The sequence below is a fragment of the Malus sylvestris genome, chromosome 3 (assembly GCF_916048215.2).
Source record: "Malus sylvestris chromosome 3, drMalSylv7.2, whole genome shotgun sequence".
NCBI lineage: Eukaryota > Viridiplantae > Streptophyta > Magnoliopsida > Rosales > Rosaceae > Malus > Malus sylvestris.
In genome coordinates, this window is record NC_062262.1 from 12,816,815 (window position 1) to 12,888,903 (window position 72,089).

The window sequence follows — 72,089 nt, forward strand, 5'->3', positions numbered from 1 at the left end:
GAGCGATAGTCGGATTCAAACTAGAGTCACTAGTTGGTGCATTTTCCTCTTCCGGGGTTGTGAATCCTTTGAACCAAAGGGTCTGCCACGCTTCAGGGTCGGAGCAGATGATTGGCTAGCCGTCAATGTACCTTGCCGTGTAGAAGGTGCGGCCTCCCCTCATTTGGGGATGGTCCAACCTTCCCAGGCGGGTTGTTGACATACATGGGGTACATCTATCCTTGCATGTGTGTTTGCAGCGGATATATGTGATCTTGTCACCTTTGCTAGATCATTAAAAGCATCCGGCATGCTTTGAGCAATGCTCTGTAGATCTATAATTCGACGCAACTCAGTTTCAGACTGGGCAGTGTGGGGATCTAAATGAGACATAGTGGGAGCATACCACCACAATTCGCGGCGTTTTACTGGAACGTTAGCATGCTTATCTCCCCCTAACGACGGGAAGACTGTCTCATCAAAGTGACAATCCGTAAAACGTGTGGTAAAGAGATCTCCTGTCAAGGGTTATAAGTATCGAACAATTGATGGCGAATCATAACCGACATAGATTCCCATTTTTCTCTGAGGACCCATTTTGGTACGTAGTGGCGGTGTTATTGGCACATAAATGACGCACCCAAACACTAGTAAATGTGAGACGTCAGACTCGTATCCAATGACCAACTATAACGGTGAATGTGGTTGGGTAGCGGTGTGCCTCAGGTGGACCAACATAGCTGCGTACAATATTGCATAGCACCAGGCAGATACCGGCAGTTTGGTTCGCATAACCAAAGTCCGAGTTATCAATTGAAGGCGCTTTATGACAGCTTATGCCAGGCCGTTTTGGGTGTGAACATGGGGTATAAGATGTTCCACATTTATCCCTACTGACATGCAATAATCGTCAAAAGTCTGTGACGTAAACTCTCCAAGGTTATCCAGTCGAATCAACTTGATCGGATAATCAGGATGGTGAGCCCTTAGCTTAATGATTTGAGCTAGGAGTTTAGCATATGCGGCGTTGCGTGTGGACAACAAGCAAACATGTGACCATCTTGTCGATGCATCAACCAACACCATAAAGTATCTAAATGGTTCGCAGGTTGGCTGGATAGGTTCACAAATGTCCCATTGAATCCTTTGAAGAAATTTAGGGGGGTCGTGAATAATCTTTGTATATGAGGGTTGAGTTTTCAACTTCCCTAAAGAGCACGCTTTGCATGGTGGGAGTCCAACATAGGGATGTAACTTATGCTCGTGTGAAGATTTGAGGATACGATGCATCATGTCCCGTCCAGGATGTCCCAAACGATCATGCCAAAGCAACAAAGTGTCCGAGAACTTAGGCATAGGGCCGACCACACTATGGGCTTCTATGCCGTGAATGGTTGTGATGTACAACCCACTCGGCAAGCGTTCTAACTTTTTATGAATATGCTTCTGGCCATATTCATACAAAGTGATACAAAGAAATTCAGAACCATGATCTTCAGTGGTTTCAAGATGATATTGATTATCTCGAATATCTCTAAAACTCAGCAACGTTCTTCCGGAACATAGAGAATAGAGTGCCTCCTTAAGTGTGAAAATTGTACCATTAGACAACATGATATGTACCTTTCCGTATTCTTCAATCAGATTGGATGAGCCTGAGAGAGTCATCAAATGAGCTTTCTTGGGTATGAAGTTAGTAAAATAATGGCGTTCACGCAAGATGGTGTGCGTGGTTGCACTATCTGCTAGACAACTAACTTCCCTACTAGACATACCTAGAAATGAATTGATTGAATTGGTCACATGTATAAATATAAGTCCATTCATTCAATTAAGCAATTCGAGAAAATATCCATTCAAATAACAATCCATAATTCAAAACAAACCAAAACCAAACAAATTATTCTAAATACTTAGAAAAATTGTTCAAAATTAAACCATAAACCTAGCAAAATAGTGGGCTAGGGCGGGCCACTCCTAGTGGGTTCGGCCACTAGGGGTAAACACCCTAAATACATGTCTGATTTATTCATCCATAGGCGATGACGCCTCCTGGAAATCTGATATCTCCAATGATGTAGTTGCATCTTTCGGATGATCCACATGTGCAAAGTTAGACTTACAATGGGAATGATACTTGGCAATAGCCTCAGGGGAAGCTCGGCATACGCATGACCAATGATCTTTTGATGCACAACGATAGCACATGTCCAGTTCAGTATAAGCAGCCTGAATGGGAGCTTTGCCCTTGTTCTTGAAGTTTGGGACCTTAGGGGCGAGTGGTGGACGCTGCTGGGTCGCAATTCTTCCCTTAGGTGCGGTACTCTGTTGACCTTGGGCCGTGGTTGGGCTTGCCACCCATTGCCACTGCCACGACGGTTCTTTCGTCGTTTATGGCTGCTAGAATAGGTCGCATGCGCTTCAGGCGCGGCGTTCCAGCCAGTGGGTCGAGCTTGATGATTCTTTATCAAAAGCTGGTTCTGCTTTTCAGCGAGAAGTAAAATAGAGATTAAATTCGAAAACTTGGTGAATTTCTGTGCCTTATATTGTTGATGCAGGACAATATTGGTGGCATGGAAGGTCGAATAGGTATTCTCCAGGAGATCTGATTCGGTTTGTAGAATTTCAACAGAGAACAGATTCTACAAACTTCAGAGTTGTATTCATTCACAGACTTAAAGTCCTGGAAGCGAAGATGTTGCAGTCGTGTCTTGCTTCAGGTAAGTATATGTCTTTCTGGTGATCGAAACGGTCAGCCAGAGCAAGCCAGAGGGTGCGTGGGTCCTCCTCAGTGAGATACTCAGTCTGCAGTGCATCATGAATGTGTCTTCGGATGAAGATCATTGCAGTAGCCTTCTGAGCTTCGTCAACAGGTTTGTCGGCGATAGGTGTCTCGATGGTGGCTCTAATACCCTTTGCAGTGAGATGAAGCTTCATGTCTTGAACCCACTTCAGATAGTTTCTTCAGAGACTTCTAGAGCAGAGAAATCAAGCTTGTTCAAGTTCGACATGTCCCTAAAACGGAGGGAGAAAATGTGATTAGTCATATGGTAAGCCATAGACATATATCGTAGAACATACAGGTTCTACAGACATGTAGTGGTTTAATTTATGCATGAAAACTACGGGTTTCATGTGGTATGTTTTGAATGAAAACTTCGGGTTTCAAAGGCACTAAATTTGAAACTACAGGTTCAATTTAGTTTTATGAACAATTAGTTCATAATGAGAGGTTCCTACAAGAAACACAGAATGCAATATACTAACTAAGTGTAGTGGATTTGAGTTGTCTTCGGGAACTCAAGTGTGAGAGCTTCGTTACTACGAAAGTATGTGATGGTTCAAAGTATAAAAAATAAATTATTGAATCATTAATGTCCAAAAGTGATATTCAGGTCAATAATTTTGGATTCATTATCAGATTAATGGACTGCAGGTCACTTTTAATTAATTCAATAAATCGGGCCATACGGGGTCGATTGTAGAAGCAAAATAATATTAACATAGGGGTTAAATTATTTTAGAATGCTAAAATAATAGCATTTGGTCGAAAAATATGCCCCAAAAAATAATTTGGGCATGGGTGGGTGTCTTAAGCATAAGACACAGACCAAAAAAAACCTTGGGTGGTGGCTGCAGGCCACGGGGTGCAAGAAATCCCTCAGCCGCAGCTGGGTTGTCGTTTGGGCCGAATGAGGGTGCTCGGGACAAGGCCCAGCAGTAGCTGGCCTTGTGGGTGATGCACGGGATAACAAAACAAACCCAGCTTGTGGGCTGGCATGTGCGTGCAGGACAAGAACCCAGCAAGCAAAGCTTGCTGTGGATTTGGTCTGGGTCCAGGAAAGCTGCAGGCTTTCCACAGAGAAATAACTAGGGTTGCAAGCCTATTCTAATCAACAGGCCGAAGGCTTGGGGGTCCAAGTAGGTGCAGCAAAGCCCAAGGCTGCCCAGTTTGTGTCACAAGGATGGTGTCCAACTTTTCCAAAATGTTCAAAATTGTTAGGGTTTTACAAACCCTAATATGCTTCTAATTTAATTTTATGCTTTGACTCACAAATTCCACATAACAATTTAATTGTGCGATGCACGAAACAAATATATGAACATATACAATATATATATCGAAAGGAAAATATAAACATAGAGGGGTTCATGCATCATGGGGAATGTTTTCATGCTTCGTGGACGTTTCAAATATCTTCTTTTATTTTAAGCATACCTGATTAGCAGAAAACGAATAAGCCTTTGAATTTGGTGGATGATAGCCTCCTCCAACAATGTGTCAATTCCTTAGCTTTTGGCAAGAGCGTGCTGATAACGTGTTGTAGGCCTATTTGATTGAGCGATCTAGGGTTAGAGAGATAGAGGGGTGCGGCAAGCTTTAGGGAGAAGAGAGATTGATTTAATTGTGAGGTGTGTTTGATTCACCCAATTGTGCCTTTATTTATAGTAGTAGGAAGGGTAAAACCTTTCCCTTTAGGATTACAACATTTAATAGGTAATCTAGTCCTAATAGGAATATAAGACACATTCCCAGATTCCCTAGGATTTACACAATCACATTCCTATTCTAAATATGACTGCAACAGTTTCACATTTGTGTAAAATTGAGCATTTTTTTGGCTCCTTTCCAAATGATGCTAACATGTAAATTAGTATATCTTACAAATATAAAATTGTTAGCTTGGTGCGTACGATTCTCAATAAGGATTTTTGTAGCTTTAGGTGAGGAGGGTTTTATTCAAAATTGTCAATATTTTAAATATATATATAATAACAATATGAGTTCGCATTTTTTGGTTCATTTCAAATGATGCTAACATGTAAATTAGTATATTCTACAAATATAAAAATGTTAGCTTTGTGCTTACGATTCTTTTATTTAACAAAGATTTTCTTAGCTTCAGGTGAGGAGGGTTTTATTCAAAATTACCAATATTTAACATATAAATAGGTAAATTATTTTGCACATATATATAATAATAATATAAGTTCCTAATAAATTATGTAATAAATCATCCAAAATAATACCTAAAAAATAAATAAATATTATTTGATTTAATATTATAATAACATAAGTTCCTAATAAATTATGTAATAAATCATCCAAAATAATACCTAATAAATAAATAAATATTATTTGTTTTAATATTATAATAATATAAGTTCCTAATAAATTCTGTAATAAAACATGCAAAATAATACCTACAAAATAAGTATATTATTTGATTTAAAACTAATTAATATACTTGTATTTTGAAAAGAAAAAAAAATATATATATAGGTAAATTATTTGCTCAATATATATATAATAATATCAAAATGTGCCTACCATAGGTAATAATACATGCAAAATAATTTACCAAAATAAAGGAATGTTGATTGATTGCACACATCATATAATAATAACAAAATGTGCCTAGTATATGTAATAACATATGCAAAATAATTGACCTACAAAATAAAGTAATGCTTTAAACCAAGTGTTGCATTGGGTTATATCAAAGGAACTGTATTTTATTTTTGGAAATGTTTGGATTGAAACGACATTTTCAAGGTGGAATACTTTCTTTTAATTGACAAAGTACATGATATTTATAAAGATACTTGTAGGATGAGCTATTAACTCATCTAAAGCAACAACTTAATATCAAACTAACTATAAATGTATGTATATCATAATCGCATTCGTGTGAGTCGAACATGAAAACTTTTCCAATAAAGACTGAGTTCGTTATCAATTCTTTTGTGCTTTTATGAAGTCGATAGATAAGAGAGTGGATAATATCTAACTTTTTTAATATTAAGTTCCCTTACCATTAAACAATTGTCCCCCACCACTAAAGTCAATAGTCAATGCAATGCAAAAGTCTCCGGTTGATTATTGTACATTTATATATATTATATATTTGTGCATATGTATTATACATGCATGGCTGTACTTAGTACCAGATTCCAAAATACACAACTGAAACCCTAAAATTATTCTCTTCTACAACCTTGCCATGAACCCATTTATATCTTTACTTCTATTCCTTCTACCAATCATCTCTCTATTTATCACAACCTCAGTTTCTGGTTCACCCTTGAAAATCCCAAGGCTGAGTCCTACTGGAGGAACATTTGTACATGGAAATTATTTTGCAAATGACCAACCAAAAGCTTTGTCTGCACTTGATCAAAATGATTTTGAAACATTTTACTACACCCAAACACTTGACCATTTCAACTTCAGGCGCGATAGCTTCACTACTTTTCAACAAAGATATTTGATCAACTCCAAGTACTGGGGTGGCTCCAATGTTAGTGCACCAATATTGGCTTACTTGGGCGCAGAAGAATCAATTGACACCGATCTTGCTATTATCGGCTTTCTCAGTGAAAACGCCAATCAGTTCCAAGCTCTCCAGATATTCATTGAGGTATGTACAAAAGAATTTCCGGGCGCAACATAGAACTAAGAAGTAGTTTTCTTGCCGGACATTAATTTACACTTTATAAGATTATTATTAATTTGGACTGTTGATCAAGTGAGTTCTATTGCATTACTTAGTCTGAGACTTTTATTTTTCTCATCAGCACCGGTACTATGGGAAATCAATCCCGTTCGGATCAAGGGAAGAAGCATTTAAAAATGCAAGCACTATTGGGTACTTCAATTCAGCCCAGGCAATAGCAGATTATGCAGAGATCCTCATACATGTAAAGAAGCAACTTCACGCTGAAGATTCTCCGGTGATTGTTATCGGTGGATCATACGGTGGAAGTGAGTGACTGCAGATTCACCTTCACGAATATTGTTTTAGTAATTAAGACTAGCATATGGGCACACACAAAGTGTGTGAGAAAATTTTTTATTTTTGTTTTTGAAATAGAAGGAGAGACGAAGAGAGTGATAAAGAATGTGGGAGTGAGAAGTTTTTTATTTTTTTAATTAGAGATATGTTAGGATTACATGTAGGTGAGACTTCGAAAGAAAAAAACAGCAAAATTTGGTTGTGTGAAATTACATTTTGGTTGACAATGAGTGTTTTATTAATTAGTAGAGATAAGTAACTTTTTGGCCATGTTTTTTATTCTTCCTTTTGATTTTCCATTTTTGATACAGTGCTTGCTTCATGGTTTCGGCTCAAATATCCCCATGTTGCAGTGGGAGCTCTAGCCTCGTCGGCTCCAATTCTTTACTTTGATAACATTATCCCACCAGAAAAGGGATATTATTTCATTGTGACCAAGGATTTTCAAGTAAAGCCTTTTTCTTTGATGACGTTTTAACATCAATGTATGTCATCAATTGGAGTTATATAACTTTTTGGAATGCATGTGCAGGAAGCGAGTGAGACTTGCTACCAAACAATAAACAAATCATGGTCTGAAATTGATGAAATTGCCTCTAAGGATGGAGGCCTCTCAATTCTTAGCAAGAAGTTCCACACTTGCAGGTTAGTGTAGGAAACCTTGACATTGTATGTTGGGATTTACATAATTTCTAGACTAGTTAGCTAGCTTGATATTTCTTTGTATCAATAAGAATTATTTGCACTTTTTTTCATTTACATAAGTCTGAGGAAATTTTATTGTTATTGAGAAATTGGCTGAAACAATATAAATACAAATCTCAGTTGCCGATTGGTTACTTTTTGAGATTTGTTGATATGTCATTATTTAATGATCATTTCAACATTTGAGATTTATAAACGGAATTTTTACCGTCACTCTAAAATTCTTATTTTACACTCTAAACTTATTATATTTAGAAAGAAAAATACATTTGTAAGAATTAAAAAATGAGATTTTTAGAGTGTACAATAGCAGTTTCGTTTATAAAAAGCCTTATGTATAGTCAATTTCCCGAGATTAATGATCTCTTATTAATTCATTGTTTTATTGTTTTTTAGTTTGTTGAACAATTCTTCTGAGCTGAAGGACTACTTGAAATCAGTGTATGCTGGGGCAGCTCAGTACGATAGTCCACCAAGATATCCAGTTACCGTTGTCTGTGGAGGAATTGATGGAGCTTCTTCTGGAAATGACACTCTCAGCAAAATATTTTCAGGCCTTGTTGCATACAGAGGAAACAGGTCGTGCTATGTTAATCAACCCGGAAACCTATCTGAAACAGATATAGGGTGGGGATGGCAGGTAATTAGTTACATTAATTTAGTTATCTTGTCACCATCTCATAATTGATTAATTATGACAAACTTAATAAGTAATACCAATGCTTGCATGCATTACAAGACCAATTTTATAGCTTCAATTTTTTGTTCGATTTTGCATTTATTTTACAATTTACTATTATTAGGGGGAGGGGGAGAGTTAGGCCATCTCCAACCGAGGGTTGGCCAGATGACTCGTTTTAGCCCTCAGGTCCTCAAAGATATTAATATTTTAATGAACAGTATATGGCCATATTTGCCCCAGTCTCCAACCTAGGGCCAAAGGGCCATATGACTTGTTTTAGCCATGTCACAAAAAACCGTCTCCAACCAAGGGCCAAATGACCAAACATAATTTATTATTTAAATAAAAACTACAACAACTTAAATTCAAATCCAACAACAACTTAAATTTAAAAACGACTAATTAAATTTAAAAACTACAAATAAAATTTGAAAACAACATTAACTTGAATTTAAAAACTACAACAACTTAAATTTAATATCCATAATCAACATTATCTTCATCATCCACCATTGTAGAAGTATAGTTAGAGGTAAACAACTGCCGCCGGGTCATAATTTCTTTTTTTTTTTCCCTATCAAAATAGGCCTTACTCATTGGAGTGTAATTCGAAGTGTTCCTTTCCATATTCTTATCATCCATCTCTTTTTGTATTTGTTTGGCCCGTTCTTCATGCCTACTTTTCCTTTCTTCCGCCTCAAGGGCATTTTGCTCCGCCATTAATTGCAATGAGGCCGCCACTTCATGTTGAGCGGCGTAATTATCATTTGCCTTGCCCTTTTCCTTCAACCTTTGCGCCTTGTTTTGTCCTATAGCCCTAGGTATGGAACCTTCACTCGAAGACAGATTTTCTACCCTTGTTTGTTGAATGGTTGGAGATCCATCTTCATCCATATCTGCAGCTGAGGATGCAGTTCCGAACATCGGTGTATGAGCTCTATGTGGTGGATCTTCAACTAACACCCACCCTTTACAAATTTCCCAACAATTGTGGAACTGAAAGGGTTTCGAGCTGCTCTCTATATACAATTCTTCCGCTTGGCGTACCTAGAAAAAAAATTAAAGGAAATTAATTTATGAAATTAAATGTAATATAATTAAATATTTAAAATAAATTGTGAAAATACTTACTCCGTCATAGTAATCAGCGCCTCTTTCATGTCTACTTGCGGCTGCTAACAATGCTTGATGCCATTTGTTCAAACTTGGCTGAAGATGTTTCTTCCATCTTGAAGAACAACTCTCGTGGTTTCGAATATTCACTGGAGTGGTGCCTTCATAGAACTCTAAGTATTTTTTGGACACACGAGTCCAAACACCATCATTTGTTTGACAATTCCCCCTCACACTATCTTCCAACACCCATCTATAAACCTTGCAAAGAACTTCATCTTCTTTTCGAGTCCAAGCCCTACCTTTCATTGTAGACGAGGCCATTTGAAAATTATTGAAAAAATTGAAGGATAGATTTTTGAAAGAGGAAAGAAAATATGAGAATTGAAATGGTGTATGAATGGTGAAAATTTTGTAAGGAATGGTGAATGAATGGTTTAGGTATTTATAGGAAAAAAATTAGAATTTTTGAGAATTTGAAAAAAAAAAAAAAATTTGAATCCAACGGTAATTGGCACCAGCTAGCCGTTGGATTCAAATTTCTTTTTAAGCATTCCTATTGGTTATAACTGACAGGATTAATGTTTTTTTTTGGCTAGCCCTCCAGCCCTTTGGCCCTTTCAGATTCCGTGGGGCCCTCTCATATTCCACGAGCCCTCTGGCCTAGCCTTCGGTTGAAGATGGTTTTCGAGCTATTTTCGACCCTTTGGACCATTCGGTTGGAGATGGCCTAATATTTTAATGAATAGTACATGGTCATATTTGCCTCCATCTCCAACCGAGGGCCAATGGGCCATATGGCTCGTTTTAACCCTGTCACAAAAAACTATCTCCAACTGAGGGCCAAAGGGTCAAACGTAATTTATTATTTAAATTTAAAAACTACAACAACTTAAATTTAAAAACTGCAACTTATATTTAAAAACTACAACTTAAATTTTAAAACTACATATTAAATTTAAAACTACAAATTAAATTTTGTGAGGAATGGTGAATGAATGGCTTAGGTATTTATAGGAAAAAAAAAATTAGAATATTTAAGAATTAAAAAAAAAAATGGCCCAAAAAACCAAAAAAAAAAAAAAATTGAATCCAACGGTAATTGTTGTCAGCTAGCCGTTGGATTCAACTTTTTGTTTAAGCATTCCTGTCAGATATAACCGACAAGAATAAATTTATATTAAATATATTCATGTCGGTTATATCTGACATGATTGCTGGAATTTCTGGCCAGCCCTTTGGCCCTTTCAAATTTCGTGGGGCCCACGAGCCCTTTGGCCTAGCCCTCGATTGGAGACGGTTTTTAGACTATTTTCGGCCCTCTGGCCCTATGGACCCTTCGGTTGGAGATGACCTTAGAGACTACTACAATAATTTATGGGATGGAAGAGTTTCGAACCTGATATGCATAGGTAGAAACCCAACAACCCATCTACTAGGTTATTAGTATTAAGGATAAACATTTAACCATCAACTAGATTTTCTTTAATTAAGGTGGAGAGCATTTGAATCTAAAACCTCTTGGAAGGATCTTTTTAGCATTGCGAAGTCTAATACCACTACAGTACTATGTTTCAAAAATAGTTTCGTATATTGACCTTTGACTTAATTAAGTTTATGGTTCTTTTTAAAATTAAAAAAATGTCTCAAGTTCGAATATTCAAATTTAATTTAGGCGTAGACTTTGAATCCTTCATCCTCTCGTCGCACATACCCCTACTCCGCGCATGCGCAACTCTGTGCAAAGCCCACCTAAACACATGTACATGTTTTTGGAGGATAATATATACATAATATATATATTCTCCATACTGATTTGTTCCAAAGAATAGTTAAATATTTTACGCTGATTTGTTCAAAAGAGTAGTCCACCACCACTTGGACAAAAATCAGATGGCTTTCATGTGGTCACATGCATTGACATGCGTGCATGCTAGCTAGGTTGCTTACCAAATAATTTGCCAAGGTTGAGTAATCATCATTCAAAGAGTCGACTTGAAGAAACACAAATTCATGTGGATCATACTGCCTTTTCTTTTGTGTGTTGCATTTGCATATTACATAATTCCAATTTTCATAAAGTCACATTTATTTTTCATTAAGTCACATTTATGTTGACACCATGTATAACTAATCTATTGCACTTCGAGTTTGTTTGTGATTGCATCTGTAAGAACGTGTAGATATTTATATTAGAAATTCATGTGCGTTTTGGAAAACACTTGAAAGTGCTTCTTGAAAAAACAAACACTTAATAAGTGCTTTAAGAAAATATGAACTTGGAAGTGTTTCCCGAAAAAGAACTACAAAGTGTTTCTTTACCTATGATATAATCCAATATAAAGAACTTGATAATTTTACAATAAGTAGAAATTCAATAAATCATGGAAGAAATTATGTGCCGTACTATATTATGTATAGGAAAGATCGGAGATGTCCAGTTTCCTTCTAAAATTATTCAAGAAAACTTGATTTAATGGTTGAATACAAATAACTTAATTGTTATACTAATATTGTCTTACATATGCTATACACTGACTGTGTTTTTCTTGTTTAGTGTTTACTTAGTACTTGAGCCAAATATTTATATAATTGAAAGTTGTTAACAACCCAATGCAGAGAAAGAAAGAGAAATTGACTGCAAATTAAGTCTGATTTTATTCTCGCTAGTGACGGAAAAGAAATAAGACGGCCGCATATATTAAAAAAAAAAAATTGCATAAATGAATATGGATTCTCAAGGGGCAAAGCTAATGTTAATAACGATCTTAATATTCCTGAGAACTTAGATTCGAATTAGATAAATGATGTGTCAATATCAAGTTACTAGGTGAGCTCATTGTGTAGCTTTTGACCCAAATTCTCTACAATTATAGTGTAAATACGTTGTTGTATTAAAAAAAAAAAAAAACCATCATAATACAAACATCAATGTCAAAACTAATATCAATACCAATGTCAATGTCAATGCCAATATCAACAATGATAAATATATCTTTTAGTGGGAAAGTTTACTCCCTCGCACACAGACAGATGGGTTTATGGGGCTACAAAAATTGGACAATAAAATGGGGCCTTCTAGCTTTAAGGTTCTATATGTGACTCATGACTTTCTGCATTGTACTTAGACGTGTAGTGACATGGTGATACCCATAAGCATCAGCAACGGCACCATGTTTCAACCTGAGCTGTTCGATCTGGAAGCCTACATCAAATCCTGCAAGGCAAAGTATGGAGTCCCTCCTCGACCACGTTGGGTCACTACGTACTTCGGAGGCCATGTAAGTGTCCTCTTTATAATTATATTCAACATTTTAACATCAGTATTTTTCTTCATATATTTTAATTCACTTTAATATGTTGCTGCTGATGCTAACAAAAATTATACCAAACACAGGATATAAAACTAGCTCTCCACAGGTTTGCTAGTAACATCATTTTCTCCAATGGGCTAAGAGACCCATACAGTAGTGGCGGGTAAGCATGAAAATTACTATATAAACACAAATAAATTAAAGGAACATTGCTTTGACAAACCAACTCATGCATGATGTACTTGACAAAGTTAACCGTTGTTTTTAACTCTCATTACACAGGGTGTTGGAGGACATATCACGCACTGTTGTTGCCGTCCATGCAAAGAATGGTATATGTCAAATTCAATATTTTCAGAAGGGTCAAACCAAAAACCAAAAACCAAAAACAAAATGTTATATTTTGGGGTCTTTTGAAAACTTGTTCGGTAACTAATTTCAGTTTTTAACTTTCAGGAAAATAAAAAGTAATTTCAAATTCAATCCATTTTTTTTTGTGTATTAAAAAAAAAAACTACAAGATTGGTTTCCAGTTTTCATCTTGTTTCTAAAAACTAAAATCTGAAAAATGTTTTTGTCAGTTTTCATGGACGTCAAATAAAACTTAAAAACTGAAATAATTATCAAACAAACTGTTCAAATATATTACATTTGAAAAAAAAAATTTGATAGGGCAATAATCCCACCTAAATATAATTCATTCAGCTTAAAATATTACAAGAAACGGATATACCAAAAGGATAGACACATACGGAAATTATTTAAATTAATGTACAAAATTAAAATTTATTTTACAGGATCTCATTGCTTGGATATACTTCGTGCAAACCACACTACTGATCCAGGCTGGTTGGTGGAGCAGCGAAAAACTGAAGTGCATATCATCAAAGGATGGTTGGCCAAGTACTATGTCGACCTTCTGGCATTCAAATAATGAAAATCACCCCTTCAAACAATAAGACCACGGAAAACAAATTGATTAGGACAAATCCCAGCTACAACTTTCTGTGTGTCCTGCAGGGAAAAATCCATTAATTGCCAAAGACAAAGGCCACCCATTGATTATTAGTTGCATGTAATATTAGAACATGTGTTTTCTTCTCCTTTGGATGTATCCCATATTCGTTAGAATTTGAAAAGGGCAACCATAGGGGTATTTACAAACTTTATAGCTACTATCAAACGTAATCCCTAATTTTTTGTTATTGTTTACACCATTAAAATATTGGACTTGCATCAGGCATCCCCACTAGAACTTCAATGGCACATATTACCTTGTCACGGTAGCATCCCACGTCAATAATACAAGAATATGTGTTATTTCTTGTTCACGTGTTTTTGTATTATTAACATGAAACGCTACTGTTATAGTGTACTCGTGCTATATAAGTTGTCCCCCACTCCATATTCCTTTGTATTAGAGTTCTTGCCATTGCAGCTGAATTGGCTTGGATTAGGCAGCTCTTTTGATCTCCATGTGCCTTTATATATAAATTACTTCAATTAATGCTTTATTGTGATAATATTTATGCCATTGCATTTTCTTGTAATTCAGTATTCCATTGAAGAGTGAAACATGTTAACCAATATCAATGGAAGATCTGTGATCTACGAAGAACAATTTTAGAGAGAGAGAGAGAGAAAGAGAGAGAAGAAAGAAATTGTATATGATTTACTTAATCAGCAAGTAATGCAATGTACATCACTATTTATGCACAACAAACTTAACTACCTAACCAACACATAGCTCCTAATCTTGTGACAAGTGTAACAATCCTACACTCACTAACTCATACTCTAACATCCCCCCTCAATCTCTTGCTTTGAAAGCTAAGCATGAGATTGTTACAATGTGTTTGAAATAAAGGAGCACTCAATCCCTTGGTCAAGATATTTGCAAACTATTTTCTGGAGGAAGCAAACTGAACAAAGAGCTGCTGTTTTGCCACTCGATCCCTAACAAAATGCACATCGATTTCAATATGCTTTGTCTTTTGATGCTGAACTAGATTAAATGAAAGAGCAATAGCTGACAGATTGTCACAAAACAATAATGGAGCTTTAGAGATAAGAACATGCAGAAACACAAGTAATTGTTTGATCCGATCAAGTTCTGCAGAAGAAGTGGACAAAGCATAATATTCTGCCTTAGTAGAGGACCTGGAAACAATTTGCTGTTTCTTAGAAGACCAAGACACATGATTTGGTCCAAGAAATACAACCAAGCCAGTAGTAAATCGTCGATCATTTGGTTTCCTGCCCAATCATTATCACTAAATGTTGTTAAATTCAAATCACCTCTATTATAATTGATTCCCAAGTGCAGTGTTCCCTTTAAGTACTTAAGTATGCGCTTCACAGCTGTGAAATGAGCAACCATTGGATTATGCATAAACTGGCAGACCTGATGCACATAGAATGCAATATCAGGCTTGGTGAAAGTAAGATACTGCAATGCCCATACAATGTTTCTGTACAAAGTGGGATTTTCATACGAATGTCCATCATCCCTAAGCAATTTGTTATAGGGTAGACAGGGAGTATCACAAGATTTGGACTCATTCATTTATGTCTTGAGTAACAAATTCTGAACATATTTGGTCTGAGACAGAAATAACCCAGTTTTGGTTTTGGAAATTTGGATTCCCAGAAAATAATGCAAATCTCCTAAGTCTTTGATCTCAAACTTAAATGTGAGAGAGTGAATAACATCATGAATTGCATTGGATGCACTGCCAGTAATAATGATGTCATCAACATACAACAATAAGATAACAATCTCATAATCCACTTGTTTCACAAATAAGGAAGAATCAGAGTATGTATTTTTGAACCCCAGTATAGGTAGAAATGTAGTAAAACTTTCATTCCAAGCTCTGGGGGCTTGTTTTAACCTATATAAAGATTTATGAAGTTTGCAGACCAAATTTGGATGATTGAGATCCACAAACCTAAGAGGTTGAGCCATATATACTTCTTCTTGGATAATTCCATGTAGAAATGCATTCGTGACATCTAAGTGCCTTAAACTCCAACCAAAGTGTGCTACAAGGGCCAATACAATCCTAATAGTAGTTGGCTTGACAACAGGACTAAAGGTTTCTCCATAATCTTGACCTGGTTCTTGACTGAAGCCTTTAGCCACTATCGAGCTTTATGTCTAGCAATAGAGCCATTTGCATGCTTTTTAATCTTAAATATCCACTTGCACCCAACTAAATTCTTATTTGCAGGTAATGATACCAAACTCCATGTTCCCTGAGAATGAAGAGCATCAACTTTTTCTGTCATAGCTTTCATCCAAACAGGAACTTTTAATGCAATTTTGTAATTAATTGGTTCAACCAAAAACAAATCAACACCACCAGATTCTTGTAAAGTAGTCAGCAAAGCATTCTTCTTCACAATTCCACTTTTGCTTCTGGTTTGCATGGGATGCAAATTCATAGGAGGAATCTCCATAACTACTTGCAAAATTTCAGGTTGAAATGAAGAACCTTGATGCATATGAACATGTGATATTGCTTCAGTATTGGACTCAGGTACCATAGGGACTGATGGAGAAGATTCAGATGTACCAGTAATGGATAGAGGTGAGTGTGGGACAAATAGAGAGGATGAGGATGACATGGGTGATATTTGTGGTGTTGGAGAACAAGACTCAGTTGAATTACTAAGTGTAGGAGTTGTGTCAGTGGTGGAAGTGACATGAGACACAGGTAGAACAACAACATTAGTGTTTGTGACAGTAGGTAAAAGAGATGAAGGTTGAGACATCATAGAAGGTGTATGGGAGGACTTGGAATGTAGCAATAAGTTTGAAAATGGATAATCATGTTCATCAAATACAACATGCCTAGAAATATAGGTTTTTTTCCCAGATACATCATAACAAATATACCCCTTATACTGTGACGCATAACCTAAAAACACACATTTAATGGTTTGGGTTGAAGTTTGTTACTGAGATATGGTTTTAACAAGGGATAGCAAGCACAACCAAATATTCTCAAATGAGAAATTTGTGGAACAACTCCAAATAGAACTTCAAAGGGAGACTTATCAAGTAAAACTGATATGGGTATTCGATTAATCAAGTAAGATGCAGTTTGGACAACATAGGACCAGAAATAGGAAAGTAACTTAGCATTATGCAATAAAGTGATTGTGGTTTCTATAAGTGCCTATGTTTTCTCTCAACCAACCCATTTTGTTCAAGAGTATAGGGACATGATTTTTGATGAAGGATACCCTTATATTTAAGAAAGGATTGAAACTGTTTGGTAACATACTCCCCCTATCACTTTGGAAGATCTGAATATGACTTGAGAACTGAGTTTGAACATAATTGTAAAATGTAACAAACATAGAAAACAAGTCACTTTTATTGATTAATGGAAACAACCAACAGTGTCTTGTACATTCATCAACAAAAATCACATAGTACCCATATCCTTCTATGGAAATACAAGGAGAAGGACCCCAAAGGTCACTATGTATAGTGTGAAAAGGTTGTACAGACTTATTGACACTGTGGTGAAAAGGAAGTTTACAAAACTTGCCTTGTAGACAACTGTGACACATGATTGGTGAAGAGACCTGGTTACATTGGATATAAGCCTTATGCAACATCAATGTAACAATCTTATTTGTAGGGTGACCTAGTCTATGATGCCAATTAGAAGATAGTACTAGCTAACCAAGATATGCTTGAGGTTGTTGTGTTGTATTTTTTAGGGTAGACTGAGAAGATGCAAAAGGAATGAGATAGAGTCCTTTACTATACAACCCTTTGTAGAGAATTCTCCCTGTGGCCTTGTCCTGAATACAAAAGCAAAATGTATTGAAAATTAGCCAACAGTTGTCATCCAAACAGATCTGATGCACTGATAACAAGTTTTGGGACAATTTTGGAACATAAAGCACATAATTCAAGTTTTTTGGTTTCACTTTGGTGTTAATATCAGATTGACCAATGTGTGATACTAACAAACCTTCACCATTTGCTGTTTGAATAGTTTCATTTGATGGATAAGGAGTCGCCAAATACAAGTTAGACAGATCTGCAGTCATATGATTTATGGCACCAGAGTCAGTGACGCATACTTGAGGGAGGCCTTGAGAGGTGGATGCTTGAGATGGAGAAGAATAGTATTAAGTTGGAAATTGACCAAGAACACCTGGAGTTGGTGTAGGCAACATATGAGTCTGTGTGTAATGCTGCGGTCTTGAGTTCAATGACCTCTGACCTTGATTGAACTTTTCCTTGCCCTTGTTCATATCAAAAGACTTATAACCACCATTAAGATAGGAATATTGACCATGAGAACCATTAAACTACTGAAGTGGTGTGCTTGAGACATAGTAAGTCCAGAGTTAGCAGCCATAGTAGTGAGATATGAAGGAGCAACAGAAACATTGTCCACAATGCTTTCTTCAGCCAATAATTGTGATCGAAACTCTTTAAGGGAAATCACACTTTCTCTACCCCTAACCACACATCTGAAGGTATTATACTCAGGAGGGAGTCCATTCAAGGCTAGAATTACAATGTCTTCATCAACAAAATAGACCCCTGCAGCTGCCAAGTAATCCCTAGCCTATTTAATTTTATGTAAATACTGACTAACATTATCAGACCCTTTTCTGAGGTTCTACAAATTAGACTTCATTGGAAAAATACTAGTTCTTGACACAGTGGAAAATTGTTCTTTAAGACAAACCCAAAGTTCTTTGGAGGTTTTGCTACCAATCGCACAAGACATAGTAACCGAGGATAAAGTCGCAGTAATAAGTTGCATAACAGCCCTATCATGCATTTTCCATACTAGCAATTCATCGCATTTCTTAGAAGTAGAAGAGTCAAAACCAGATTCAGCAAAGACATTAGGCACAGGGCAGGGATTGGAACCAACAACAAATCCCATAATGCCATTGCTTTCCAGCATGAGTTGCATCTGAAAATGACAATTCAAGTAGTTGGAATCATTTAATTTCACGTTCACCGATGTAAAGATTGTGGAAACGAAGGCCGTAATTGGAGATTGAAGAATTGTAAGTTGAGCAGCAGTCACCATTGTTGTAGAAAACAATTGAATCAGATCATTGTGCAAGAAAAAACTTCGCTAAGAACAAATCACAAACACTTGGAGTGCACATGACAGAGAGATATAGAAGAAAGATCGATCACAGTACAAGATCGAGCCAAACCCTAGACAATAAGGGTACACAAAGATGAAGAAATCTTTGAGAATCAAGAAACAGAAATCAGAGGCAGCCGAAGACAAAATCGAAGGTAGCGGAAGCAAGAAGACGAATCGAAGTATCATGTGCAAGCATCAAAGGCGATTGATACCATGTTAACCAATATCAATGGAAGATTTATGATCTATGAAGAACAGTTTTAGAGAGAGAGAGAGAGAGAGAGAGAGATAGAGAGAGAAAGAGAGAGAAGAAAGAAATTGTATATGATTTTACTTAATCAGCAAGTAATGCAATGTACATCACTATTTATACACAACAAACTTAACTACCTAACCAACACACAACTCCTAATCTTGTGACAAGTGTAACAATCCTACACTCACTAACTCATGCTCTAACAAAACACATTGAGATATATTACCACATTGTCAGAAAAAGGGTTACAAGAGGGGATTTGAATGTGCAACATGTATCTTTTGCAGAACAATTTGTAGACATACCGGTAAAGGATCTTTCTGCACCACTGTTCATCAACATTGTGCCAATCTCATGCTTGGCTCTTCCAAGCATGAGATTGAAGGGGATGTAAAGATATCAACCATTGTAACATTGCCAAGTTTCACAGATTGAAGAAGGAAGTTGTTAAAAGTCTATTTAGGTTGTTAAGTCAGCTATTTTCTGTTTGAGTAGTCAGCTCAGTTTCTTCGTGAGTAATAAATGAGAAGTCTCTAAATACTGTAAAGTTGATCATTTGAGACTTAATGAAAGCAAGAAAGCATTTCTCTCTCTCTCTCTCTCTCAAAAATTCTCATTGTGTTGTCTCTACTTTCTCTCTGTATCCTCCTTCCATTTTAAAGGGCAGTTGTAAACTTGCAGTTGAGTGATTTGTGTACAATGTTCATTTGGACTTTATTATGAAATCTCCAATTGACCGAAAAAAAAGAAGGTAAAACCATTGCCAAAGAAAACATTGAAATTGAAGGAGAATGTTGGATTAAAATTTAGAAAGTGAAAATAAACCCATTAAACACAATTGTAACTTTGAGTATGCATGGCTGGTTGTTAATGAGACTAGAAAAGACCACCTATTGTGAGCATGCCAAAACCCAAAGTATTCAGTTTATACGTTATGCATGTTTTTTGTGCATAGTACTTGACTAGTATATATTACACCATTTGAAACACACAACTGAAACTAAAGCCTGTTAATTTGCATTCTTCCACAAAACCTTTGTCATGAGCCCATTTCTATATTCACTTCAATACCTTTTACTAATCATTTCTCTATATGTCACCACCTCTTTTAATTCTTTTACACTGCTAAACATTCCAAGGCTAAGCTCCACCGCCAGCGGAGCCACATATTACACTGCCAAACTCAAGCTTTGTCTGATTTTGATGAAACTCATTTTCAAACTTTTTATTACAACCAAACACTTAATCATTTCAACTATAGGTCTGAAAGCTATGCCCCAACTCACATTTTTTCTAGTCATTCAGCCTCAAGATGTGATTTTGACAAAATCATAGTTAGTGAATTGTGCTGTGAGGAATTAGAGAAAAAAAGCACGTCAAATTTATATAGAGAAGATAGTTTATTTTGTTAGTTTTTTCCCCCTTAAGTCATACTATACTGGAGTATCTATTTCTTACCAGACTATGTAACAGATTATGTGTCTATTACAATTTAACAAGTGAATTCTAGTGACCACATGATGTGATTACTGGTTTGTGTCCCTTATTGCATTCCTCTTTCTTTAAGAGTTTTACTCAAAAAAATTTTTGTTAATAGTTTTACTTAACACTGTTCAAAGTCCACTAGAAAAATATTTCTGGTTGTCCCTGGCCATATTCCTGCTGATACAACTATCATATTGACTTCGACATTAAAAAACCCACCCACCATATTGACAAGTTTCTTAGCTGCTCAATTTTTAGCCTTCTGGCTAAAATTATGGTGTACCACTTTTTCTTAGCTTTGACGTTGAGTCCACTTAAGCGAGTTGTGTCATATATGAATATGGATCAATTAGTTGCTTATGCACCTTGGTCTTATGAGATTATTAACAATAAGGGAAATGACAAACAACATAGATATAACCAAAGAAAAACAACGGAGAAGCTCTGTAAGATTTTTTGGCTTTGTTATGTAATTCATGAGCTTATTCCCTTATACTTCCACTGTTACAATTCGTGTAGATTTAGGGGGTGTATTCAATTAAGAATTTGAGAGTCTTTAATGGATTTATAAATTCATGGATTTTTATGGAGTTGAATTGATTTGTAGAGATTTCATATAAAATTTTGATTCAATTCTCTCGAAATCTCATGGGAAGAGGTGAGATTTGTGGATGCTTAAAATACACTACAAAATCTCTCCAATTTCCTCTAATTCCTCAACTTTCTCAAATTCTTTAAAATCAAATTCTAATTGAATACACATGTAATGTTATAAACTTCTTTAAAATCCTAATTGAATACACCCGGATTTCTAAGAATTTTAATAAACTATCTTAAAATTCTAATTGAATACCCCTAGATTCATTAAAAGAATTAAAATCTCCCAAAATCCCAATTGAATACATTAATTGCACAATTTGTTTAATTTTCCTTTCATTTCTCTAGGTTTGTTCTATTAAGGGTACAAGTCAGTAATATAGTTAGAAATACAATTAGCAATACAATTAGTAAGTTTGTTAGTCTTTGGTTAGAGTAGTTAGGATTTCTCTTATAAAAATAGTTGTGTAACCTTCATTCTATCAATTAATACAAAAGCATATTTCTCTCTCTAAATCTCCCTCTCTCTCTAAAACTATCTGTGTTCATCTCTCTTCACTTCATCTTTCTTTTTGATTTTCTCTTCAATTCCCAAACATTGCAATGTAGTTAACATGGTATTAGAGCCACCAGGATCATGCCATGGATTCTAGTGGTTTAGTAGTTTACATTTCCTTTTTCTTCCTAGTTTAGTTTCTCTTCAAATTTCCATTAGATTTTCAGTGCTTCCGCGATTGTTCTTGGGTTGATTTTTCTGCGATTGTTGGGTTGATTTTCAGTGCTCCGTTTTGTTCGCCATTTGGGACGACGTTGTTGGGCTACGAAAGAACCTTTGCAGTCATGGTTCGAGATTGTAGAATCAAGCTTTAAGAACTGGAGATGGAGATTTTCGAAATTGATTGAGACTTGCGATGGTTGCGAAGTGAGAAAGCGAGAGTGCGACCGTTTGAATCCAAATCGAGAGGAAAGAAGAGACTCTCTTATACTGGCTGTGTGGGAGTTTCAAGCAACATCTTGGATCCAGTGGAATATCTTCATCTCATCTAGATTTGGTGTTTTGTCAGAATTAGGGGTTTCCTCAGAATGTGGTGTCGTTTCCCCAAAATCCTATGCTTCTTGTTTACTGCAGTCCATGTGTTTGAAGAAAGTCCTAGCTCAAAAGTTTCATTTGAAGGTTATGTTTTCAGTCCCTTTTCTCTGAATTCTTGAACAAATAGAATGGATCTTTTCTGGATTTTTCAAGTTTTTTTTTGTTGCTGGTTAAGAATTACGGTTCAACTACTTGGTTGTGACTTGTGTTGTCGTTTGGAAGTATATTTGTTCAAGATTTGGGTATTCATGTTTCTGTGTGCTCCCAATTTCAAGAATATTGTTGGACTATGGAAAATGGCACTACCAGTTTGAGTTTTCTTGGGTATTCAACAAGGTGAATTGTACTGTGAAGATGGCATGTGAGTGACTTGATTAATTCTTCATAATTGTACTCCCTGTTGCTCTGCTTAATGATTCTTGTTCCAGGGGATGCTACTTTCATCACATGCCCGTTGGCACCTTCTGGTCTACTCTGTTTCTTCTATTGGGTTTGATTTTTCTACAAATCTTGATATGTTTGGTGAAATGGGTATGGATTCTTGGGTTTGATTGCTACTGATATCTTTAGGGTGTTCATTGTAGAATTACTCAGGAAGTTTTGCAGTATCCAATTCTTGTCTCTCTGCTTCACTTTTTTTCTGCAATTATGTTGAGGAGTTTGTACAGTAATTTTCCCTTATCTCAGCCTATAATGTCGAGTCTAACCAACTCAATTGTTAGCATGAATCTACAGTAAGTCCGGTTATACGATGATGTTAGAAGAAGTTGTTAATGGTAAATCCCATGAAGGGTAATTCCGTGATGTGAATAGGTAAAACCCACGAAGGGTAGAAGAAGTTGTTAACGGTAAATCCCACGAAGGGTAATTCCGTAATGTGAGTAGGTAAATCCCACGAAGGTTAATCCTACATAGATGTTGATTTTCTGTTGTTGAAATTGTGAAGGCCGATGCCATTGTTAAGAGTAGTTGTTTTTTGGTAAAATCCACAAAGGGCAATCTCGTGGTACTATAGTTAAGGCCGATGCCACACTATAGTTTGTTATTTTTTTTCTTCTATTTTTAAAGGCCGAAGCCAATGTTAAATTTAGTTGTTGACGGTAAATCCCACAAAGGGTAATCCCGCAAGAAATTGTTATAACCGGCCTAAGGGTGTATTACAATTTTATAAGAGGCTGTTCTTTGATTGAAGCACCTGCAAGAGGCAGTGAAATATTGGATGTTTTGGATGGGAATATTGAATTTTTATTTGAGCAAGTAGCATCTGTGCATTTTATCAACAAGTGTTATCACTGAGCAGAACTTTGTGGGTTTGGTTTGGCTTGGTGAGAATTCAGATGGGTTGCTAAATTGGGAGGGAATGATGGCAGTTGAAAGGCTTGATTTGCAGGGGATTGTAAAATTCTTCATTGCTGAAAGCTCGAAGCTTGAAGGATTGGGGTTTTCTAGGCACTATTTGTTTCAGTTCATGGCTGGAAGATGAGGTGGAAAACGTGGATAAAAGATTGCAGAGTTTGTTGTGTATGTTGGAGGATCAGGTTGTTGTTTGTTTTGTTGTGTCCGTTGGGGTCTCACTACTGAACGTGAGAACTTTGCTTACCTTACCAAGCTTGCTGAGCAGGCAGAGCGATACGATGAGATGGTTGATGCAATGAAGAAGATCGCAAATCTTGATGTTGAATTGATGGTTGAAGAGAGAAACTTGCTCTTTGTTGGGTACAAGAATGTTGTTAGTGCTTGTCGCGCATCACGGAGTATCCTATCATCAATTGAACAGAAAGAGGAAGCAAAAGGAAATGAGATTCATGTGAAGCAACTCAAGGAGTATAGACAGAAGGTTGAATCAAAGCTCTTAACCATTTGTAGTGATATCATGGTAGTGATCGATGAACATCTCATTCCTTCAGCTACAATTGGTGAATCAACTGTTTTCTATTATAAGATGAAAGGAGATTAGCAAGCTCAAATTGCTACAATCTCAGGGCAACAAAACCTTTTTCAATCAGAAAGCAACACCAAAGTCAAACTGGAACAAGAACACTCTACAATGGGTCCATTTGTCCATATTTCAGTGTTTGCTATTTGAGATTCTACTGCAATCTCAAACTGGGATACCCTAGTTGAGATTGAGAGGGAGTATTAATGGGGCGTTTGTTTACCCTCACTAGCCCTCACTGGACTAGACTAGATTAACTATTAGTCTAATCATATGTTTGTTGTTTCACGGGACTAGTATTAATGAGACTAGCTGGGATTAGCCTAGACTAAGGACATCGCTAGAGAATCTTAGCGAGAGTCCCCGGAAACCATGGGACTAGCTAAGACCCCTCTCTGCTCTCTGTCTCACAAGACGACAACCATATCGTTCCCACTCTCCCTTTTACACCACCAGACGACCATCACTCTCTCCCTCATCGTCCTGAACCCACAATCACGAGACCTCAGACTCGCCCATCCCCGAGATGCTTTATCGCCGAGCTCATTGTCGAGAGGCAACACTTCTCTGCTTCGTTCCTCGGCTTCATCGACTCCCAATCTTGCTCTCCCAAAACCATTTTCAAACACAGATTTAACGAACTTGTAACGCTTCGCCAGACAGCTTTTGAATTCGATCTCTCCTCATTCGATTCGTTGTGGGTATTTTGGTCCTTCACTCATAACTCCACCAATCTGCTCCTGGAGAAGAATTAGATGCCGCCATGTTTCTACTAGACTGCTTCTACGGGTTGTGGCATAAGGAGGCCATTTGGATGGCAATTGGGATGATCTGGGGACTGGGTTGCTTTGGACGGAGAAAAAAGATGGGGGAGGGAGAGAATAGAAAAATGGAGAATTGTTATTAAAAAAAAAAAGTGGAGTATACTAATAATATAATATTAATATATATAGATTAAATAATATAATATTAGGATTTGTTAATTATTCTACTTTTTAGTCCAGCATTACACAAAACACTTCACTAAGGGGTGGTTTGGGAGTGAGGTGCTTAAACAAAAAAGCACCCATGAAAAAAAGCTGTGAGGGTTTTAGGTGTTTGGTAAACTGAAAAAAAAAGGCTTGTTTTGGAAGCTGCTGTGAGAATAAGCTGAAATCAAAGGAAAAAGCTGAAGCTGCTATTTGAAGCTTTGGAAAACTGGTTTTTTTTCAAAGCACACGGAGCTACAGTGCTCCTTTAATGAAAAGACCCACTATCAGACTGTTTTTTTTTTCAAAAGCACTTTTACAAAAAAGTTTACCAAACACTCAGTTGATTTATTTTCACAGCCGCTTATTCTCACAGCACAGCCGCTTCTTCTCACAACAGCTTTTTTCAAAGCACAGCAATACCAAACCAGCCCTAAGTCAGTCCAGTTTAGTCTAGTCTAAGCAAGTCCAGTTTAGTCTAGTCTAAGCCAGTCCAGTTTAGTCCCTGAAGCTAATCTAGTCCGAGATAATCCGATGCAATAAATGCACCATAAGGGTACAAGTCAGTAATACAGTTAGCAATACAGTTAGTAAGTTTGTTAGTATTTGGTTAGAGTAGTTAGAATTTCTCTTATAAAAACAGTTGTGTAACCTTCAGTCTATCAATTAATACAAAAGCATATTTCTCTTTCTAAATCTCTCTCTCTCCCTCTCTCTTTCTCTAAAACTATCTGTGTTCATCTCTCTTCTCTTCATTTTTCTTTTTGATTCTCTCTTCAATTCCCAAACATTACAATGTAGTTAACAGGTTCTAGATACCTTGATCATATGATTGTGGAAAGAAAATATGCTGAAGCCGCATCTGTATGTCCTAAATTGTTGCGAGGATCTGCTTCGGCATGGGAAAGGTATTAACTACCATTTTCTGTGACCCATTTTTTACAGTCTTCCCAGTAAATAATTGGAAATTCTAGCATGCAATTCGTCCAAATAACTCGGAGCGGACTGTGCTTCACAGATGGGTTTTCCACTTTGCTCATTTGCGTCAGCTTCCCGTATTAGTCCCATACGTTCCAACAGAAAACCCAAGACTTCGTGATACTGCTTATGAGGTTTGTGAGGATAACATTTTTAATTGCAGTGTGAACTGCTAAATCTTTTCTACACTCTTTTATTTGACGACCAAGAAAAGATTGATATCTTTTTCTTTTGTTTATTTATCTTTTCTTCTCTGTGCTTTAAGGTTGCTCTTGTAGCTCTCGCTACAAATCCATCTTTTCATAAGGAGCTTTTGTCAACTGTTAAATCTTGGCCACCCGTGATCTACTCTTCATTGCCTGTTATCTCAGCTATAGAACCTCAGCTTAATACATCGTCCATGACAAATGCCCATAAGGAGGTCAGTCAGGAATTATCTACTTGGAATATATGAGTTTTTAATATATGATAATTCTGATTTTTTTACATCGCTTCCCAGGCACTAGCAGTGTTGTATGAGATTGATGGGCAATATGAGAAAGCATTTGCACTATATGCTGATGTAGGTGTTCTTGATGCATATTCACGTGCAACACCTTTATTCACAAAGCACAGCGAAAGTTAGAATTGATTACATAATATTTAACATCTTCTTAATGTAATTTGGGAATTGAGCTGTTGCATCAATTACTGTGTTTTGATATTAACTGGAAATTTCTTTTGTTCTTTTTTGGATTTACAGCTTTTGAAGCCAGACATATTTTCCTTCATTGAAAAGCACAATTTGTATGATATGATTCTATTCGGGAAAAGGTATGGTAAATATGTTCACAATTTATATGTTGTAAATTGGAATTTATAGTTTCTCTATTTACTGCTATCCATAGAAATGTCTATGTTTCCAAAATTAGTAATGGTATTTTTGTGATTTTCCCAAGGAGGTAACCTTCATAATTTCACCAAAACGTTGGTTCTGATATCAATGATGGGGTTGTCATTCTCTTTCTAATATAGAAAGCATCAATATTACCTACTTAATGTTATATTTGGGGTTGGGGATGTGTGTAATTGATGAATAAGAGAGGAATAATTTTCAATTTTTGGGTGTTTTATTTTTACTATCATGCTTGGCCATGCTAATTTTATGTGCTTGGTTGTCACCTCTGAGTTTTCAGGTTGTCCAGTTAATGATGCTAGATTGCAAGCTTGCAGTTCCTTTGTTGATCCAAAACAAGGATTTAATAACTCCATCTAAAGTTGTTAAACAACTTTTGAATGCAAGTGATAAGTGTGATTCCAGATATTTCTTGCATGCATACTTGCATCCACTATTTGAAGCAGATCCTCATTCTGGAAAAGAATTTCACGATATGCAGGTATTGTGGAAAGCTAAAGTCATTTTTTATTTTTATTTTTTTGAAAATATTGTCTCCGGATCTTTGACCCGACTAATCACTAGGCCCCCCACTTGATCCCACGACATTTTGGAAGCAAGAAACTCTAGCAATTGCTAGGTGGGTACCTTGAGAGGTGTTGAGCCCCAAACCTATTGGTAGTAAACGTAGGGCCTGACCATTAGACTAAACACTCTTAGGTGAAAGCTAAAATAAATTAGTTGCCCATGTAATTATATTGGCTTCTGTTCTTTGAAATTCTCATTGTATGCGCTATGAAGTTACTTATACTTAATTGATCTTTGCCTTAACTCTATCAACTTCCTGCAAAACGTAGTTGAATCTTTCTGGATATCAGTTGATATGTCTCTTAAATGTTCTATGTATCTTATCAAGATAATGGCAAAACTGATTTATGGCAGACAAATGTAATCAACTTGGTATATGGGAGCTTTTGGGTTAGGATTTTAGATGGATATTATATTAAACAGCTTTGTTTTCTAATTTAACTAAATGCATGGTAGGTACCATGATAGTTGCCTTGTCATTTCCCGTTGTAGAGAAGACTATCATTCTCATGTAATTTGGGTACTATGAGTTGTATCCTAATACATCCATATGCACTCGGGGTGATTATATCGGACATTATAAGATTGTTTAGTATTTCCAAGTTTAAGAAAGAACTGGTTTTCCCTTTTAGGATTAGACCTTTATATTGCTGGTTTTCATGTTTTTGTTATGAGTGAAGATTGAAACTGAAACTGCAGGTCTTTACTATTGGTAAATAGTATGTATTTGGTACCATGTAATTGTTTTGACAGTTTCCATATAGGAATCTCTTAAGGTTTTTTTTTTTTTTTTTTTTTGTTTGTTTGTTCTATTACTATTCCTGCAAGAGATTGTATTTGGTTTCGAACGATGTTGTGCCGAGTGGTGAAATTGTATCTATAGCTGGTGTGCATGCCGTTTAACTCTTGTGGTGTCATTTGTTTATTGTTTTAGGTAGAGCTTTATGCAGAATATGATCCAAAGATGCTTCTTCCTTTTCTTCGTAGTAGTCAACATTATACCCTGGAAAAGGTTTGAACAATTCATAAACTAGTCAACAATTTGATTCCAGATACAGATGACACTTTTTTTCTGGCTTTTCTTGTCGATTCAATGAATCTATGAAGAATAGTTGTGATAGTTAACCATGATTATATCGTTTTAACAAATAGTGATTTAGGACCAGACATAAAATTGTCAACAATTTAATTCCAGATACAGATGATACTTTTTTAGGAAAACTAATGAAAATGGCTTAAAAACTTTGAGTTTTAACGATAAGGACAAAATAAAGGGTAAAGTGAATAGTATCAAAATTGATTTTTTAGTGTAAAAATATGGTTTTTCATTAAAGTGAACAGTATCGGTGCTTTTCGTTAAAGTTCCCTACTTTTTTTTCTGGCTTTTCTTGTCGATTCAACCAAATTCACAGGTTGTCAATGAATATTCCAGATTTGATTTATTTTCATCAAATTTTATTAGCTTTATTCTATTGTTACAAGGAAGGTTGGGTTTGTCTCTAAATATCACGTTCAAAGTGTTTTTCTTTTCCTACGGTAAGAGCTATTATGGACGAAGTTGTTTCGTTTGGCACCCCGATGCGAACGCATTAGGTCTTGAGGTTGAACTTTCGTTCTTACAACCAAGGAAGAAAAAATCGATAATATCGGCGAAATATCGCCGATATTATCGGTTTTTTAGAGATCCAAAATTTTTTTAACTATCCAAATAATTTTCGTCAAAATATCACGATATTATCGAAAATATCGTGATATTTTTAAAATTATCGATAATATCGTAATATAATATTCAAAAATATTTTAAAATGTTGAAAATATCAACATATACTACACTTGATCAAAGCCCCAAAAGGCTAACCAAGACCTGATTTTCTTACCGAGTGAATGTGCCTTTTATAGGCATTCTTGGCATGCTCACTGCCCTCGCTGGGCGATGTGGGACTGACCAAGGAAAAAAAATAGGAATTTCGGCCGAAAATTCATACCCACTTTAAACGGCCATAACTTTGTCAAAACTCAACCAAATCAAGCAAGACAAAAACGAAAGTTGTAGCCCGCGAAGAGACGAAGAGAATGGTACCTCACACAACATCTGAATCGTCGTGGTTTGTCCGGAAAATGCCTCTAAAGTCACTAAGGTCGCCTGAAACTGGTAAGATTCAAATGAGTATAACTTTTTCAATACTCAACGAAATTGAGTGAAACAAAAATGAAAGTTGTACTACTCGACGAGACGAAGAGATTGATACCTTTCACGCCGGCCAATTCGCCGTGGTTTGGCCGGAAATTTCCTCGAAAGCTACTGAGATCGCCGGAAACTGGGTAAGATTCAAATGAGTATAACTTTTTCAATACGCAACGAAATTGAATGAAACAAAAAGGAAAGTTGTAGCCCTCGAAGAGACGAAGAGAATAGTACCTCACAAGATGTCTGACTCGTTGTGGTTTGGCCAGAAATTGCCTCGAAAGCCACTGAGGTCGCCGAAAACTGGGTAAGATTCAAATGAGTATAACTTTTTCAATACTCAACGAAATTAAGTGAAACAAAAAGGAAAGTTGTACTACTCGACGAGACGAAGAGATTGATACCTTGCACGCCGGCCAACTCGCCGTGGTTTGGCCGGAAAACCAAAACGTATTGCCTCAAGGGCTGGTACATGTGAACTTGTGACTCTAACTAGGTAAGAGCCAAATCTAATTTGGGGCCTTCTATCCTATATTTGTGGACAACCATCAAATGCTAAAGATTAAACAAACATAATATGTTCTACTGCTTAGCAAAAAAAGCTACAAACCCTTTGCTTATCAGCAAAAAAAGACAAGTCCTTGCACTAGATATACTTTCAAATTACGTTGAGTAACAACCTGATATATGTATTCGGACGAATTATAAAACAATTGACACACTCCTGACTTCCAAAATTCAATTCTTTTACTTTATATAAACTTGAAAAAACATAATCGGCATCCAAATTAAAGTTTAGTTTTATTCAATGTATTGATTTTCAATCGTTAATTGATATACTATAATTTGGAACTTCAATGCCTAGACGCATGCTTATGTGTAAGAAATTTAAAATGTCAAATTCGGCACATTAGTCTTCATCATTTTATTCACTTCCCTTTTTTTTTTTTAATATCCTAAATAAAACCTCCAAATATTGTACTAATTCATTATATATAAATGATTATGGTGTGTTTAGACTTCTTTCATTAATTACTACATATTTTCTACACTCACAATGTTTGTCAGCTCGATATATAATCAACTTGATAATGTTAAATCCATCATGCAATGCATTTCCTTCCAATTTTTTGTGATAAACTAATAGATAATTGACTAAATAAACATCCTACAAAGTTTCAATAAAAATTTCCAAGTTTTTCTTACAATTTCCGTGGTTTCCATGTAATTTTTATCGATATCGATATTTTACCGATATTTCCATCGATATTTCCGTGTTTTCGGACTACCGATATTTCCGATATTACCGATATTTTCTTCCTTGCTTACAACTATGTTTTTGAAGTAGATAGTTCAAACTGAGGATAAGACTATTTTATCTTTCATTTTATGACTTATGTCTTTTGGGATCATTTCATAACGAGTAAGGTTGTTATCAAATTTCGATTAAAATGTGAGTCAAAAATCAAAATCAAAAGAAAATTATTTTCTAGAAACTAAACAAGCAAGTGGCACAGAGGATAATGTTTTTGGTCACATCACGAAACAAGAAACGTAAAAGCAAGATTACTTGCTCTTCAAGTGTCACGATCGCCATCTTCATCATTGAAATTTTAATGGTCCTCAAATATATTGAGTTAATTGAAGAACTTGTATTGATTTAATGGGTGAACTTATTTGTCTATTCATTTGTTATTAAAGTATTTTTATAATCACAATCGACAATTCTCCTTATTATATTTGTAAAAAGTTATTAAACTGAATAACTTTATAAAATCATATTAAGATGATAACACTTGAGCTATTGGATGTAAACTCCATTTAAAACTATAAAAAAAGATAACTTACCGGCTACCGTCAAAATTATTTTTTCTTAAGCTCTCAAATCTACTCACTCTTGTAGAAAAAATAAACTATAACCACTAAAAGCAGATGTAGTCACAAATGTTAATGAAAAAGCTTAATTTTTTTTAGTAATTGTATTTATCAAATAAATATGTAGTTTGCAATATAAATAGGGAAGTGCAAATGATCCTTTATCATAATGGTAGGAAGGTGTTGAACACTTACATGACATAGTGGGTTCAAATCTCATCGGTGACTAATTTAACATCTAATCTAACAAAATCTATTGTCTGACAAAATATATATATATATAAATTGGGAAGTGACTGGACAACATCAATTTCACTCTCTCCAAAGGGCAGTTGCCATCACCTCTTTCTTGCTCTATCTTGTTTCGACCCATTTCTGTTAGGATACATTGATCTTTTTTTGGGTCAAAATGAATACTTCAGAATTTTCAGAATCTCTATTATTTCATAATTTCTTTTTATTTGGAAATGTTCGGATTGAAACAAAATTTTCATGCCGGAATCATAACTTTCTTTTAATTGACAAATTATAAAATATTTACAAAGATACTTGTAGGATGAGATGTATCATAATTGCATTCTTGTGAGTCGAACATGAAAACTTCTCCAACCAAGGCTGGTTCGCTATAAATTCTTTTGTGCTTTTATTAAGTTGATAGATAAGCGAGTGGATTATGTCTAGTTTTTGTAATTAAGTTCTTGGGTAAAAGACTATTTACTGCCCTCATGTTTCATGGTTTTCAACATTTAGTATATCATGTTTTTTTGGTCTCAGAGTCATACCTAAAGTGTAAATTTTGGGACAGGCTCATACATCCGTTAGTCAAACTGTTAAATCTGCCGTTAATTGTGACGTGGCGCCCATGTGGACAATGAATGGGCGCCACGTGTCAGCCACGTTTTTTTTTTCTTTCTTCTTCTTCTTCTTCTTCTTCTTCTTCCTCCGACTGCAACTTTTTTTTTTTCTTCCTCCTTCTCCTTCTTCCTTCCTCCTTCTTCCTTCCTCCTTCTTCTTTCCCCTTCTTCTCCTTCTTCCTTCTTCTTCCTTCTCCCTTCTCCCTTCTCCTTCTCCTTCTCCTTCTTCTTCCTCCGAATCTGGGGAATTTTTTTTCTTTTTTTTCTTCTTCCTCCTTCTTCCTTCTTCCTTCTTCTTCCTCCGAATCTGCCCAGATTCGGTTTTTTTCTTTTTTCTTCTTTCTTCTTCTTCCTCCTTCTTCCTTCCCCTTCTTCTCCTTCTCCTTCTTCTTCTTCTTCTTCCTCCAAATCTGGGGAAGTTTTTTTTTTTCTCTCCTTCTTCCTCCTTCTTTCTCCTTCCTCCTTCTTCCTTCCTCTTCTTCTTCTTCTTCTTCTTCCTCCGAATCTGCCTAGATTCGGCTTTTTTTTTCTTTTTCTTTTTTCTTGTTTTTTTCTTCTTCTTCCTCCTTCCTCCTCCTCCTCCTTCTTCTTCTTCCTCCGACTGCAACTTTTTTTTTTCTTCTTTCTTCTTCTTCCTCCTTCTTCCTCCTTCTTCTTCCTTCTTCTTCTCTTTCTTCCTTCCTCCTTCTTCCTTCCCCTTCTTCTCATTCTTCCTTCTTCCTTCTTCCTTCTTCCTTCTTCTTCATCTTCCTCAAAAAAAAAAAAACCTTCATCTTCCCCAGATTCGGAGGAAGAAGAAGGAAGAAGGAAGAAGGAGAGGAAGGGGAAGGAAGAAGGAAGAAGGAGGATGGAGGAAGGAAGAAGGAAGAAGGAGAAGGAAGAAAAAAAAAAACCGAATCTGGGCAGATTCGGAGGAAGAAGAAGAAGAAAAAGGAAGAAGGAAGACGGAGAAGAAGGGGAAAGAAGAAGGAAGAAGGAGGAAGGAGGAAGGATAAGGAAGAAAAAAAAAACCGAATCTGGGCAGATTCGGAGGAAGAAGAAGAAGAAGAAGAGGAAGGAAGAAGGAGGAAAGAGAAGGAAGAAGGATGAAGAAGAAGAAAAAAAAAAACTTCCCCAGATTCGGAGGAAGAAGAAGGAGAAGGAGAAGGGAGAAGGAAGAAGAAGGAAGAAGGAGAAGAAGGGGAAGGAAGAAGGAGGAAGGAAGGAGGAAGAAAAAAGAAAAAAACAAAGTTGCAGTCGGAAGAAGAAGAAGAAGAAGAAGAAAGAAAAAAGAAAAAAGAAGAAAAAAAAACGTGGGTGACACGTGGCGCCCAGTCATTGTCCACATGGGCGCCATGTCACAATTAACGGCATATTTAATAGTTTGACTAACGGATGTATGAGACTGTCCCAAAATTTACACTTTAGGTTTGTGATAAGCTCATATTTATATATATTTTACATAAAATTCACTTGTCTTTTCTTAGTTAGTTCCTTATATTTTTGAGTTATTTACTATGTTTTTGTGTTTTGTGTGATTTATCAAGCAAAGAAAAGAAAAGTAGCACAAGTGAATTATTAAGTAACAAATTCGTCAAAACTGCCTGTGCAGATTATCTGACTTTGGAAGCATGTTACAAACAGCTCAGAATGAATGAGAGAATGAGCCTTATATGCGTGGAAAGCTACGGATGTCCATTTTCTGGAGCAATTTACGGATTGTTCATTTCATTTTCCTAGAAGAAGTTATGGGCATTGTAACACTGAAAGGTCAGAAAAGGGCTAAGCAGATTTGGCTAATAAAAAGAGAAAGGCAACACATGGGCAAAGGAAACACACACACATGGGCAGAAAATGGGTGGATTGGTGGTTGAAATGATGAAGCATGTGTGTATAAATGCAAAGGAAAAACACACACACATGGGCAAAGGAAACACACACACATGGGTAGGAATTGTGTGTGTTTTGTGGTTGAAATGATGCAAAGAACATGTGTGTGTGCAAGTGTAACAGCTAGGATGATAACATGGCAGCAAACACATGGCAAAGAAAAGAACATGGCAGCAAACACATGGAGCACACACATGGGCAGAAAATGTGGGTGTTTGGTGGTTGAAATGATGAAGCATGTGTGTGTAAATGTAAAGGAAAACATGGCAGAAAATGTGTGTGTTTGGTGGTTGAAATGATGAAGCATGTGTGTGTAAATGTAAAGGGGAAACATGACAACACACACCCACACAAGCTGCACATACAAAGGAAATGGAGTGGTCCTCTCTCAAGCCTATAAATACCACCTCCCATATTCATCAACAAAAACAGATTTTCCCTTACCTTAGCCGCACCTCTCCATCACCATTCTCTTAAAATTCAGCCAAACACCACCCCTAGCCACACCACCCATCAACCCTAAACCTTTCCATACCATTCCCCATCCATTCTACACCATAAAAACCACCCAAAACCTGTTCTAAATCTCTTATGCCGTGACTATTGCAAGGAATGAAGGAGAAGGAACATCTTGTGCCATGCCTATGCCCAAGCCTTGGGAGTGTTGGAGCGTTTCTAGGTGTTTTCTATCTTTGATTTCAATGTTTAATTTAAGTTGTCTTTGTGTAATTGCGAGCATGAGGAACTAAACCCCTCTTAGTTAGGGGGTGATTCGAAACTATGTTCATGCTTACAATATGATTTGATTACATCCAATTGTGATTCATAAGTTGTGAATTCAATTTACTTATCCGTTCGTATAAAAACTGATTTGTGTATGTTGGTTGAGAGTGCACGTTTAATTTTCATGCATGAATTTGACGCTAGAATATAAGGGAGTTTCACCTAATCGTTATGAACTTATATTCACAAGTAGTGAAGGTTGCTAGTCACAATCACGTTAAGTAAATTCTTGGCATAAGTTTCATGCAAATCATAGTAACGAGTGCCTCGTCAATGCTTATGTTTTTCATAGAACTTAATGATTCTTGCTTGTATCTCTATTATGCAATTCATGTAGGGAACTTGTAGGGAATGTTTTGGGTTGTCGTATGCAATCATCCAACCTAATAACTTGTGGAAAAACTGAGGGTTAATTAGTGCAATTCACGGTTAATTTGGGGCGTTGAGTATTCATAGTATATCGAAAAGCAACTGGAAATCGTTTTGTATGCAAGTGTGACATGTGTGGAGAAGAACCTCCTAGCTAGCCTTCCATCCATAAGTTTCATTCAAATTCATTTACAATCTGTTTTGTTTTACAAAGTTTGTTTTATTTTCAAATTCGTCAAGAACCAATCTCCCATTTATTTCAAAATGTTAGATTAGTCAGTAATCACTTTAGTTTGTGTTTTTAAGTGTCTTGAGTCAAGTCATAACCCAATTTCATCCAATTTAGTGTTAGGTGTTCAAAACTGCCCAGAAAGTGTTTTTAAGGCAGTTTTGAGTGTTTATTTGCTGTTTTGAATCTTTTTGTTTATCTTAGTATTTTAAAGTATAGTTTTGCATTCTTTGAGTCTACTTTAGTGTTTTAAACTTTGTTTTTACGTTTTCAAGTCAGTTTCCAAGTGATTTAGCAATCCCTCCTAATCTCCGGCCTAGAACGATCCCTACTTACATTCTTTACTACAATTGACAAAAAGAGGGTTTAATTTGTGTGCTTATATATTTCGCACCAAATTTTTGGCGCCGTTGCCGGGGATTAGCAACTTTGCTAATCCCTCATTGTTTCTTTTTATTTATTTTTGTGTGTTTTTATTTGATTGGGTTTATTTCTTATTTTCAGGTACTAGTTTATGACTCGTAGTTCTCAACATATTAGTGCAAACATCTCGGAGTTCGACGGCGATTTTGATTGAACTTTGAGAAGAAAGAAAAGGCATCCAGAACCTAGTTCAAGTTCAGAGGCCGAATCTGAATTTGAAGAAAAAGAAGAAGAAGCCATGGACAACCGAACACTCAAGGAGCTCGCCACTTCGGGATTAGATAATGCCGCACCTTTGTGTATCCAATATCCCACGGCTGCGCAAGGTAAGACTGAAGAGTTCGAGTTAAAGTCAAGTTTGCTCCACCACATTCCAAAATACCATGGGCTGTCCATGGAGGATCCGAACAAGCATTTAAAATAATTTGAAGTGGTGTGTTCAAGCATGACTCCGGTTAACGTCGACGGAAGTATTTTGAATATGAAGGCTTTTCCATTCTCTTTAATGGATAAAGCCAAAGATTGGTTGTACGAGTTAGCTCCCGGAACTGTCTCATCTTGGGAGAGTATGAAGAGGGCGTTTTTGGAGAAGTTTTTCCCAACTTCTCGAATCATTCTCCTACGTAAAAAGATTAGTGGTATTCAGCAAGAAGAAGGTGAGTCTTTTCCTACTTATTATGAATGTTTTAAATCACTTGTTGCTTCTTGTCCACAACATCAGATGAAAGAGGAGTTACTTCTACAATACTTTTACGAGGGGCTCCTACCACTTGAACGTCAAATGCTCGATGCCTCGGCAGGTGGAGCATTGGTGGACAAAACACCCATGGCTGCCAAGATCTTGATTGCTAATCAAGCATTGAACGCTCAACAATACGAAGGCGTTGGGCAAAGAGGACCCCGACGGTAGCAAGTACATGAGGTAAGTTCCACACCCAACATTCATTCACAATTAGCTAATCTTACTTCCATTGTGTCTCAGATGGCCGAAGGAATGAGAATGCAAGGGCCAATGGTGTGTGGCGTATGTTCTATCCAAGGACATGCCTCGGAAAAGTGCCCTCAACTCATTGAGAATGGTGGATGGGAGAGCGCTAACGCAATTGGATTTCAAGGCCAAAACCAACCGAGGAATTATCCATATTCAAACACATATAATCCAGGTTGGAGAGACCATCCAAACTTCAAGTGGAGGGAGGCCCAACAACCCCAACAACAATGGTTACCCAGGGAGGCCCAACAACCCCAACAACAAGGAGGCTTTAGGCAACAACCCCCGGGGTTTTTCACCAAGCCATACGCACCCCCACATGTTCCACAACAATCTGCCCCAAATGCTTTAGGTACATCTCTAGACAATGATACACTTCTTAAGTTACTAACTAATTTGTCTCAGGGGCAAGAAAATCAAGCCAAAGCAATGCAAAACCAAGACAAAATGGTGGATCAATTGGAGAAACAAATTGGGCAGATTGTAGACTTTGTGAGCAAATTTCGAGACCTAGGCCAACTCCCTAGTTCAACCATTCAAAATCCAAAGGGAGGGTTTGAAACAGCCAAAGCGATCACCCTAAGAAGTGGCAAGGAGGTTGGGGCAGGTTCTTCATCAAAAACAGGTCACAAAGAGGATGAGAAACTTCAAATTGAGAAGGAAGAATCAAACCAACCCACGGCAAGGGTGGAAACACCTTTGCCGCCGGTTCCCATGGCACAACCACAATCCAATTTGTTCAACAAAGGTAAGAATGTGTCCAATTCGGTTTATACTAATGTTATTCCACCCAATGTACCATTTCCTAGCAGATTTTTGCAATCCAAGAACGAAGAGGAGGAAAAAGATGTTCTAGAGACATTTAGGAAAGTTCAAGTCAACATACCCCTTTTGGATGCAATCAAGCAAATCCCGAAGTATGCCAAGTTTTTGAAAAAGCTTTGTACAACAAAGAAACGTTTTCGGGAGAAAGAAGTGGTACATGTAAGTGAGAATGTCTCTGCCATCTTGCAACGAAAACTACCCCCCAAATGCAAAGATCCGGGTAGTTTTACAATTCCTTGTGTCATTGGTAACACTCGTTTTGAATCTGCCATGTTAGATTTAGGTGCTTCAATAAATGTTATGCCATATTCAATTTATGCATCTATGAACTTAGGCAATTTTAAAAATGATGGTGTAATCATACAATTGGCCGATAGATCTAACGCCTATCCAAAGGGAGTTTTGGAAGATGTTCTTGTGCAGGTAAATCACTTAATCTTTCCGGCGGATTTCTATGTTCTCGAAATGGATGAATCAGACCATACCCCTTCATTTCCCATCCTCCTTGGAAGGCCTTTCATGAAAACGGCTCAAACTAGGATTGATGTGGCCAAAGGAGAAGTAACTATGGCATTTGGTGGTGATATGATTAGTTTTAAGATTTCTGAATCCATTGAGACTCCTAATGTTGTTCGTTCTTGTTGTGCCATTGATAAAATAAAAAAGATAGGACCGGACCGTTCAGCACCAAGCACAAAGGATGCATCAGGAACCATGCAAGACGAGGGAATTGGAGTGGAGCACAAGGACTATACGGCCACTGCCCTCAAAGTGCTCAAATTGGCCGAAAGCACCATGGGAAAGAATGTTCACACTGCTGCCACTCCATCACAGCACATTGGTAAGCCACCTAGTCCAATTTCGATTCCAATTTCAACTAATAGGTTGTTACCTTCTTTGGTGCAGGTACCTAATCAAATGCAAGGTAGTGGGGAAGTGTACATTGATTTTTGGAAGCAAAATGCCCCAATCATGAGGGATTACTACTCCCTTCCTTTCATAGAGCCAAAGTATGAATATTTCAAGGAGCATGCCGTGGACTCCATTGGGGAGTAATTGAGCTTTTCGTCCGGCTGCACGACGTTAAAGCAAGGGCTTCTTGGGAGGCAACCCATGTATTCAAAAAATGAAGATCTATGAATCGCTCTACAATCAGTTTTGCGTTTCTAAAAACCTTCCCTTTTCTGCATTTCTATTTTGCCATGATTGTCATTTTTTTTAATTATTTTTGTTGTTTATTTAATTATTTTTGGGTGTGGGTTTCACAGGCAGACAACACATACGTAGACGTACTAGCCAGCCTAGGCTCCGCTCTCGATCACCAACTTAATACGCTCTATTCCGGTGGAATATCTTGACAAGCCAAGCATAGAGACGGAGCCAGCAGCCTAAGTGTCACAACATTCTCATCTAAAGATCCTACATCGGACCACATCTTCGCTGCCTAGCACCTCCCGACAGCTTTTGTGGAAACCACTCTAGAGGCCGATCCTTGGCACAAAAAGCTCTTACCATAGGCTACTATTGGCCTATCATGAACCAAGATGCTAAGGAGTTAGTACAAAAGTGCAACCGCTGCCAACACTACAAGTCAGTACCAGCATTGTCTGCCAGCGAGCTACATCAACAGACGAGTCCTTGGCTATTCATGCAGTGGGCAATCGACCTAGTATGACCTATGCCGTCTGCTACTGGGGGCAGAGACATGATGATCGTGGCAACCAATTATTTCACCAAATGGGTAGAAGTAGAGCCCATGATGATCACGATTCAGATGGACATAAAGCGCTTCATATGGAGGAACATCATTTTCCGATTTGGCATCCCTCAATCCATCGTCACCCACAATGGCCCGCAATTCATGGGCAGAGATTTGGAGAAGTTCTTCCAAGAATATGGCATCAAGCAGCACATGTCCATGCCGAGATATCCTCAAAGCAATTGGCAGGTCGAAGCATCCAACAAAATGATCCTCGACTGCCTCAAGAAATCCCTCACAAACAAGAAGGAAAAATGGCCAGACGAACTCCCCGGACGTCTATGGGCATATCGCACCATCAAAAGACGAGCAACCGGTGAGATTCCCTTCTCTTTGGCATTTGGTTCGGAAGCAATCATCCATCCCAATGTCATCAAGCCAAGTATCACCGCTTTACTACCAAACATTGAGCAAAACAGTAAGGAGATGGTCACAAGCTTAGATCTGGCAGAGGAGAAGCGCGAGCAGACCAGCACCCTCATTACAGCCTACCAGCAACAGCTCATCTCCAGCTACAACAAAAGGGCTAAAATTCGGCAGTTATAGCCTGGAGATCTAGTCCTAAGAAAAACCTTCATCACTACCCACGGAGAAGGATCCACAAAGATGGATCCCATCTAGGAAGGTCCGTACAAAATCAACAGAGTAGGCAACAAGAGTAATTACACCATCGCCACCATGAAACGACAAAAAGATCAAAAAGCAGTGGAACGCCTACAATCTGAGGAAGTACCATGTGTGACCTCCCGCTACATGAAAGCTCGAAGACTCAAATAGCTCGACGAGCACCACTTCACAAGCTGAGGATTATCCAGTTGTTATGCAGTTCCTACCTTACAGCTAAGTTCTCGTTCGTTTCACTTGTTTTTCAATGAGGAATTCAAAAGTAATCACAACTTGGGTCAGCTGCATGCTTACAACAACTGATCACTCATGCACTTCAAAAGAAGATCGCACCATTCTTATGGACTCATCGCAGGAATTGCACCCCCCGAGGGACCAACCATGCTCTCTAGTGCGAGAGGGTAAACTAATTGCTCGCCACTGCGAGAGGGTAAACCAATTCCCCGACACCTATATGGGTCAGCTCTCCAAGACGAGAGGATAAACTTTACACTCCGAATATCCAGACGTGGATGAGCCTGGCTACCCTAGTATAACTAGATGCACGATGGCTTACACCGGGATTCCTAGAAATAACCACAATGGTCTTTTTCAAGGCTTAGCTAATTGAAGGATTTTTGGTATCTTGGCCTAATCCGCAGGGAACCGGGCCCTAGAGACGGAGGGGCACATTACGCAGTACACCCTACAGACGGCTGTTTTGGAACCCTAAAGCTGCTACCGAATACACTAAGGTAGCCTACGGTTTCCGGAAGACTGCCTACGGCATGCCCTTCGAGTAGTAAAGCCGCGCTAGACTTATACAACCGCACATTCTTGTGAAAGGTTAAAATAAGCTAGTGTGCATATATGAAGTTTTATCCACTGCCGACATGCTACGTAGTCGATAAGCTTCACATCTACCAAGCGCAGAACAACCTACACCAAGTCCTAAAGTGTTGTGATACTTGCTACGCAACCTACGGAATTGGAGAAAGCCAAGTTTAACAGCCTAGTGGTTACGCGGACTTATCTGCTTCTGTAAGTAAGGCATCTGACTGCCAACCCTATGGCTAACAACTTTGCAAAGTTCTACACCAACACCTACGGCTGTATAGGCTACGCGAGCTTGTCTGCTTATAAAAAAGTAGTATGCCTGCCACTAGTCTATCAAGTCTAAAGGTTAAGGCATGAACAAAAGAAGCGAAGATGAAGAAAAATGAAGAAAACATGTTTATAAATAATTACCAAAGGTCGAATGAGTTCAAGCAAAACAAGAGCTACAAGGAAAAACAAATAAAATCCTAAAGGCTACCTAGAATACTATAGCAGCTTGGACATCCCACGACTACTCGGTCGCCACTCCTTCAACAGCCACAACGCTCTTAGCAGGGGCATTATCCAGCGCTTCTCTCCCGGCTGCCCCAGCCTGGGCACTAACTTCTCCAACTATTTCACCAATGGAAGCCTCAAAAGTAAAAGCAAGCAAGTCTTCCGGAGAAATAGAAAAGGTTTCGAAACCTTAAGCCCATCCTTCTCACCCTTCAGCTGCTCATTCTTCTCAAGCAAAACAACACGAACGCCCTGCAGCTCATCCACTTCCTTCTTCGAACTTTCGTTGATCTTCAGTACACCTTGAAGTTCCAACACTTGGGGTTCAAGCCTATCAACGACCTTCTTGAAGTGGATCACTTGATTATAAGCAGCAATCGACTATTCATCCTTTGCATAAGCAGTAAAACGAAGCTCAGAAACTACAAACTCAAGATCTTGAATCTGAGGTATGTAACATCCAATCTCCTTCTCTGCACTTTCATACTTAACTTAGATCGCGTCAAGCTTAGTCTTCAAGTCAACAATATCTTGGCAAATGGTCTCAAGCTGCAGAGAAGTGGGGCAGAAATATTAGACCTCTTCAAAGCAACAAGCTCAGAATCCAACCTCTTGATCTCCTCAGCTAAGGAATAAGCTTCAGCTGCCATAGTATTCGCCACCTCATTGGCAGCCTTGCTATATATGCATCATAGCAAGCAGAGCAGTCTTTCTATATTAGGTCGTATGCTTCGCAAATGAACTTGGGCAAACAACCTTTCTACTGCCATCAACAAACTTGGCACAAACGTCCATGTCTTCAAGCAGATCTAGTTTCAAAAGCACATAGATCTCAGCAGCCTCCCCAGAAGCAGGCTTAATGGATTTTTCACAGCTGCCCACGCGAGCAGTTTCTTCATTTCTAGCAGGCGAATCAGTCTCAACAGCAAAGGGAGTGGGCCTTGGCACCACTTTTGCAGCAGAGTCCACCTTATCGCTATTCATAGTAGCAAGCCTCTCCAAAGGTGAACCGGACTTAGCTCCCAACAGACATCTTGGTACAGACTTCGTCACTGGGGGCATGACAGGACCTTTACATTGAGCAATCCTATCAGCAATCGTACTAGCCATTCTCGACATGGCAAGCGCCACGTGCTCAGATCTATCAGCCTCATTTTTTCTTCCCATTGGAAGAAATTATGTCAATCACAAGCATCTCGGCAGCAGGCAGACCCTCATGAGCAGCGGAGGAAGTCTTCAATTTTCTAGACAGGCATCTCTTGAGTAGGCGGGGAAGATCTCTTATTTCCATCTTCATTCATAGTAGGCTCCACGACAGCGATAAGACGAGCCAATGCATCCGCCTTGATCCTCTTTACCTCCTCTTTCAGGAGCAACCCACCTTTCTCTCGGTAAAAAGAACTAAGCAGCCAACGCCATTCACGGTACTCAGCAGAAGAGCTCAACCTAGCATTCTAGCAGGCAGGAGGCCTGCATGCCCAACATTCTAGCAACCCATGAGGCCCACGACCTCCTCATTTCTTTCAGTCGCCATCCTGGCCCGAGTAAGGTCTAAGAGCTCAAAGGACATGAGTCATGTGGCTCGTCTAGCACTGCGCCCCAGCGCCATAATCCGCGGCCCCAGCCGCACAAGCTACCCTTGGCTCTAGCCAAGCCAAACAACCCAAGCAATGGTCTCTGTCACGACTCTTGGCCCTTGCCAGCTGACATGTCGCACCACCCCGACGGCTGCCCCGCAATAACACTATCCAAGAAGAAGACAAGAAAAAATCAAATTTTTCTTACATCGGTGCGGCACGGAGAAGACGAAGAAATCAACGAAAGATAGTCCTTTGCACGGGCATGATGTAGAAGATTGCTAGAGGAGGGGGAACAAATATCCTCTAAGCTCTCTCTCTCTTGTAGGGTAGAATAAATCGCTCTCCAAAGTTGATTTAATAACCCACTCAGTGTTCTAAAAATCGGCCTAGGCGCTGGGCGGTGGCTGGCCGCGGGGATTAACTCAAAATCGGGAGCAAAATCGGGACATGAATTAGGCAGCTGCCGAGATGGCATGGGCGACCTAGGCGATCCAGGAATTTCAGTTTGTTCTGTTTTCAAGAATGCAGATCAACTGCATATTGCCTTTCTGGGTTTTTGCTTCATGGTTTGGTGAAGAAGACAAAAGGTTGAAAATGATGAGAAATGACTTTCTCTCTCTTCCTTTCACACCGTGTACACTCTACGTACTTTTATTATTTAAATTTTCTTTTAGTTTACCTCCAATCAAGTTTTGACAGCATGCATCAAGTTGCTTGCTTTTTGTAAAAAAGTCATAGGTTGTCAGTCCTATTTTTCGTAAAAAATAATGGTGTGTCAGTCCTTACACAATTAGAGCAACCCTAGAACTGTCTGATCCACGTCCTTTGTCCAATAAGATCTAAGCAAGATTTTAAAGGATTCTTAAGACTTTTGATGTGACTTTGCATGGGTGCATAAACCAAAGAGCTATTGAAGCCTAAACCCTAAAGTTTGCTATCTCTGACTGCTTTTTCTCACAACACCATTTAAGTCATGGCATTACTTTTAGGGATTTGATTTGCTTTTAAATTAATTGGTATGGCTCTCTTCAGCACGTGTCCCATCGAGTATATTTGACATCTTTATTTCTTTTTAAATTAAACATAAATTAATATGATCTCTAAAAAATATTTTTCCTTTTTTAAATTACTATGAACCTCCCACATATTCACATCAGAATTTTCTCTTTACTATGAACCACCCAACCCACTAAGTGGGATTTTCACTTTTATTTTTTTAAAATTAGATATAATCATTCAAAATGTTTTAAGTTATATGGCATATATGCTTAATTTGTTTTTAAAATTTGGACTTGTTGGATACTTTTTTTGCATTTTATCCATAGATTTCATACAAGTATAATTTTTTGTAAGTGTCAATATGCACTTATTTACAAGATATATAAGAAATTTACCTAAATCCGCCTAGGCCGCTTAGGAGTCCGCCTAGACTTCGGCTAGCTGCCTAGGCGCTAGGCGCTAGCCCACCGCCCGACTAGCGCCTAGGGTTTTTTAGAACCTTGAACCCACTTAAGGTGGACTTAAATAGGCTTTGAGAGAAATTTATTTCCCTTTCCTAGAAGGACCTAATTTCCTATTAAAGAGGGAATCTACATCAAAATAGAAAGTTGTCCTACGTTTCCTAAAGCAAGATGATCTCTACACCTACTGCCCTTTCCTACGAGCAGCCCAACAGGTGTGGGGGCATTTGTGGAGCCAAAAATAATCACAAGGCGACACGTGGATTTTTGGACAAAAGAGGACAAAAATACCCTTGAGGTACAACGGGATTCCTACGCTCGAGCAGCGGGCAATCATCCTTCAACCAAATCAAAAGTGCCCAAAATAGGTAACAAATTCAAAGTTATGTCATCCATCCTCATCCTATATTTTCCACAAGGTAATTATTTCATAACCTTCAAAACATCCCATACAAATTACATAACCCTCAAAATATTTATTCCAAAAATGTGTTGATTAACCAATTAATGGATTAATTGCCTAATTAATCCATTAAATCACACATTAAACCATAAGTTACACCCTAAAAAACATCCAAGGGCCGGCCACATTTTCTCTAAAGAGGACCGGCCACCCTATCCCTATAAATAGGCTTCCATTTTCACCAAAAGATCATTCCAACACACTTGCAAAATTCTCAATACTCTCCAAACACTTTTCTCTCTAAATTCTAACTTTGGCATCGGAGGTTCTTCGGCCAAAGCCCCCCCCCCATTCATCGTTGGTGCATGAGGCTCTTGGCCTTGACCCTAAGGTGTTAATTGTTTTGTAGGTGCAATTTTGTCCAAGATCAATGAGGAAGAAATTTGCATCCACACCTACCATACGTAATAATACATGTAAAATAATTTACCAAAATAAAGGAATGTTGATTGATTGCACACGTCGTATAATAATAATAAAATGTTCCTAGAATATGTAATAATATATGCAAAATAATTTACCTACAAAATAAAGGAATGCTTTAAGCCAAGTGTTGCATTGGGTTATATCAAAAGAACTCTTTTTTTTTTTTTTTTTGGGAAATGTTTGGATTGAAACGACATTTTCATTATGGAATCAGAACTTTCTTTTAAAGGACAAAGTATAGGATATTTATAAAGATACTTGTAGGATGAGCTATTAACTCATCTAAGGCAACAACTTAATATCACACTAACTATAAATATATGTATATCATATTCGCATTCGTGTAAGTCGAACATGGAAACTTCTCCAACCAAGATTGAGTTCGCTATCAATTCTTGTGTGCTTTTATGAAGTCGATAGATAAGAGAGGGGATAATATCTAAGACCATCTTCAAAGAAGATGTCAAATATGCCAAATATGATTAAAAAACATTCAAGTGTTCTCCAATGGATATGTCATATATGATGTGACATGTGAGTTATTTGACTCCTTACTTTCTAGCTGCCTTTTTTACAGCAAACAAATAAGGAGTCAAATATATTTAATTTATTTTTTTAATACACGGGTCCCATTAACAACCAATAGAATACAAACTAAAACTAATTTTGATTATTTTTTAATAGTTAATGTAACTCTAGGCCCAATAAAATAATAAAATAAATATTTGACACATCCATTGGAAAACAAGAAGATTTAGCATTTGTATTTAATTTGCCACATCAGCCATCAAATAAAATTTTGACATACTATATTTGATATATTATTTGAAGATGCTCTAACTGTTTTAATATTAAGTTCTTGTACCTTTAAACAATTGTCCCCCACCACTAAAGTCAACAGTCAATACAATGCAAAAGTCTCCTTTCTTCGAGACGTCGATCATTGTACATTTATATGTATTATATATTTGTGTATATGTATTATACATGCATGGCTGTGCTTAGTACCAGATTCCAAAGCACACAACTGAAACCCTAAAATTATTCTCTTCTACAACCTTGCCATGAACTCATTTATATCTCTACTTCTATTCCTTCTACCAATCATCTCTCTATTTATCACAACCTCAGTTTCTGGTTCACCCTTGAAAATCCCAAGGCTGAGTCCTACTGGAGGAACATTTGTACATGGAAATTATTTTGCAAATGAAAATGATTTTGAAACATTTTACTACACCCAAACACTTGACCATTTCAACTTCAGGCCCGATAGCTTCACTACTTTTCAACAAAGATATTTGATCAACTCCAAGTACTGGGGTGGCTCCAATGTTAGTGCACCAATATTGGCTTACTTGGGCGCAGAAGAATCAATTGACACCGATCTTGCTATTATCGGCTTTCTCAGTGAAAACGCCAATCAGTTCCAAGCTCTCCAGATATTCATTGAGGTATGTACAAAAGAATTTCCGGGCGCAACATAGAACTAAGGGAAGTAGTTTCTTGCCGGACATTAATTAACATGTAATAAGATTATTATTAATTTGGACTGTTGATCAAGTGAGTTCTATTGCATTACTCAGTCTGAGACACTTATTTTTCTCATCAGCACCGGTACTATGGGAAATCAATCCCGTTCGGATCAAGGGAAGAAGCATTTAAAAATGCAAGCACTATTGGGTACTTCAATTCAGCCCAGGCAATAGCAGATTATGCAGAGATCCTCATACATGTAAAGAAGCAACTTCACGCTGAAGATTCTCCGGTGATTGTTATCGGTGGATCATACGGTGGAAGTGAGTGACTGCACATTCACCTTCACGAATATTGTTTTAGTAATTAAGATAGGTAACTTTTTGGCCATGTTTTTTATTCTCCCTTTTGATTTTCAATTTTTGATACAGTGCTTGCTTCATGGTTTCGGCTCAAATATCCCCATGTCGCAGTGGGAGCTCTAGCATCGTCAGCACCAATTCTTTACTTTGATAACATTATCCCACCAGAAAAGGGATATTATTCCATTGTGACCAAGGATTTTCAAGTAAAGTCTTTCTCTTTGATGACGTTTTAACATCAATGTGTCATCAATTGGAGTTATATAACTTTTTGGAATGCATGTGCAGGAAGCGAGTGAGACTTGCTACCAAACAATAAAGAAATCATGGTCTGAAATTGATGAAATTGCCTCTAAGCATGGAGGCCTCTCAATTCTTAGCAAGAAGTTCCACACTTGCAGGTTAGTGTAGCAAACCTTGACATTGTATGTTGGGATTTACATAATTTCTGGACTAGTTAGCTAGCTTGATATTTCTTTGTGTCATTAAGAATTATTTGTACTTTTTTCATTTACACAAGTCAGGGCCGGTCCAGAGATTTTTAAGGCCCGGGGCGACGTAAAAAAATGTGCCCTCATTTCATATAAAAAAATATTTGTTTTAACACGTAAGACATCAATAAAATTATATTTAGAAAAACACTTCAAACTCAATAATTTAGAAACACGGAATAATTAATTTATTTTGTATCAAGAGAAGGAAACTAAAAAACTTCAGGCTTATAAGTAGATAGATTATGAGTTTTGTTTTCCATCTGAACTTTTAAAGTGTTTTTGTATAAATCGTGAGTTATTTTTTCTTATTTACTAACCTCGTCAATATAAGACTAAAAAAATATTTATTTTTTTGAGTCTTTAAGGATATGTATAAGTAATGAATGAACACTAAATTAAATATTTTGATGACACGTAATATTATTTGCAAATTTGGTCTAAAAATTTAGTCTGTGCATTACTCTTTGCTGAATATTTGACTTGAATTGGAATGAATATTTAAAAATAGCAACCCACATAGCTACTAGCTAGTAAATAAATTAACAAGCAAACAAAAATTTGTAAAAATTGAAAAAAAAAATAAACATGCACATAGCATTTCGAACTTAGGACCTCTCATTAATTTTAAACAACAAAAACCATTGCTTCTAATTAAACTTCTTGATCATTTAGCCAAATTTTATAAATTTATACTATTATGAAAAGAAATTTTAAAAAATTGGAATGTAAATAAGCACACATGGTGTTTTGAACATAAGACCTCCTCATTCATTTTAAACAACAAAACCACCAGTTCTAGTTAAATTTCTTTATCACTAAACCAAATTTTATAAATTTATACTCTTATAAAAACATATATAAATATATCACCCTAATAATTTTGGTGCCCCCAATTTTTTTGGGCCCCGGACGGTTGCCCTGCCCGCATTGTGCCTGGGCCGAGCCTGACATAAGTCTGGGGAAACTTTATTGTTATTGAGAAATTGGCTGAAACGATAAAAAAAAATACAAATCTCAGTTGATGAATTTGTTACTTTTTGAGATTTGTTGATATGTCATTATTTGATGATCATTTCAACATTTGAGATTTATAAACAGAATTGTTACTAACACTCCAAAATTCTCATTTTACACTCTAAACTTATTATATTTAGAAAGAAAATTACATTTGTGAGGGTTGAAAAATGAGATTTTTAGAGTGTCAATAACAGTTTCGTTTATAAAAAGCCTCATTTTAGTCAATTTCCCAAGATTAATGATCACTTATTAATTCATTGTTTTATTGTTTTTTAGTTTGTTGAACAATTCTTCTGAGCTGAAGGACTACTTGCAGTCGGTCTATGCTCGGGCAGCTCAATACGATCATCCACCAAGATATCCAGTTACTGTTGTCTGTGGAGGAATTGATGGAGCTTCTTCTGGAAATGATACTCTGAGCAAAATATTTGCAGGCCTTGTTGCATACACAGGAAACAGGTCGTGCTATGTTAATCAACCCGGAAACCTATCTGAAACAGATATAGGGTGGAGATGGCAGGTAATTAGTTACATCAATTTAGTTATCTTGTCACCATCTCATAATTGATTAATTATGACAAACTTAAAAAGTAATACCAATGCTTGCATGCATTACAAGACCAATTTTATAGCTCAAATTTTTTGTTCAATTTTGTATTTATTTTACAATTTACTATTATTAGGAGAAGGTGGAGAGTTAGAAACTACTACAATAATTTAGGAAGGGAGGAGTTTCGAACTAGAGACTTATAGGCAGAAATCCAACACCTTATCTACTAGGATATTAATGTTAAGGATAAACATTTAAACATCAACTAGATTTTTTTTAATTAAGGCGGAGGAGGGCGTTTGAATCTAAAACCCCTTCAACCCTTGGAAGGATCTTTTTAGCATTCCAAAGTTTAATGCCACCACAGTACTAAGTTTTAAAATGGTTTCGTATCTTGACCTTTGATTTAATTAAGTTTACGGTTGCTTTTAAAATTTAAAAAAAAAAATGTCTCAAGTTCGAAGCTTCGAATTTAGGCGTAGACTTTGAATCTTCATCCTCCTGTCGCACATACCCTACTACGCGCATGCGCAACTGTGCAAAGCCCACCTAAACACATGTACATGTTTTTGGAGGATAATATATGTTCTCGATACTGATTTATTCCAAAGAATAGTCAAATATCTAGATACTGATTTGTTCAAAAGAGTGGACTATATATTCTCGATACTGATTTATTCCAAAGAATAGTCAAATATTCTTGATGCTGATTTGTTCAAAAGAGTAGTCCACCACCACTTGATAAAATCAGATGGCCTTCATGTGGTCACATGCATTGACATGCGCGCGCATGCTAGCTAGGTTGCTTACCAAATAATTTTCCAAGATTGAGTAATCATCGTTCAAAGAGTTGCCTTTGAAGATACACAAGTTCGTGTGGATCATACTGCCTTTTCTTTTGTGTGTTGCATTTGCATATCACATAATTCCAATTTTCATAAAGTCACATTTATTTTACATTAAGTCACATTTATTTTTTATTTACCTACTGACCATCCCTGTAACTGACCGAAGCAACCCCCGGTACAGTTTAGAACGAGAACTCATTTCCTCTTCAAGCTAAAGCTAGATCCCCCTACTAAGTCACATTTATGTTGACACCATGTATAACTAATATATCGTACTTCGAGTTTGTTTGTGATTGCATCTAGAAGAACGTGTAGATATTTATATTAGAAATTCAAGTGCGTTTTGAAAAACACTTGAAGGTGTTTCTTGAAAAAACAAACACTTAATAAGTGCTTTCTTAAAATATGAACTTGAAAATGTTTTCCGAAAAAGAACTACAAAGTGTTTCTTTACCTATGATAATATAATCCAATATAAAGAACTTGATAATTTTACAATAAGTAGAAATTCAATAAATCATGGAAGAAATGTGTGTGGCGTACTATGTTATGTATAGGAAAGATCACAGATGATCAGTTTCCTCCTAAAATTATTCAAGAAAACTTGATTAAATGGTCGAATAGAAATAACTTAAGTATTGTTACTAATATTGTCTTACATAATAATGCTATAGAATCCCATTCATACACAGACTGTTTCTTTCTTGTTTAGTGTTTAATTAGTACTTGAGCTAAACATTATCATATTACAATTGAAAGTTGTTAACAAACCAATGCAGAGAAAGAAAGAGAAATTGACTGCAAATGAAATCTGATTCTTATTCTAGCTAGCGACGGAAAAGAAATAAGACGACCGCATATATTAAAAAAAATTAAAATTTGCATGAGTGAATATGGATTCTCAAGGCAACACTAATGTTAATAACGATCTTAATATTCCTAAGAACTTAGATTCGAATTACGTAGATAGCATGTTCAATACCAAGTTACTACGGTGAGCCCGTTGTGTAGCTTTTGACCCAAATTCCCTATAGTTAGAAATTTCTTGTTGTATTAAAAAAAAAAAAAACCATCTTAATACAAACATCAGTCATTGCCAATATTAACAATGGTAAATATATCTTTTAGTGGGAAATTTTACTCTCTCACACACAGACAGATGGGTTTATAGGGCTATAAAAATTCGACAACAAAATGGGGCCTTAGACCTTCTAGATGTGACTCATGACTTTCTGATTTGTATTAGACGTGTAGTGACATGGTGATACCTGTTAGAGTAAATATAGAAATATAGAGAATAATCCGAATGATGACTTTGAGGTACGACTTGAATCGTTTTCTTAAAGTGTTATTTGCCCCCACTCGAATGAGTTTGCTAAAGGGTTCTTGGCAAATCACTTCCAGGATACAACAAAGTATGGAATATTCGATTAGCAAAACCGAATTATATTCCCTTAGAAATAACTAGAAAGAAATTGTATGAATGTGATGTAGAGAGAAAAGAGAGCAAAGAATGGGATACAACACATTGCAGCATTATGTCCAATGGACATATCTGATACAAACACCAATTACCCAAAAGTCATATATGTTGTAAAACATGCAGCAACCGTTGGGTATTAACAAAAAGGTTGCAATGCTAATTTGAAAAGATATAATTGTCAGGTCAATGACCCAACTTTCCGTCAAACAGCCTCATATATATATATATATATATATATATATATATATATATATATATATTATATTTTTTAAATATTCAACAATCCTTCCCTATTTTTCCATTGTGTAGCTTTTGACCCAAATTCCCTATAGTTAGAAATTTCTTGTTGTATTAAAAAAAAAAAAAAAAAAAAACCATCTTAATACAAACATCAGTCATTGCCAATATTAACAATGATAAATATATATTTTAGTGGGAAATTTTACTCTCTCACACACAGACAGATGGGTTTATAGGGCTGTAAAAATTCGACAACAAAATGGGGCCTTAGACCTTCTAGATGTGACTCATGACTTTCTGATTTGTATTAGACGTGTAGTGACATGGTGATACCCATAAGCATCAGCAACGACACCATGTTTCAACCTCACCTGTACGATCTGGAAGCCTACATCAAATCCTGCAAGGCAAAGTATGGTGTCCCTCCTCGACCACGTTGGGCCACTACGTACTTCGGAGGCCATGTAAGTGTCCTCTTTATATTATATTCAACATTTTAACATCAGTTTCTATCTTCATATATACAATATTAATTCACTTCAATATGTTGCTGCTGACTAAAATTATACCAAACACAGGATATAAAACTAGCTCTCCACAGGTTTGCTAGTAACATCATTTTCTCCAATGGGCTAAGAGACCCATACAGTAGTGGCGGGTAAGCATGAAAATTAGTATATAAACACAAATAAAGGGAATATTGCTTTGATAAACCAAAATTCATGATGTACCTGGCAAAGTTAACCGTTGTTTTTAACTCTCATTACACAGGGTGTTGGAGGACATATCACGCACTGTTGTTGCCGTCCATACAAAGAATGGTACATGTCAAACTCAATATTTTCAGAAGAAGGGTCAAACCAAAAACCAAAAACAAAATGTTATATTTTGAGGTCTTTTGAAAATTTGTTCGGTAACCAATTTCAGTTTTTAAGTTTTAGGAAAATGAAAAGTGATTTCAAATTCATTCCAATTTTTTTTTTTTTTTGTGTATTTAAAAACAAAAACTACAAGATTGGTTTCCAGTTTTCATCTTGTTTCTAAAAACTAAAATCTGAAAAATGTTTTTGTCAGTTTTTATGGACGTCAAATAAAAATTTAAAACTAAAATAGTCATCAAACAGACTGTTCAAATATATTACATTTGAAAAAAAAATTGATAGGGCAATAATCCCACCTAAATATAATTCATTCAGCTTAAAATATTACAAGAAACGGATATACCAAAAGGATATAGACATACGGAAATTGTTTAAATTAATGTACAAAATTAAATTTTATTTTACAGGATCTCATTGCTTGGATATACTTCGTGCAAACCACACTACTGATCCAGGCTGGTTGGTGGAGCAGCGAAAAACTGAAGTGCATATCATCAAAGGATGGTTGGTCAAGTACTATGCCGACCTTCACGCATTCAAATAATGAAAATTACCCCTTCAAACAATAAGACCACGGAGAACAAATTGATTAGGGCAAATCCCAGCTACAACTTTATGTGTGTCCTGCAGGGAAAAATCCATTAATTGCCAATGACAAAGGCCACCCATTGATTATTAGTTGCATGTAATATTTGAACCTATATATGTTTTCTTCTCCTTTGGATGTATCCCATATTCGTTAGAATTTGAAAAGGGCAACCATAGGGGTATTTACAAACTTTATAGCTACTATCAAAACGTAATCCCTAAATTTTCGTTATTGTTTACACCATTAAAATATTGGACTTGCATCAATGGCATCCCCACTAGAACTTCAATGGCACAGATTACCCTGTCACAATAGCACCCCACGTCAATAAGACAAGAATATGTGTTATTTTTTGTCTACGTGTTTTTGTATTATTGACATGAAACGTTACCATGATAGTGTACTCATGCTATATAAGCTTTCTTCCACTCCATGTTCCTTTGTATTAGAGTTCTTGCCATTGTAGCTGAATTGGCTTGGATTAGGCAGCTCTTTTGATCTCCATGTGCCTTTATATATAAATTCCTTCAATGCTTTATTGTGATAATATTTATGCCATTGCATTATCTTCTAATTCAGTATTCCATTGAAGAGTGAAACACATTGAGATAGATTACCACGTTGTCAGAAAAAGAGTTACAAGAGGGGATTTGAATGTGCAACATGTATCTTTTGCGGAACAATTTGTAGACATACCGGCAAAGGATCTTTCTGCACCACTGTTTAATCAACGTTGTGCCAATCTTATGCTTGGCTCGTCCAAGCATGAGATTGAAGGGGATGTAAAGATATCAACCGTTGTAACATTGCCAAGTTTCACAGATTGAAGAAAGAAGTTGTTAGAAGTCTGTTTAGGTTGTTAAGTCAGCTATTTTCTGTTCGAGTAGTCAGCTCAGTTTCTTCGTGAGTAATAAATGAGAAGTCTCTAAATACTATAAACTTGGATCATTTGAGACTTAATGAAAGCAAGAAAGCATTTTTTTTTCTCTCTCTCTCTAAAATTATCTCTGATTCTCTCTACTTTCTCTCTGTATCCTCCTTGATAAGTGTAGACATCAAATAGACTGTGAGTGTGTGCCATGTCAGCTGCCATGTCAGCTAAATATAGTTGAGAACTGTTGGTAGTTAGCTGAGTTGTTAAAAGTTAGTTAGAGGTGAGCTGTCAAAGTGTAAAATGATATATATAGCATATCTTGTAAACCTTTTCATTTTTATGAAAAGTAATCTGAAAAGTCTCAAACATTTCTTTCATTCTCTCTGTCTTTCTTCTCTGTAAATCTTCATACACAGTTCTTCATTTTCTTCATCTTTTACAATGTAGTTAACATGGTATTAGAGCCACCAGGCTCATGCCATAGATTCTGGTGGTTCCGTTTTTTTCATTAGTTTTCATCGGTTTCTAGTTTTATTTTCTATTTTGATTTTCAATAGAAATTCTGTCAAGTTCTTCGATGCTTCCGTGATCTTTCTGTAACTTCTTGGTTGATTTTTCGTCTAGGCTATGAACAGAGATTGTCGGTGAAATCTGGGTCGTCAAAATTGTTTCTTTAGGCCAAAGAGAAGTCGCCATTTGTTTTTCTTTTTAGTTCTTGAAGTTTCGGTTCTTGAATTCGGGAAAATTTCAGATTTTCATCGAGTTCTTGATACAAGGAAAGAAGATGTCGCCAACCTCACCACCACTAAGCGCCGTCTCTAGGTGGTCATGCAGTTCATAACTTTCTGCTCTCTGCAATCCGTTCATGGCCACGGACGCTTCCACGGCAACATCATGCCATTGGAAACATCTTAGTTGACTCTGATGGGTCCATTAAAGCTATGATCCTTTTTGCCGTTTATTTGTATCTCGGGGTTGTTAGGAAGCAATTTACTGCTGTGATCTTTGTTAAGGAGAGAATTCAATGATGAGATTCTTGAAGAGCATTGGGTTATCACGCGTTTTTCTGGGTTTTCGAAATTTGTTACGACTGAGGATTAAAATTGATGGGTTTTGCTCAGGGCATGGTGCGGTGTTACGAATCACATCTGGTCATCAATTTATGAAAGTTTATACCTATGTGCAGCCCAGGTGTATGACGAAATGCCCAACTCAAAAATTTTAGGTGAAGGTTAAGTTTCTCAGTTACTTGCTTTGTTTCTTTTAGTATTGCATAAATCAATTAGTTTGTTGTTCTGGGCAAGAAGCCATTTAAGTTGAGATGTTGAGATTTAAAAGCATGAAATCATCTTTCTAGTGCGTCTTTTATGGGTTCTTCAATTTGTTTCTGATATTTGGGTTCAAGATTCTTCATTGCTTCAAGATCAGTGTTTGTCATGGACTTCATTTGGTATGCCGGATTTTCGAATCATGAACTATGCAATTTTTATGGTGTCCAATTCTATCTCTCTGCCTCCCTGAAATTCTATTGTCTCTTTATTGGGTTTGAATTGTTCAGAAGCTTATAACAGCCTATAATGTTGAGTCTAACCAGCTCAGTTGTTAGCATGTATCTACTATAAGTCCGGTTATACGTGCTTTAGAGAAAGATGAAGTTTGAAGAAGTTGTTGACGGTAAATCCCACAAAGGGTAATCCTGTGTTATGAGTAGGTAAATCCCACAAAGGGTAATCCTACATAGATGTTAATTTTTTGTTGTTAAAATTGTGAAGGCCGATGCCATTGTTAAAAGGAGTTGTTTCTGGTAAAATCCACAAAGGGCAATCCCGTGGTACTATAGTTAAGGCCGATGCCACACTATAGTTTGTTAATTTTCTGTTTGTAAATATTAAAGGCTGAAGCCAATGTTGAATGAGATGTTGACGGTAAATCCCACGAAAGGTAATCCCGTAAGAATTTGTATACCAGCATGAGGGTGTGCTACGACTCCTTTATAGAAGGATGTTCTTTGTGAAGCTCTTGTTAAAGGCAGAGGAAGGGTGTCATGATTTCAATCCACTGGTTCACTTGCTAAAGTTTTTCAGTTTGTATGACGTCAAGTGTTCTTAGAATGATATGGCAAATCACACTTATTTAATAAGGGATTCTATTAAACAAGATGGTGCCTTACCGAGATGCAAGTTGTTTGTGAATTTTCTTGAAGAGAAGTCCACAAAGAGGAAACTATTTGAGTTGTGGTTGATGATATAAAAGATGATATGGTTGTTGATGCAGAAAATGAGTCTAATGACATTGATAGCATGTTTAGCTCTTTGTGCTTTCTGTATAGATTAGTTGATTGAAGTTTGTGGGCACGAAGCCATGTTTTCTGTAAAGATTAGTTTATTAGAGTTGTAGCTGTTGAAAGGTTTGGTTTGTAGGGGATTGTAAAATTCTCCATCTACTGCTGGCATTACTTGTTGGGCAAGTGACATCCTTTGGTGGAGAGAAGACTCAATTTTCCCATCTTTTGATGAAAACAAGGAACGTATAAGTCTTTGGAGCATCAGACTTGACAGAACCACCACGAAGAGATTGATTGTGCAATTGAGAGGGCTGCTGTTGTTCAACTTTGGTTCAGCTTTCTTTAGACATTGCTGCAATCTCAAGCTTGGTAAACCCAGCTGAGATTAAGGGGGGATGATAAGTGTAGACATCAAATAGACTGTGAGTGTGTGCCATGTCAACTGCCATGTCAGCTAAATATAGTTGAGAATTGTTGGTAGTTAGCTGAGTTGTTAAAAGTTAGTTAGAGGTGAGCTGTCAAAGTGTAAAATGCTATATATAGCATATCTTGTAAACCTTTACATTTTTATGAAAAGTAATCTGAAAAGTCTCAAACATTTCTTTCATTCTCTCTGTCTTTCTTCTCTGTAAATCTTCATACACAGTTCTTCATTTTCTTCATCTTTTACAATGTAGTTGACACTCCTTCCATTTTAAGGGGTAGTTGTAAACTTGCAGCTAAGTGATCTGTGTGATCTGTGTACAATGTTCATTTGGACTTTGTTATGAAATCTCCAATTGACCAAAAAAAAAAACAAAAAACAAAAAAGTAAAACCATTGCCGAAGAAAACACTAAAATTGAAGGAGAACGTTGGATTAAAATTTAGAAAGTGAAAATAAACCCATTAAACACATTTTGTAACTTTGAGTATGCATGGCTGGTTGTTGTTAATGAGACTAGAAAAGACTGCCTATTGTGAGCATGCCAAACCCCAAAGTTTTCAGTTTATACGTTATGTATGTTTATTGTGCATAGTACTTGACTAGTATATATTACACCATTTGAAACACACAACTGAAACTAAAGCCTGTTAATTTGCATTCTTCCACAAAACCTTTGTCATGAGCCCATTTCTATATTCACTTCAATGCCATTTACTGATCATTTCTCTATATGTCACCACCTCTTTTAATTCTTTTACACTGCTAAACATTCCAAGGCTGAGCTCCACCGCCAGCGGATGCACATATTACACGGCCAAACTCAAGCTTTGTCTGATTTTGATGAAACTCATTTTCAAACATTTTATTACAACCAAACACTAGAGCTGGTTTGGTATTGATATACTTTGAAAAAAAAACTGGTTCTACTGTGTTGTGAGAATAAGCTCATTTTTGCTGCTTCATGTTTTTAGCTTTTTTTCACCCAAAATTGTGAAAATAAGCTGTTTTTAAGTGTTTACCACATTTTTGAACTTAGCTTTTTTTTATACCCACTTTTAATAAAAGCACCTCAATACCAAACTAGTACTTAATCATTTCAACTATATATAGGTCTGAAAGCTATGCTACTTTTTAACAACGATATGTGATCAATTCCTAACATTGGGGTGCACCAATATTTCCTTACCTCGGCGCAGAAGCATCATTAGAAATGCTCTACTTGCCATCGGCTTTCTCAGTGACAACGTCATTCGGTTCAAGCTCTCCAATTATACATTGAGGTATGCATGAAAAAGATATGGATCATGTTTGTACGCATACAAGTACTATTTTGAGACAACTATTTTTCTCATCATCCGCTTCGGTACTATGGGAAATCAATCCCATTTAGATCAAGGGAAGAAGCATTTAAAAATGCACGCGCTCTTGGTTACTTCACTTCAGCTCAAGCAATAGCAAATTATGGAGCGATCTTCATGCATGTAAAGAAGCAACTTCGTGCTAAAGATTCTGCGATGATTGTTATTGGTGGATCGTATGGTGGAAGTGAGTGGCTTCAGCCTTCAGATCCTTCCTTGTTAGACAATAGAATCCTAGTTGGAGTCTAGATATGATTGAAATCCTAATTGTAGTTGTATTCCTAACTTGTAGGGATAGTGTCTTGCATAGCAAGGAATGTACTTGTAACCCTACATATTTCTTATTCACGTATCAATGAAATTCACTTTTACCCCATATATCTTTTTCTACATGGTATACAGAGCAGGTTTCAAAACTCTAGCTTCTCTTTAATTTTTTTTTTCGGCAGACTCCTTCTGCCGTTCCCATTCTTCCATCATGGGAGACTCAGATTCCAGTACTCCTTTTTACCTTCACCATTCTGATTATCCTAACCTTGTTCTTGTCTCCAAAAAATTAAATGGAGACAATTATGCCACATGGGCACGGGGCATGGAGATCTCTTTGAGTGCCAAAAACAAACTTGGCTTTATTAATGGTAACGTTCAGGAACCATCCTTCTCCGAGGACCCTGATACGCATGTTGCCTGGCGTCATTGCAACGATATGATTCTTTCCTGGCTTCTTCATTCTTTGGAGCCTGACCTTGCCGAGTCCGTCCTCTTTTCCACCACTGCCAAAGTCGTTTGGGATGACCTCCGTGAACGGTTTTCCCAAAGCAACACTCCTTGCATCTTTCAACTCAACCGTGAAATTGCCACAATCTCCCAAGTCACTTCATCCGTTTCTGCCTATTTCACTCGTCTCAAAGGCCTTTGGGAAGAACTTGCCTCGTACAATGACCATTGCACTTGCTCTTCCGGCACCAAGAACGACAGACAGCAGCTTATGCTATTTCTCATGGGGCTTAATAAGTCATTTTCTACCGTTCGCGATCAAATCATCTTGATGAACCCTTTGCCCACCGTTCGTCAAGCATGTTCATACGTGTCTCAGGCAGAGAAGCAGCGTTCGATGGGTTCTCTCCATTTAACTGACCAACCTGCAGCAGCAATGGCGGTCCGTGGATCGTCTCGTGCTTCCTCTGACCGTCCTCCTCTTCACTGCACCTATTGCAACTATGATTTTCACACCCGTGACAATTGCCACAAGCTTCATGGTTACCTTGTTGGTCATCCTCTCCATGGCCAGCCGTGAAGGCCACCTCGTCATTCTACATCTACTGGTTCTTCACGCAGCAATGGTGCTGCTCCTTCTGCTTGTAACACCCATGCAGCTACTACTCGGCCCACTACCATCCCCCAGGCCCACACTGCTCCAGTCCCTCCATCAGCCCACCACGTGCAAGGGCAGCCCACGCTACATGATGTCCAGATTGCTATGCCACATCTCTCGGCCAACCAACACTCTCGAGTCCTTAATGCCCTAACTGACGATGCCAACCCTCATTCACCTCATCAGGCTCATGCCGTTTTTAGTGAGGATTTTTCCAAAGGTTTGTTTCCCGTAGCTTTTCATCTTGGTCAATGGATCCTTGACAGTGGTGCTACAGGTCATATTACTTCTTCCGCCTCGTGTTTAGTTAATACTTCTACTTCGCAGTTGCCACATGTTTCTTTGCCTAGTGGCGTTACCGCACCTATTACTTCAACTGGCACTTTTCGTTTAAATTCCTCTATACATTTGAAAGATGTTTTATGCGTCCCTAATTTTAAAGTGGACCTTTTATCGGTTGGTAAGCTTACAGATGGATTATCGTGTTCCGTAACATTCTTTCCCTCTTGGTGTGTTTTGCAGGACTTGGTTTTGAAGGCGATGATTGGTGTGGGTAAGCGACGTGGCGACCTATATTACCTTGTGGCCCTTGCCTCCTCCATCCCATCTCGTCACCCCCTCTGCAATGTCATCACCATCCCGTCTTCCCTCTGGCATAAGCGCCTCGGTCATCATTCTTCTCCTTGTTTGCAAGCTTTAGCTTCTAGTTTTTTAAATTGTTCTTTTTATTCTAGTCATGTTTGTGATGTTTGTCCTTTGGCAAAACAAACTCGTCAACCTTTTGGTTTAAGTTCAATTTCAACACATTTTCCTTTTGCTTTAATTCATTGTGATATTTGGGGCCCGAATCATCAATTTTCCCTATCTGGAGCTCATTATTTTTTAACCATTGTCGATGATTTTTCTCACTTTATGTGGATCTTTATCATGAAACATAAATCCAATACTCAACAATTAATCAAGGATTTTTTTGCTTATGTCAGTACCCAATTCCATACTAAAATCCAAAACATTGGTACTGATAATGGCGGCGAATTTCTTTCTCTTCGTCCATTTTTTTCCGATCATGGGGTTTTATTTCAAACTTCTTGTGTCTATACCCCTCAACAAAATGGCGTTATTGAACGCAAACATAGGCACCTCCTAGAAACCGCACGCACCCTTCGCTTCCAGTCCAATCTTCCTCTCAAATTTTTGGGTGAATGTATCCTTACCGCTGCTTATTTAATAAATCGTCTTCCCACCCGTCTTCTCCATAATAAATCTCTCTTTGAGGTCCTCCATAACAAAGTCCCCACCTATGATCACTTCCGCGTCTTTGGTTGTTTAGCCTATGCCACCTTTGTCATTCCACCCACTAAATTTTCCCCTCGAGCCCATCGTTGCATCTTCCTTGGTTACCCTTCCGGCCAAAAGGCATACAAACTATATGACCTCGACACTCACCGCCTCTTCACAAGTCGGGACGTCATCTTCCATGAAGATTCATTCCCTTATACTCTCCCTCCCACCCCTACCTCATCCCCTACGCCTACCCTGCCTCTTCTTTCTTCTCTGGACCTTCTTTATCCCCCACCCCCTGTCACTACGCCACATCCATCTCCTACCACCTCATCCACTTATACATCCATAGCTTTATCTCTTGTTGACACCTCACATGTCCACCCTCCCGACACTATACCCATGGCCCCACCTGTTACCCCCTCTAGTTCACCCCACCTACCTCCGGACCCCACCACCTCATCGATCACGTCTCATTCTGACATTTCCCACGTCCACCGCATCTCTTCCCGTCCCTATAAACCCCTGTTCTATTTAAAGGACTACGTCTGCTCGCAGGTGATTCTACCACCACACCACTCCTCACCTTTGCAGCCCAGTTCTACAAAAGGTACGCGATATCCACTTTGTAATTTTATTTCTTATCACCGTTACTCACCCAAGCATTTTTCATATATATATATTCTGTTAGTCGGAATGTGGAGCCTTCCTTCTTTGCCGAGGCTGCCAGTGATCCTTATTGGCGTCGTGCCATGAATGAGGAGCTTCAAGCATTACATGCCAATGGTACTTGGACCCTGACTCCCTTGGCCCCTGGCAAAGTTCCCATTGATTGTAAATGGGTGTACAAATTGAAGTATAATTCTGATGGTTCTATTGAGCGTTACAAAGCTCGCTTGGTTGCTAAAGGTTACACACAGGCTGAAGGTATTGATTATCATGACACTTGTTCTCCTACTGCTAAGATGATTACTGTGCGTTGTCTTCTCGCTCTTGCTGCTAGTCAGTTTTGGTCTCTTCATCAGCTCGATGTTAATAATGCTTTTTTGCACGGTGACTTACATGAGGAAATTTATATGTCTCCTCTTCTTGGTCTTCGTCAACAGGGGGAGAATCTTGTGTGTCGCCTCCACAAATCTCTATATGGTCTCAAGCAGGCTTCTCGCCAATGGTTTGCTAAATTTATTACTGACATTGTTTCAGCTGGTTTCCAACAATCAAAAGCTGACTATTCATTATTCACCAGAAAGACCGGTACTTCTTTCACAGCCTTACTCATTTATGTGGACAATATTGTGATTACAGGCAACGACGTCAGTGCCATTGATTCTCTGAAGTCTTTTCTCCGTGATCACTTTCGGATAAAAGGCCTTGGCGAATTAAAATATTTTTTAGGTATTGAGGTTTCTCGATCTCAACGTGGGATTTATATTTCACAATGAAAGTATGCATTAGAGATTCTCAAGGATTATGGTTTTCTGGGTGCACGACCCATTACTTTCCCTATGGATGACACAAAATTATCTGATTAAGAAGAACTTATCAAGGATCTTGAAAAGTATCGGTGCTTAGTAGGACGGTTGATTTCTCTAACCATAACTCGGCCAGATATCACATATTCCGTGCATGTTTTGAGTTGGTTTATGCACGAGCCTCGTGTTCCTCATATGGATGATGCGCTTCGTGTTGTTCGTTATTTGAAGTCTACTCCAGGTCAAGGCTTATTATTTTGTTCTGACAACCAGACCAAGTTAGCTGCATTTTGTGACTCTGATTGGGCAGGTTGTCCTATCACTCGTCGTTCGACTATTGGGTATGTGTATTCTTGGGAAATTCTTTGATTTCGTGGCGAACAAAGGGATAGAAAACTATGTCGCTTTCTTCAGCTGAGGCAGAATATAGAGCTATGGCAGGTGCTTGTTGTGAGTTAGTTTGGCTTCGTTTTTTGTTGAAGGATTTGAATATTCCTTTACAAGGTCTTATGGTTTTATTTTGTGATAATCAAGCAGCGTTGCATATAGCCGCTAATCCTATTTTTCATGAGCGAACTCGTCACATCGAGATGGATTGTCATTTTATACGCGATAAGATTGCAAATGGAACTATAGTGACAACATATGTGGGTACAGCACACCAGTTGGCGGATTTGTTCACTAAACCTCTTGGGAAGGACAAGTTTTCAACTTTGATACGCAAGTTAGGTGTTCTTGACATTCACTCTCCAACTTGAGGGGGAGTGTTAGACAATAGAATCCTAGTTGGAATCTAGATATGATTGTAATCCTAATTGTAGTTGTATTCCTAACTTGTAAGGATAGTGTCTTGCATAGCAAGGAATGTACTTGTAACCCTATATATTTCTTATTCACGTATCAATGAAATTCACTTTTACCCCATATATCTTTTTCTACATTCCTCACAACTCACAACGTGTTTCTTTTTAATTTTACATGTCTGATTTTCCCTTTTGGTTATTTTCTATGTTAATTTGCATGCATGTAATGCTTGCCTCATGGTTTCGGCTAGAGTATCTCTATGTGGCCATTGGAGTTCTGGCCTCATCAGTTCCTTCTTTACTTTGATAACATTTAAGATGGATACTACTACATTGTTACAAAGGATTTCTGAGTAATACCATTGGCCAGAGTCTGGATTTGACCAGAGGACAGCGAAAGGGGTTGTCCAAGTCTCGGATCGCCGGAAATGGTGCACCCTTGCCAGAGCTTCAACGTCCCAACTGAGGCTTAGGTTTTGTAGATGGGGACACGGTGAGTTGACTGGTGGTGGTTGCTGATGTTGAGGTGAACGGAGGTAGGAGATTATCGACGTTGAAACTCCGGGAAAGGTAGGGGTTGGAGTTCGGCTCGCCGTGAAAAGCAGCCAAATGGGGTAACCAATGGTGGGTTTTAATCGTGGGGACGAAAGGGTTCTAACTGTGATGGTGGCTGACGGATTTCATCGTTCGAGTCGGCCGAATATGACACCTAAAAACCCGCCAATCCGCCGGCTCAAGTGCAGACAAAACCAGGTCTTCAGGTCAACTTGTGTGCCACATTTCCATTTTGGGAAGGTCTCCTGGATTCCTGGAGCCTTTCCATATATAGGAGTCTCTAATTACTATTTTTCCTTTGCCTTTGCTCACTTACATCACCTCGTTTAAAACTTAGTTATGCAAACAATTTTCGCATACGCGTTCGGGAGATCGAGCTTTATCCAAAAGTATTAAGTCTGAGCCTGAAAGGTCTACTAAATTTTAATAAATATTTACGAAAAATCAAACTTGTGACTAACTAAAACTCTAAAATTAATTAAATAAAAATCAAGTCGCGAAAATTTGAGATACAAAAATTGAATAGCGAAATCGAGGATGGGATTTCACAACAACGGTGGTGGTGGGGGTGGAGGATATGGTCGTAGTAAGGTGGCGGTGGCGATATGGTGTTAGAAGTGGTAATAATGATAGTTATTGCATTATGGTGGATGGTGGTGTATATTATCAGAGAAATGAAAAAATTGAAATCCATCAAAATCTTAGGGGGAGAGGTTAGATACGTTATAACAAAAGACTCACTATAAAAGCAGTCAAAGTCCTTCAAAGTTCTTCAATGTTCATGACTTTTGTAAAAATATCGATGTACTAAAAAAAAAGTCCTTCAAAGTTCATGACTTTTTAAATTCTTTAAAATTAATGAAGTTTTGAATACACCTGGACTTTTGTAGACTCACAAAAAGTCATAATTGAATACCAAAAGATTTTTATAGATATTTTAGATGTTATAAAAATCAATACAGTGTGACTTTTATAACACTTTGAAAGTCTATATTGAATAGGCTTGGATTTGAGAGTGAAGCAAAGTCTATCAAACTTTATATGCAATACATCCCGCTAAGATTATATGAAACTCCATTACACTCTATATGTTTACAATTTTTTAAACCTTTTAAAATCTCAATTGAATACATCTCTCTAAATATTAAATTCCGAAAACAAAATAGTTTTTTAGGAAATACCCAGAAATATGACAGTTTCTTAATCTTGGGACAGAAATAGGACATTTTGAATATGCACACACCACGCACACGCCATGCACAACAATCGGACATAAATAGGATTTTTCCTACACCCTAAAATGACCAAATTGTCCTCTCATATAAATAGGTTATCCAGAAATTCCAGCTCTCATTTCTCATTTTGTTGAGAGAGAAACAAAGAGGAAAGAGAGAGAAAATCTCTCTCCCCCAATTCTAGTTCGAAGAACCCTAACCCACCCATCTTCTTCATCTAGGAGCTCTCTATAACCCACCCATCTTCTTCATCCAAGCTCTCTCTCTTTCTCTCTGTCTCCTCTCGCTACATTTCAAATATGTACAAGAGCTCTCTCTCTAACCCACTAATCTTCTTCAATTTTTACCTTTTCATTCGTAGGTTTTGTGAACTGGGTTTGCTTAATTTTGCTTTTTGATTGATGAATTTTTGGAGTTGAAATGATTGGTTTGGTGTTTCTTGGAGGAGACTCAAATCCTTCAATTTTTATTTTTTATTTTATTTTTTATCATTTCTCTGATTTATATGTGGGTTTTCATTTTTTCTATCTTCTCCCTCCCTTTGCTCCCTCTCGATCCAAATTTACAAGCACTAAAATAGGGTTTGGCTTTTGCTGCAATTAAATGAAAAAATGTATTAAAGGTCAGTTGCCTTTTGGAGAATAGATAAATTTGAGAGAAAATAGAGAAATCAGAGTGGAAAGAAGAAAGAGAGAAGAATATGGACGAAATTGTTTTGCGTACTCGTTCTCTCTCTTCATATTAAGCTCGCTCATACACGACATGCACATGACATGCACACATATCTGAGTTCAACCCAAAAACCCATAACTCACAACTCTCTCTTCGAAATCAGAAAAATGACGCAATCTGATAAATGATCCTAAACTTTATATGAAGAATCGAAAATTCATTATTTTGAATTTGGTATCAAATTTGATTGGGTTCAAATATTTCAAGGATTTGAAAAACTTGCAGCACGAAGGAACCCAACTGAATCAAAGGAAATTGTTTCACGAACTTGTTCCCTTTTCTCGTATTTGCAGGGCCTGCCTCTGAATCAAAGGAAAAAGTAGTAAACTATGTTAATGTGAAGAGTATCAAAGATGTAAATACACACCATCTACACATAACACACTATATGCACACCACATGCACATAATATGTACAGTACATGCACATGATATGCACAAAATGAGAGAAACTTTAACGGTAACATCTTGGTATAATGGGTACAATTAAAACATACTTGTTATGTATATAAGTTTAAAATGACAGTTTGAAATGTCTTGTTACGTATATCAACCACCACTTAACCGTGCACAGAAAACATGATACTCGTTGTCGTTATTTCACGGACACGCATGACCCTTAACGTCTTCTAAGTTTTTTCTTAATTTTTTTTTTCGTCGAGGCCAACTAGGTTGTGGTCATACTCGCTAAATTCTAGGGCACAACATATGTGCATCATAACTAGCGAACATTCCCGCTTCTCATATTAAGATGTAGCCATGCACACCACATGCACATTACGGAAAAAAATTCACAAATTTTTGCAATTGAACACTTAAACCAAAAATTGTTCCATCCCAGTCTTGTAGCATGTCAAAACTTGAAATTTATTCCACAGCCCATACTGTGGAGCAAAAAATAATCAAGAAAAATATGGAGGCGACACGTGGATTTATGGGAAAAAAAGACAAGATTACCCTCGAGGCACATCGAAACTCCTACGCGTGAGCAACGGACAATCATCACTTAATCAAGGTCAAAAGTGATCAAAATAGGAATTTATTAAAAACCTTCCCACAAGGTAACCTTCAAATATTCATTCAAAATATGATTAATTACCTAAATTAATTAATTTCCTAATTGATTGCAAGATATTATGGTGATATAATATCTTGCAATTACACCCTAAAACCACCAAATGTGACCGGTTCCCACCTCTCCAAAGAGGGCAGGCCACACCCCTATAAATACCACTTCATTTCTCAAAAAACCTAAGTTGAATCCTCTTGCAAAATTCTGTAAATTCTCCAAATGTTTTTCCTTCAAAATTCTAACTTTGGCATCGGAGGTTTTTCGACCAAAGCCCTCCCTCATTCATCGTGGGCGCATGAGGCTCTTGGCCTTGACCTAAGGTATTAATTGTTTTTGCATGTGCATTTTCGTCCAAGAACAAGAAGGAAGAAATTTGCATCCACAAATTGGTGCATTCATTGAGAGTCTTGATCAAACGCTTGTAGAAGACTCTCGCATTTAAGGTTTTTCTTTTTCTTGTTCACTTGTAGATTTTTCGTACGTTCTTATTCTTGGAATTTTTATTTTTAAAAATTCTTCGATAAAAAGTAAAAGAAAAGTACAATGGCAAGAAATTCAGAAACATCGACGAACGAAAATTCCAAAGTTTAAGGATTAGGACTGCGACGATCTACGAGGCTTAACACAACGATGAGTGGAGTGGCACCACCCTTACGGGGCACCACGGCAGCCATCCTCAGCAAGGCCCACGGCGCACAACCATGGCTCAAGTCATGTCATTCAAGCCCACAAGGGCCCAAGCCCAAAGTGAGACGACCCGAGCACTCAAGCCCGACGCAAACCCAACGCGCTGCCAAGCCGAGCCCTAGCTTCGCACCCATGTGCGCCACACGCCGAGCAGCCCACTCCCGTGACCCAGCCTGATCATGCGACCCAACCCACTCCAGTCGCCTAGCCTGCTCCCGTGCCCCATCCTGTTCCCGTGGCCTTCCATACAGCCCAAATCGGTCCAAGATTAGTTTAACCGTCCCCACTTCAAATTTCTGGGACTACGATTAAACCAGATGCGTTTTCACCACATTTCTCCGGGGATTTGACATTTCCTAACTCAAATCTTACACCCGGAGTTTACCACACTTTCATTGCTCAAGGAAATGCATTCCTTCCAAGCTCTTCCAATTCAAATAAAGAACAACACTTGTCTCGACAAGTCATAGAATTGACGATCGCCCTCGCACAGCAGAGACCTTGGTGAATCAGCTCTTGCAGCGCACCAAGATGCAACGTGCCCCAAACGAGGTGTCTCGAAGTAGGACAAAGGCAGACGAAGAACCTCTTCAGCAGCCACGAATGTGTACACTCCTGATTGGGCCCCCGAGATAATGTATACTCCCATCTTAGGGTACGGAAGAGCGTGCACTCTCGACTAGGCCCACGGATTAGTATACATTCACGGTTGGGGCTACATTCTAATAGTCAACATGAGCAACCTTCCAGGAAAAGTGTTCATTCACGGCTAGGCCCTCAAGGAGCATCATCCGGCTCACATCGAAGTAGGCAGCATGAAGGACGGAGAGAAGCAGTCACTCAGTCCGGCTTAAGCTCAACCAACAGCCTACGAAGAATTTCATCGCCTGCTAAGAACAAACCACAAACACCACAACCGCAACATAGACGAGCCGAACACATAGAAAAGCAGCCTAGACCAGTAATTCACGATCAGGGGCACCCGAGAGCTTTGTTACCCCCCAACAAAGGCAAATTCAGGAAGAAGTAGAAAGGTTCATGACTGAGCGATTGCACGATTTCCAACGCAACAAGGTCACTAACTAGGCACTACGATGAGACATGACCAACATAAGTAGGTCACCCTTCACGAACGAAATCGAGCAGGAAGAACCTCCGTGCAAATTCAGCATACCATATTTCACATCCTTCAAAAGGGATGGAGACCCGAAGAAACACCTAAAACACTACCAAAGCCCAACAATCCTCTATCAAAACAACAACGATCTCATGTGCAAGATATTTGCCACCACTCTACAAGGCGAGGCGCAAGATTGGTTCTACACCCTACCGCCACAATCCATCCGGAGTTTCGACGAATTTTCTTTGGTTTTCACCAAAGAATATTCATCCTATCGCTCGATCAAGGAAAAGTCCTACCACTTGTTCAAAGTCAAAAATAACCCAAATGAGTCGTTTCATAACTATGTGAAGAGGTTTAAAACAGAAAAGGCAAAGATAGTCAGATGCAACGACTCGATAGCTAGAACATTCTTCCAAAAAAGACTCCCAGCAAACCACCCGTTGTTTGAATAATTGATCATGAAAGAAGATCTAACTCTGGCAGACTCTTTCGCTTTGGCAGAGAAGCATGCACTTTGGGACGAGGTTCGTCGATACACATTCAAGGCAAATTCGAGCGATCTTGAATATGAAGTCCTCCACTACTCTGAAGAAAATTCAAGGTCTGACTGGACAGGCAGCCACATCTGAAGCAGCAATAAGCTCTACCCTCATACGAGAAGAACTGGAGGCCCAACTACCTATATTCCACAATTCAAAAGCTCTCATGGATACGGAAACCAGTTACCAGAAATTCAAAAGCTAACTTTGGCGACAGTTGTTGCAACCTGGAAACTCAAGTTATACCTTCAGACACACAAAGTCATCCTCATGACGCACTATTCCGCCCAATCCAGACGCGCGACGATAAAGGTGTAGACACTGGCAGTGCAAAGTTTTTTTACAAACGCAACAACTCAGCTCAAAAGGCACGCCTAGGGTAGACGAACACTAGAAGGACACTCGGAAGCAAGTTTTGTCCTCGTCGCCCTAGAAGATTCTACATAGAAGCAACATGTACCGGCAAGTTGAACACCACATTCTGCTGCACATCACACGGCCCCAGCCGACCCTTACTCCATAATTCAGCTCTAGAGTAGACTGATACCGGTAGTTGAGTATCTCCTGCTACGTATAACATAGCCCTAGCTTCACTGCTCCCTACCGTGCCTTCATGCCTAACCTAGGCGACACAATAGAGTAACATAACGACGCTTCGGATGTAGCCAAACACTCCTTAGCCATGCCTGTTTCGCCGGATTAAGCCTTGGTTTGGTACTGAGGTGATTCTAAAAAAAACTGGTATAAAAAAAAGCTGGTAGCTTTTTTGTGTTTGGTAAACATTCAGCTTCAGCTTTTTTTCACAGTTTTGGGTAAAAAAAAAGCCAAAAACAGGAAGCTGAAAAACCCAACTTTGAAAAACCAGCTTTTTTCACATCTGTTTTACATAAAAGTTTACTACAAATTATAATACTGCTTTTTTTTTTCAAAAGCACTTTTACAAAAAAGTTTACCAAACACTTTGCTGTTTTATTTCACAGCTGTTTATTCTCACAGCACAGCAGAAGCAGCTTTTTTTCAAAGCACAGCAATACTAAACCAGCCCTAAGACTTCTGGCATTTGCACGTTGACTGCACATCTAACTATAAAGGCTCGGTAACAAGCATGGTCCTTGTCACCCTAGACGGTTCGATGCTCGAGCAGGCAATTACTCTAGGCTTCAAGGCATCCAACAACGAAGCAAAGTACGAAGCTCTACTAGCAGGCCTCTGAATGGCAAAAGACTTGGTGGTGAAAAAGCTTGCAATTCATTCCGATTCCCAGCTAATCATCAGCTAGACTACTGGGGAGTACACAACAAAACATCCAAAGATGGCGCAATACTTAGAGAAAGTACGCAAGCAACTTGAGGCACTTCAGACGTACACCCTCACTCAAGTTCCGCGGGCAGACAACTCTCACGCGGACGCACTAACCTGCCTAGGCTCCACCCTCGACCACCAACTCAAACGCTCTATCCTGATGGAAAATCTAGACAAGCAAAGCATAGAGGCGGAGCCGGCAGTCGAAGTGTCACAGGATAGTACAACTCCAAACAGGCAAAGTTCTATTATAGACTACCTGGTCAATGGCATATTCCCCATGGAAAGGTTGGAGTCTAGAAAGCTCCAAATAAAGGCAGCACGCTACTACATATGGAACGGCATTTTCACCCGAAGATCTTACACTAGACCACATCTCCGCTGCATAACGCTTCCCAATGACCTAAAGGTTCTAAGCTCAATCCACGAAGGCATTTGTGGAAATCGCTTCAAAGGCCGATCCTTAGCGTAAAAGGCTTTTAACACAGGCTACTATTGGCCTACCATGCATCAAGACGCTATGGAGTTAGTGCAAAAGTGTGACCGCTACCAACGCTACAAGCTGGTACCAGCACTGCCTGCCAGCGAGCTACACTTATAGACAAGTCATTGGCCGTTCATGCAGTGGCCAATCGACTTGGTAGGGCCAATGTCGCCCACTACTAGAGGTAGAGGCATGATGATCGTAGCAACCGATTACTTCACCAAATGGGTAGAAGCAGAGCCCATAACAACCACGACTTAAGCGGATATAGAGCGTTTCATATAGAAAAACATTATTTACCGATTTGGCATCCCCAATCCATCGTCACCGACAACGACCCGTAATTCGTGGGCAAAGATTTGGTGAAGTTCTTCCAAAAGTATGGCATCAAGCAGCACATGTCCACACCAAGATATCCTCAAGGTAATGGGTAGACCGAAGCATCCAACAGAAAGATTCTTGACTGCCTCAAAAAATCCCTCTCCGACAAGAAGGGAAAGTGGCCAAATGAACTCTTCGAATGTCTATGGGCATATCACACGACTAAATGATGAGCCACCGGTGAGACTCCTTTCTCTTTGGCATTTGGTTCAGAAGCAATCATTCCTCCTAAATGTCATCGTGCCAAGTATCAACACTCTACTGCCAAGCATTGAGCATAACAGTAAGGAGATGGCCATAAGCTTAGATCTGGCAGAGGAGAACCACGAGCAGACCATCACCCGCGTTGTAGCTTACCAGCAGCAGCTCCTCTCCAGCTATAACAAAATGGCCAAGATCTGGCAGTTCCAACCCAGAGATCTAGTCCTAAGAAAAGCCTTCATCACTGCATGTAGATAAGGTTCCAAAAAGATGGATTTCATCTGGGAAGGTCTGTACAAGATCAACAAAATAGGTAGCAAAGGTAGTTACATCCTTGCCACCATGAACGACAAAGAGATCGAAAAGTAGTGGAACACCTACAATCTGAGAAATAACCATGTGTGACCTCCCTCCACATCAAAGCCCGAAGACTCAAGC

At 37.9% G+C, this 72,089-nt stretch overlaps 3 protein-coding genes across 3 annotated transcripts; all 3 read left to right on the forward strand.

Moving 5' to 3' along the window:
- Nucleotides 1-5,920: 5,920 nt before the first annotated feature.
- On the forward strand, nt 5,921-13,795 carry LOC126614198 (uncharacterized). Its single transcript, XM_050281785.1, has 9 exons — nt 5,921-6,401; nt 6,559-6,745; nt 7,088-7,224; nt 7,309-7,421; nt 7,878-8,121; nt 12,405-12,557; nt 12,674-12,753; nt 12,873-12,922; nt 13,388-13,795. Exons 1-9 carry the CDS (start codon nt 5,985-5,987, stop codon nt 13,522-13,524), a joined length of 1,518 nt encoding a protein of 505 aa, XP_050137742.1. The 5' UTR covers nt 5,921-5,984; the 3' UTR covers nt 13,525-13,795.
- A 12,035-nt stretch (nt 13,796-25,830) lies between these two features.
- LOC126614203 (vacuolar protein sorting-associated protein 41 homolog) lies at nt 25,831-27,341 on the forward strand. The gene is made up of 6 exons (XM_050281792.1): nt 25,831-25,973; nt 26,084-26,177; nt 26,309-26,464; nt 26,543-26,663; nt 26,786-26,856; nt 27,219-27,341. Exons 1-5 carry the CDS (start codon nt 25,894-25,896, stop codon nt 26,815-26,817), a joined length of 483 nt encoding a protein of 160 aa, XP_050137749.1. The 5' UTR covers nt 25,831-25,893; the 3' UTR covers nt 26,818-26,856; nt 27,219-27,341.
- Nucleotides 27,342-46,506: 19,165 nt separating this feature from the next.
- LOC126614199 (uncharacterized) lies at nt 46,507-53,717 on the forward strand. Its single transcript, XM_050281787.1, has 9 exons — nt 46,507-46,982; nt 47,141-47,327; nt 47,436-47,572; nt 47,655-47,767; nt 49,154-49,397; nt 52,310-52,462; nt 52,577-52,656; nt 52,770-52,819; nt 53,287-53,717. Exons 1-9 carry the CDS (start codon nt 46,596-46,598, stop codon nt 53,421-53,423), a joined length of 1,488 nt encoding a protein of 495 aa, XP_050137744.1. The 5' UTR covers nt 46,507-46,595; the 3' UTR covers nt 53,424-53,717.
- Nucleotides 53,718-72,089: the final 18,372 nt, after the last annotated feature.

Coding starts and splice junctions, on each gene's coding strand:
- LOC126614198 (XM_050281785.1), top strand. CDS start 5,985: ATGAACCCATTTATATCTTTACTTCTATTCCTTCTACCAATCATCTCT. Junction 6,402..6,558: donor CTCTCCAGATATTCATTGAG/GTATGTACAAAA, acceptor TTTTCTCATCAG/CACCGGTACTATGGGAAATC. Junction 12,558..12,673: donor CTACGTACTTCGGAGGCCAT/GTAAGTGTCCTC, acceptor TACCAAACACAG/GATATAAAACTAGCTCTCCA.
- LOC126614203 (XM_050281792.1), top strand. CDS start 25,894: ATGATTGTGGAAAGAAAATATGCTGAAGCCGCATCTGTATGTCCTAAA. Junction 26,178..26,308: donor TTCGTGATACTGCTTATGAG/GTTTGTGAGGAT, acceptor CTGTGCTTTAAG/GTTGCTCTTGTAGCTCTCGC. Junction 26,664..26,785: donor ATTCACAAAGCACAGCGAAA/GTTAGAATTGAT, acceptor TTGGATTTACAG/CTTTTGAAGCCAGACATATT.
- LOC126614199 (XM_050281787.1), top strand. CDS start 46,596: ATGAACTCATTTATATCTCTACTTCTATTCCTTCTACCAATCATCTCT. Junction 46,983..47,140: donor CTCTCCAGATATTCATTGAG/GTATGTACAAAA, acceptor TTTTCTCATCAG/CACCGGTACTATGGGAAATC. Junction 52,820..53,286: donor TGCCGTCCATACAAAGAATG/GTACATGTCAAA, acceptor TTTATTTTACAG/GATCTCATTGCTTGGATATA.